This window comes from Helicoverpa zea, chromosome 18, assembly GCF_022581195.2.
Source record: "Helicoverpa zea isolate HzStark_Cry1AcR chromosome 18, ilHelZeax1.1, whole genome shotgun sequence".
NCBI classification, from domain to species: domain Eukaryota; kingdom Metazoa; phylum Arthropoda; class Insecta; order Lepidoptera; family Noctuidae; genus Helicoverpa; species Helicoverpa zea.
Window position 1 is genome coordinate 69,027 of NC_061469.1, and position 71,459 is coordinate 140,485.

Consider the following 71,459-nt stretch of genomic DNA (forward strand, 5'->3'; position numbering starts at 1 on the left):
TTGTGAAGTATGATGTGTTACTATATATTACCAATTAACAAAAAAGTCAGATAGGTTCTCAGATTGAGAATTTTTAAAAACAAAATTTAAGTAGAATTCGTAATTTAAATCATCTTCTAATTATTGAAATACTCTCGTATTTTTGTATAAAAAGGTAAAATAATTAATTTTCAATCTACTCACAGAGACATCTATCGTGAAATAGTTAGCAATATGGCATGTTTTCACGTTTCATTTATAAGATGGCGCTACTTTCTTTACGACAACGCTCAGTCAAGGAAACTGTCCCCCCCCTGGTGTCAATTGTCAGTCAAACGATCCACTCGAATCTGCCACTTCCAATCAGTCATCTGTCATACGTTGTTGCGAATGTCTATAAACTCTATAAATGACGGTGCCTTCCAAAAATGGTTCCAAATCTTTTAGTTATATTATATTCCACAACATCCATTAAGTGACGTTAGGTGGTATTTAATAATCTTAATTAGTTTTTTAAATAATAATCCATCTACAGACAAAATATGTATTGCTTGATACATGCAGATAGTGTGGTTTATTGTCGATAGATGACGCTTTTGCAAATGAATGCCCGTGGCAAAAAAGTGTTGTTTACTGCGGAACATTCAGAACAAGGTGCTGTCTGTCCTGCAAAGAAATAATTATTGATGAATGTACCTACATAATTATGTATTTAATGTTAAATAATTATTAGATATTTATTTGATGTCAAAAGACTTACTATTTATTGAAGTGCTAAGTCTAAGCATGTACTGTACCTATATAATTTTTATTTAATTAAGTAGGTACCATAACAATAAATAGTCCTAAGTTCAAGCTTTTTTTAAACTACTCAAAGTGAGCAGTCAGACTTAAAAGTTACCTGGTCTACTACTAAAGCTAACTCATTTTTTATTAATCTCCATAGCTAGGTAGGAGGTAGTTAGGCACTCCTTGACTCCTCCCCACTTACAAAGTGCTTATGGCATGGGATTATGGGAAGCGGCGATCATCTCTAGCTCTACTGTATCTTTTGCGCGGCTGCTTTGTTATGCCGAATACTCTTATCTGCCCAGTGTAGGCAAGTAGCCTATGTAAACTGCTTTTTATCAATAAATTAATTTATGTAAGAAAGCGTGGATCGTTTAAGTAATCGTTACTCTTTTCCGACAAAACCCTACACGCTTTCTTTCACCATCAAACTAAATGTCCGAATTATTTTGTAATTTTGACTACGTGACGACCCGTACACCTTGCTCGGCAGCTAGTAGCCAAGCAAGTACATACAGTCCGTGGTACAGCGCTCGTGATAAGGTAGTACAACTATTATAGTAATCTGTGGTAGTACTCTCCGTATTGAAAAGTATTGTGAGTGGTAGCATTTTGATAGGTAATCTTATATTTATGTTGGTAGGGTAAGAGAAAATTACCATTAAAGCGGTGCTTGGAGTAAATAACAAAACACATAAGTAGGTAGGTACCTATAGGTACCCTACCTACGAACCAAAATGGTTCTAATCTGTTTTAAGAGGACGAATTGGAATTTTTGGCGCCAAGGATCTCAATTTTTCTCAGTAAATACAAAACGGATCAAAATAAAACTTGGTTACCTGAAAGTTCATGATATAAACCTTATTTTGTTAGACGTCAAAACATGATTAGGTAACTTTTATAACAGAGAAAAGTATATCAAACATACCTCTTTTTAAAAAGAGATTCACATATTATGGGCAAACGGGACCGATTTAAGCCTCTTAACTTTTTTAGTAGTTGAGTATATACATACTCTTTAAAATTGTAGAAGGAATTTTTATCAAATTATCATTTCAAAATAATAAGATTACAAAACCATTTTGTCGCTTACGACTTTTAGTTATAAGCTAGCGCGCGTATTGTTATCCTCGCCCCGCTCAGACGCTCCGACCCCTTTGGCGCCTTAGATGCGCGTGCCGGTTATGGAATTATTGTTGACCAATTCGTCGCCTTAATATAGTTTTTTACTTTTTGAAAAGCTTCATTCTTCCCGAGAACAAGGCTCTATTTTATCCCGGTATGAGCAGTAGTTGCCACGCCACGGGAAGCCTCTGAAACTGCGGGGAAACGGCTAGTAGTTTATGTAGAAAAGCATTAGATCTGCTAGTCGGCAGTGACAGCTCGCGGAGCGGCGGCGGTGGCGGCGGGCGGTGCGGTGAGTGCGGGGCTGCGAGCGGGCGCGGCTCGGCGAGCGGGCGGCGCGCTGCCGGCCGCCGCGCCAGCTGCCCCGCCGGCTCAGTATCGCGCGCGAGCCCGCCGCCGCCGCCGCACCGCCCGCGCCGAGCCCGCGTCGCCATGGAGCACTTCATCGAGACGGTGCGCAAGTACCCGTGCCTGTGGAACACCACCGCCATCGAGTACCGCGACCAGGAGCTGAAGGACGCCGCCTGGGCCGAGGTCATGAAGGAGACGGACCTGTCGTCAGGTGAGGACGCTCCCCCGCCCCGCGCCGCCCGCCGCGCTGGCGTCTGTCGTGACTGCACGCAGTGGGGCACGCGACAGCGCCCGGCGCGAGCCCGCGCGCCGCACTACGCTCGCTGCCATTGCTGCTCCATACCTACTCTAAGCCTTTTATTGCGAAACATTGTCATGTTTGTTATTCCTTTTACTACGGTAGGTACGGTAGGTAGGTAGATACCTACCTAACTACAGATCTACCTACCATGCAATTGATCAACTTTCCTTGTACTTACGTATACTGTCTGTAGAGGCTTTTTGGTGGGAACATACCTAAATAGGTTAGGTAGGTCCTCATTAAATAGGTATCCGTGTATGTAATTTCATAGATTAGAAATTACTATTATCTGTAAGTAGGTACTTACTTAGGTAATAGTTAGGTCTGTTTTGTCTAGCTACATATAGCTACAATCTATAGTTTACATACCTCCAATAATGAGGAAGCATTATTTTATTTGCTCGCAATCTAAGTCCGCAGTTTTCAGTAACATTTGGTCGGAGCAAGTAGGTAGGTAGAGGTATACTGGAAGTAGTTTGTTGCGGGTGAAATCGTGGCAGACAGTCAGTATAATTTTACTAGCTCCTCGATTGCTTGCTTTTTAGAACTGTCATGTGAAAGAGTACACTTATATAATGGCTTGTGTTTAAACACCACCCAAAAAAGTACCTATTTTACTACCAAAAAAATTCTAAACGGTTACCAAAATGGATAAATGGTCACCAAATAACGTTTCCAAAAATATTATTAGGTAAAACCATTTTTTCGTATTATTGACTACTAAAAAAATATATGGACGCCTTTAAAATACACTTTAGACCAAATATTATATATTGTCACTACTTAGATGTTACCAATTATGTAACACCATGACTCCTAATTTGGTCATTTTTGTTAGACTAAAAAAGCTAACGATCGCTAGAATATTTCCCAAATACCAATTAATATACTGGGGTTCCCAAACGTACGTCGCTTATTTATTGTTATATGAATTTGTGTGTAACTCAGTAGTAAAATGTAAGCACGAAACATGCAGCAAGCATGGCTTCTGTCACGGCTCCGGCACTGCGGGGCTCCGGCGGTCCCATGCGAGCTTATCGTCGCAGATGGTTTTCACGCTCACCACCGCAGCTTCGGCTTGCTGGCCGGCTCCGCCGTCCAGCCTCAGCCGCGGGGGCGAGCCTTAAAAACTACCTGCGCCTCAGCTCGCAGGCCGCCTCGCCCCTCCGCACCTACGCGGATTTGAATTGCACTCTAGGGGTAGGGCAGACAAGACTACGTGGAGTCGGTTTTGCAGCGATTCGTTTTCGTCACTAACTTTGATTTTGGTAGTAATATTAATCTTTTAGTTGGATAGAATTTGGTGACCATTAATCCATTTTGGGAACCAAAAATAATATTTGTGCGAGATTTGCGATTTTTCTGATGTTATTTTATTTTTTTTGGATCATAATATTATATACTTTAGTGCCCTTTTAATAAAGTCAATTTATTTTTTTTGGAGTTGTTTATTTTATTTGGTGCCTCAGCTTAGAGTCTTAAAAATATTTTTGGTGATCGCCTAAATTATACCCTTATATAATATTATAAAGCTGGAGAGTTTGTTTGTTTGAATCACACACATCTCAGGTCCCTACTGGTCCGATTTGAACAAATATTTCAGTGTAAGATAGCCTATTTATCGTAGACTTTTTATCCGGGTTCGTGCAGACAATTATATCGATACCTCCCACGTAAGTTGTTGTAACCCACAATATGCATGTTTTACGTTTTTTAAACCAAACCTCCTATTTTTGCCTACTATATGCGTTAAGAGTAAAAAAAATAATAAAAAAAATTTTTTAAGTATATTTACCAGACGTATTAAGTTGTATCATGTATTACAACGGCGGCGTGTAACATTGTATCTACCTCCGCAACGGTTCACGCGGGCGAGGGCGCGGGGTGCTTTGCGCGCTCGCGCCGCGTATGTATGACATGCGACAGTTCACGCCGGACTTCATAAAGCGTGGAGGTCGCGCGCCTATGATCGTCGATTTTTACGTAATTAATAATTTATAACGATATTTTAGAATTATGTAGTTTTATAACGACAACAACCTAAACTATTTTAAAGATTACTTACAACAACTTACGTCGCTTAGAAGATACCAAATCAGCGTTGTATAATCACATACAACACTTTACGTTGTTGAATAATAACAAATTATATGTGAAGTAATACATACAACAGTTTACGTCTGAATTACATGCACAAATAATTATTGTATGTTGACATAGTATATTTTACGTTGCGAAGATATTTCTTTTTTTAATGACATACAACAATATAGGTAAAGGGCTATTGAAGGACACCGTGGATTTTAGTCAGTACAAGTCTGACAGTCCCTCCCGCTCTGCTCTGGATGCTTTTGATGATTTTACCACGCTCTAAAAAGTTTTGATTTAAAGTTCTGATGATCATGGGCCGAATTTAGTTCAGTAATCAATAGATAATTATGAAATTGATACCATTACATTTTATTACAGATTCTCCGTTGCCAGTTACTTTTAATGAATCTGAGACGTAATTCTTGAAACAGCTCATCCTTCACCTACCTGTAGCATTAATCATTTGGACTATGATTGTGACAATAACTTCTGCCCGTACTACATAGAAAAAGAAAATTCATCAGTGTTGGATATTGTACCTCAACTATCACCAACATATGCAAGTAGCTGTTCAACTCCACAAGCAAATAGTCCACTGTCCGTAATATCAAATAGTCCGTAATCTATAAACTTGATGGATCTTTGTAACAGTGGGCTTATCCCAGCTACACATCATGACTTCTTCAGGAGTCTGCCAGTTGTGGTAGCAACGCATTCCGAGTGAAATTTCTGATTCGGAGTAGTAGAGTTTCTTAAGTTTTTTATTATTTTTGTATGTCTCTACCAGAATTCGAGACTATAGAGTCCCGGATTTTTGGGAGGCGAACGTGGGGCCGAAGCCAACACGCTGAAGCCCTTTTGAGACAACTTTAATGAAATGGTGACACAAAACCGACGATTATCCCTGTATCTATATAAATGTACCCAAGGACAATCCCCGGATCTGTGCTAAACTATTGCTAACTATGGATGAAAACTACTTGGGCTATTATGATGGGATGCTAGTGGACTAGGAATGGGGAAACTACGGGAACTATGGCACCTGCCGATAACAATGTAATAAATACACGTAAAAATGGCAGGTGGAGACTCGCCACCTCACTTACTGGGCCCCCGGGAATCAGTCGCTAAATCGCAACAAGAGGGCAATAGGTATTATTATTATCTTGTATGTCTCTACTCGACCGCGGGACTACAGAGTCCCGGATTTTCGGAAGGCGAACGTGGCGCCGAAGCCAACACGCTGAAGCCCTTTTGAGACAACTTTAATGAAATGGCGACACAAAACCGACTATTATCCCTGTATACACTATAAGAACGTACCCAAAGACAATCCCCGGTTCCTTGCTAAACTATTGCTGAATATGGAATAAAACTACTAGGGCTATTGTGATGGGATGCTAATGTAATGGACTGGGAATGGGGATAACTATGGGAACTATGGCACCTGCCGTTAACAATGTTTGTATACGTAAAAATGGCAGGTGGAGACTCGCCAACTCACTTACTGGGCCCCCGGGAATCAGTCGCTAAATCGCAACAAGAGGGCAAAAGGTACATGAGCGGCTGAAGGGTGAGGATACCTCGGCGGACTTTAAACGCAGATCACGCGCTCCCTGTGGGTCCAGCTTCACCGGCCCACTCGCCACTTACCACGAGGCACTTACCCTCCGAGCAGAGCTGCTAACCCTGCTCTAGCGACTCCACTCTGACCGGAAGATGAAGGCAAGCCAAGAGGCGGGAGACCTATCCCCCGCCATGCTTCACTCCGGCAGGCCGGAGATGGGGGACAGTATACTCTCCATGGAGCATTCGGATATATAGCCCCGCGGGGTCTTTAATACTTCGTTTTCAATTTTTTTTTATTACTGTTTAAAGACTGTTGTGACAGAAGGTATCACACAGTATTTCATCGATACCTTATTTCTTTTTATGTTTAAGTAACTTTAACGTAATATAGGTATCAAAGTTTTAATAAATAAAAGACTGGAATAATTAATCTTACTAATAATATAATTAACCTAGAACCTTGATTGTTATTTGATCTCAGAAGAAAGTGTTTTTTTAGATTTTTTAATTATGTTGAATTGTTACTATTTCAGAGTTACTTTAGAGAAAAATAATTTTTATTTTAATAATAAATAACATCCTATGTAAAAATTGTTTTTTACTAAGCCCTAATTATATGGAAGTACACATACTGCCACAAAATATTAAATTTATATCAACGTACACTATAGTATTTAGCACATACAGTTAAATGCAAATATTGTTTTCCGCTGTAAATGGTTGTAAGTATCCTGTACAACATTTATGTAAGGTAACACTACAGTCTAGAATGTTGTATGAACAAAATCTCAAAAACTACAACTATTAAACAAAAAAATCGTAGGCAAACATTGAAAGCACTTTAAAATATATGTGTATGCAAAATTTGAAAAGAATATATTGAAGCAAGACTATTTGACGCGAGTGTCAATCTTTAAAACTCCGTCGTGTAAAATTACAATTTTGAAGATACAACAACTTACGTGGGAGGTATCGATATGATAAATACTGGGAGTTAGCAGGTTCGAATGTTGCCAGCTGAAGTGCGCCTGGCGCATTCCTGCCTTCGTGTTAGTGTTGTTTTGTCGGTTGACATATCTGTCGGCTCAGTAAACACTGCGACGTGCCATCCGCGGCTTACTACGACGCATCTCGATCTGTCCGATACGGTCGTCTGTTCCAATAACATAACTATTCATTTCTTAACGTTTTGCAGTGAAAGAAGTGAAGTTGAAGTGGAAAAAGCTGCGAGATAGCTACCGTGACGCGCTCAAGCGGCAGAGCGAGATGCTGGCGAAGGACCCTGCCAACCCCGCCAAGAAGAATTACCCCTGGAAGTACATGGGGCTGATGCAGTTCCTGCAGCCGTACATGAGCAACAGAAAGAAGCCGGCGGGCTCGCCCAGCTACCCCGCGCCCGCCGCGGCGCAGGAGAACGGGCACCACGAGCAGTCCAGCTCGGAGTCGGAGTCGGAGGCGGAGTCGGCCGCCAAGCGCAAGAGCTCGCAGCTGACCGTCATCGACCGCAAGCTGGACTACCTGTGCAAGGCGCACGCCGCCAAGCGCGCGTGCCCCGAGCCCGCGCCCGCCGCGCACCCCGACCCGCTCGACATCTTCTTCAACAGCATGTGTCAGTCCACCAAGCGCTTCCCCTTCCCCACGCAGATCAAGGTGAGCTCGTCCACTCCATACGTATTCTGTTACGTTACCGACTACTTTCCCATCGGCTTCACCCGCCTTCTGAGAATGATGCAACACCCAGCTGTTGGTCAACTAATTTCCTAACACATAATTTTCACAAACTAACAAAATGCCATACATTTTGCTATACATATCTAACAAAATTTATAAATAAAAAATCAGTTTTTTTTTAAAGAGTGTCCAATATTGTCCATATAGTTTCGTGCCGGTTCTTCTCCGCGCAACTGGCTTGACTTTTCATAAGATACCTTTATTGTCTTTTAAATAAAAATGTTGTTTGCCGGGTTGTTGCATTAAGCGACTAAGCGTGTAAGTGCGACACTGAGATGAGGTGTGCCGGGTGGTGTTCGCAGATAAAGAGGAGCCTGTTCAACGCCGTGATCGAGGCGGAGGAGGCGCTGCTGGCGGAGCAGGCGAGCTACGCCAGCCTGTGGGCGCAGGAGCCGGGCTCGTCCTCCAGCAGCGAGCCCAGCGACGACGAGCGCAAGCCCTCCTGAGCAGGCGCTGCCTCATCGCACACACGGACTCTCTTAAGATATCCTCTTCAGGTGCTACTTTGTAGTTAACAACTAAATTACGCCAAATACCTACCAAGTGATCCGCTAACTATCTTGACATCTGGGATGTTATTTTGAATTTAGAAAGGTATCTTTTACTCCATTGCTGAGATTTAAGTATGTATGTTAGAATTTGTGTCAAAGATGTAAAAACTTTTGTTTTTGCATTTGATGTAATATCACAAAGTACTAAATACTTAAGTATGATGTTACTACCTACGTAAATAATAAGCCGATATTAATAGGTAGGGGTAGTTTTCGTCAAACTTCTTGTCGTCATGGAAAATTGCACGAGTCGAAAAAAAAGTACTTCTGAGAAAAGTAAATGGCCCCGTGTGAAGCTGGGCGGGCAGCTCGTTGTATAGCGCTGTTAGAGCTAGCTGTTTGATTGTGGCTATGTCAACCAGTTAACATATGTATTTAATAGCATTGACTGCCTGTTATTGTGATTATCGCAATCTCCGCAACTGGTAGTAGATCTATATCTATTTTGAGGTACAGAACACCAGTCGTATGTAAACTTAGTAGGTAAAGGAGTAACTTTAATTAAGGAAACTGACTGAAATTATTATTCTTATACAGTAATTATGTAAGGATGCGTAGTTTTGTATTACATAGTTGCTAGTATGTTAAAACCTATTTTATGTGTGTAACTATGATAAGTAAAATAGAACCTAAAAGTAAGTAGGGACTAAAACAATGTTTTTTTTAAATAAACGAATGGATCCATAAAAGACAGAATATGCATTTCAGAAAGATGACGCCTTTGTTTTTTGTTGTTTGATTGTTTGTTGATAGTTATGTTAGGGGATCCCGGCAGTGCGTACCTACCCACAGTACCCACTAGCGCCCTGGTATGCGGCGCGGCTCTCAGAGTCGGCCGCGCAACACACGCTCACGCACCACAGACAAATCATTTATTTCATTCGATTTTACAAGCACTTATGAACGACAAAAATATAAAAAAGCTTGATTTTAGTTGCCTATTCCAAAAGTATAGAGAAGAATGGGCAAGAAACTCCATAGTTACTCTTTTTAAAAATAGTAGGTATTACAGTTTGTAAGTATTGATTAGGGAATGCAATCCCGACTCGAGATTGCAAATTCGGGATCCCGCGGGATTAGAAATATCAATCCCGCGGGATCCCGGAATTTTCGGGATCCCGTCTAATTAAAAAAAAAATGAATTCAGATGACTGAAAAGGCTAATAACTGCGTGTTTGTGATAGTGAGGTTAATTAAAATAACATATTACTCGAAAGAAAATAAAAACCTTTATTCTTTAATCTTACCAACTAAATAATAATCAGGTTGTAAGGAAATTAACGTAGGTAAATTAGGTAATCAAAACAATAAGCTTATTTCAAGGGAATTAGGAAAGAGTGATTTTGAGAATGACTCCTTAAAAAACAAAGGGTATTAATAGTTTCATCTGCTAAACGGCATCTAAAGTCCGTTGCAATGTACCCCGCTGCTGAGAATGCCCTCTCCGACTCAACGCTGGTTGGCAACAGCGTGGCGAAGCAATTATATGCAAACTGCAAAAATCGCCCCCTTGTGCCTCCACACTCAAGCAAATCCATTTCTTTTTTAATGGTAGATTCTAATTTGTCTAAGCTCGTGGGTGGCTCGTGTGTGTGTTGCGTCGCTGACCACTGCCGCCCAATCCCGTCAATCTCGAACGGGATCTCGTCATATGATGCGTCGGGATTGATCCCGAAAAATTACACGAGATCTCGCGAGATCGGGATCCCCCGGGATCGGGATTGCATTCCCTAGTATTGATACAACAATAGCATGCGAAGATACACCATGTAGCATTTTAATTTTGTAATTTTATTCTTATATTTTTTGTCTATGATTCTACGTGTTCTTCGCATGTTATAATCGTATGTATCAATACATACAAACTGTAATACCTTATGTTTTAAAAAGAGTAACCATGGAGAAACTCCACTTGCCGGTTCTTCTCCATAGGAAGATACTTTTGGAATCTCTTCGGAATCATCTTGGATTTATAATGACGTTTCTTAGTCATATATTGTCATCAGAACAGAACCCACGGCGTGTGCAAAATTCATCCTAATCGAAGACCGGGAAGTGGGTCAAATTAAGATTCCAATATTTTCTTACGTCTAGCTGTTGAAAGCGCGGCTGCTGAGCATGAGGTCTCGGGTTCGATTCGGTTTTAGAAAAACTTTCACAAAGCAGTCCGGAGCCTGGAAGTTGGTGATTGATACACCCGTGAATGTCGGTCCTGCACCTGGGGCCCGGTTCTCCTAATTTTACTTAAGCGACATACGATTCACGTTCGACTCGGTTCGACTGAGATCCAATCCCGACTCGATTACGATTGAAGCGTATGTGGCATTCCGCTATTTCTTCTTTGAAATAAACGTTTTTATCCTTTTCTGTCATTCAATATTGAATCATTTTGTCTGCAAATGATTTACAATTGCAAAATGATTGTACAGCAAACTACCGTATAGACCAAAATCACCGAAATAGCAGACCAATCGCAAACCAATCGATTGTCATTGGAATACGATTGGTCTTATATTATTACATAGCAGAATGCCCGATAAGGTTAAAACTGCTATTGCGATTCAATTTCTATTCGATTTTGACAATATTAACTTAGGAGAATCGAGCCCCTGATCTCTCTCCGGCCGTGTCGGTTTAGCATTCCATCGGCTATGAGAGGAAAGGAATAGTGAGTGCACCTGTGTCTGCCCAAATGTTTGTGCGCTATAATATGTCCTGCGTAGTTGGTTAGTCTCCTTACATGAGACCAGCCGCCGTAGCCAATATAATCGGCTAGGAGGACATCATCATCATCACAAAAGAAGCTAATATAAGCGTGTTAAAAATTCAATAATGTCGTCAAGTCTACTGTTATTAAAAGAGCATACCTACTCAATACAAAATCAAAGACTATATTGACAATAAGGATGTTAGTATGGCATTAAGCCTACATCGCACGAATGTGTCCCTGCGACTGACAGGCTGTCTGGGAATATATTTGCTCTTATCCTATTATTATTATTTTTTGGTTTGTTTATTTTATTAACTTCGTAAAATCAACTTATATCATCATTTTCTCGTACAGCTTCCTAGTTCAACTTCCATCATCCTCTTGCCCTTATCCCAATTTTATAATTCCCGAGGCATATCATACGCTTTCTCAAGGTCAATGAACACCATGTGCAGATTCCTGTGCACACGTCTGTACTTCTCGCACAATTGAAGTGCGAAGATGGCGTCCATTGTCCCTCGACCTGACATAAACCCAAATTGGTTTTGGGTAATTTGCACTCTCTTCTCGCACTGTTTTCTCTATCACTTTCTCCCATGCCTTAATAGAATGCGACATGAGCTTTATCCCTCTATAGTTGCCCCAATCTTGCACATCCCCTATATTTTTGAAGATGGGCACCATTCTTGCGAGGTGACTTCTTCATTTAGCAACTTATTGAAGAATAAAGTCAGCCACATACATCCGTCCCTCTTTAACACCTTCGATACTTCAGCTGGTATATCATCAAAGCCCAAGGAGCGTGTTTTATTACTTCTTAGAGCTCTTTCTACCACATCCATGCTAATTTCTCTTACCAATCCCTTATTTACCTTGTGCCTTTTGAAGTATTCCATCCCAAAAATTCTCTTCATTTTTGAAAGGCTTATTGCCTTTCAAAATAAACCTTCCATCTCTCTTTTATTTCATCATCTTTATATAAAACTTTGCCAGACCCATCTTTCATGCATTTTATGTGGGTTATTTCCCTCGATCGTCTCTCTCTCTCTTTCTTAATTCGGTAGACTTCTTTTTGACTTCTTGGACTGTCCAGGAAGTTGTACAACCTCTCCTGCGCCTTAGCTCTGGCAACTGCTACCGCCTTCTTAGCTTTTCTCTTCCATTCCAAGAAGATTCTCTTTTTTTCATCAACCTTTTGTACCTAGTTCAACTTGCTTTGTTTAACTTTCTCAGAGTCGATCCACAAAATATTGTAAACACTATTTTTTTTTAAAGGGTTTCTATGGTGTTTCTTGACGTTTCTTCAGAAGAACTTCTCCATAAAACCTACTATTTGGGACCGCGCAACTAGCTAGACGTTTCTTAAGCACCTGTAATAGGTCTATATGCAATATAAACCTTTGATTTTGATTTATTTGTGCCGTTGTACGATCAGATGGACATATAAGTACCTTTACAATCCGAGCGAAAAAAGTCGTGGGGAGATATAAACAAACATTTTTGAAGGCGAATCGGAATCAATAGAGAGCGTTGAAACTTGTTTAGTGGCGGCGGTGGCTGCGGGGCGCGGCGACGCGACGCGGCGGCCCGGCCCGCAGTACGCCGCGAGCCTCGGTCGAGCAGGCCCCCGCGACGCGCTCACACGACCTGTACACGCGTCTTTGTTTTTGTTTTTGTTGCCGCAGTATCACATTTTGTTAACGTAAGTATCTATTGTATTACTTAAGTGCTGTTTCCTAAATTAACTGTAGATACTATTGTTTACACAACAACGCGTCGACTATACAGACACCTGATGGCTGTGCTAATAATGCTACATAATCTGACGCTTCCTATCGGGCCGCGTCGAGCGTGTGGTTCCACTCGCAGTTCGCCGACACTATTCGACTAGACTACATAAGTGAAGTGGCACATCATCGTGTGTATTTCGAATTTTGGCTCTGTGTACTTCTTTATTGTGTAGGTTTCTAGGTTAGCATCAAATAGAATTCAAAATGTAAGTACACTTACTAAAGGTACTTACCTACATATTCTTGTTAATAATTTTATTTTTTGCTAATAGGAGATGATGGAAAAACCGAAAAGGCCGATGTCGGCGTATTTGCTGTGGCTAAATAGCGAGCGCGGGAAGATCAAGGCTGACCACCCCGGCCTGAAGGTGACCGAGGTGGCCAAGAAGGCTGGCGAGATCTGGCGCTCCATGGACGACAAGAGCACTTGGGAGGAGAAGGCGGCCGAGGCCAAGGAGCAGTACGCGAAGGACCTCGAGTGCTACAACGCCAACGGCGGCGCGCCCACGCCCAAGAAGGCGCAGAAGCGAGGCGGCGCCAAGGCCAAGCCGGCCAAGGCGAGCCGCACCAAGCACAAGAAGGAGCAGTCGGAGGACGAGGACGCGTCGGCCGACGAGGACGACGCGGGCGACAGCGAGTGAGCGCTCACTAGCGCCACAAACCGAACATTGTGAGTGAGTGTATAGCGATGTGTGCACCGGTACTGACGCGCAGTGCACTCGACAGCCTCCACTGTTTCTAATAACTACTTACTATACTATCTACTATGAAAGTGTACTAATATAAGCCGAAATCATTCATCAATCGGGTTTCATCATCGTATTCAATCATACATTTTTATGTTAAGTATTATTGTCGATTATGTATCGGCTTGTTGGTATTAAGTATCCCCCTGGGCGCCTACTCTTACGATCTCTGCGAATTTCGACTGAATTAGATAAAATGAACCTCCTAGATAAATGACTCATCATCCCACACAGTCAATGCGTTCATTTCATTAGATCTTCATGTGTAAATATTTTATGATTTGATGTTAGGTCGCTTCTGTAAGTCAGATTTGTCATGCATTTATTAGATATAAGATTACAAAAACTAAGCTCGTCTGAAATAAATAAAAAATCTACCCCACTGGATTGTAATTTTTCTTTCGGCTAACAGCTATAGTCGAAAGGGTTCCCAGTCCCAGGCAGGGTGCGCGAGGCGAGGGGAGCCGCGCCGCATGCTGAGGGGCGACTATTACTTATTATCAGTAGTTTCGTTCGTACCTTTCTGTGGATGTTGGGGTAGCAGATTCACCTCACATTCATAGATAGATACGTACCCTTTACTAATTCTGGATATGATAAGAAATTCGGCATCAATCAAATGACAATTGACATCGTGAATGAAACCTACGTGAATACCAGACATTAGGTTAGTTATTTTGTGAAATAGATTTTGATAGACCGATCTAAATATTCGGTCATCAAATAATTCAGTTGTTGTAGCTTATAAATGGGGTTGAAACCAATGTCCATGTTTCAGTATCACTGCACCTACCCTTAACAATAAAAATTCCAAATTGAAGTGTGCGAGCGGAACGAACGAGGTCCGAGCTACGGCCGAGGTGAATCGATAACCAACGATGTGGAATTTATAAAAATGTCCGGCGGGCGGCGGCCGCGGAGAGCGTCTGCGCTCTTGCTTTTTCACGTGTTTCTCGGTGAGCTCTGTTCTCACGCGCGGCATCGAGGCGCGTGCGAGCGAGACAGGCGCCGTGGCTTGCTTCCCGGTGCGCGCGTGTGTCTGCCGCTGTGCACGCAGACATGTTTGCTCGATGCCCTCGTTGCGGTGTGACGTCTACTCGATTGAGATATTTATAACGCCGACATTTGCAGTTTTACTACAAATTTTATGAAGTTAGTGTTTTCAAATATGTTATGGACATCGTTTGTTAGTAAAAAGGTAAATTGGAATATTTAGGTAGTAGTAGTAGAAGGGTTCGAGTTTGGTTCGTTGAAGTATTCGGTTAGCAATGTCAGCCGGCAGCGGCAAGCGGAAGAAGGCGACGTACAGCGGGGGCGAGGAGAGCGGCGCGGGCGAGGTGGGCCGGCTGGTGGACTGCAGCCAGGCCGACGACCGGCGCATGATCCGGCTGGTGCGCGAGCGGCCGCTGCTGTACGCGCGCAACAACATGCCCGTCGCCAGCTACTACGCGCACGTCAAGAAGCTGTGGCAGCAGGTCGCCGACCTCATGGGCTGGACCGGTACGAACACCTCATTCTGTTTGAGCATAACTGCGCTCTGCTCTTCATGTCATCGACTTAAACTAGCTTCACGTAACTGTAAATAGTAGTTTACTAAAAATAAACGGTGTGGACACAATGCCATCCTTATCTTGTTGACAATTCACGATAAATCGGTCGGCAAAGACGTTCTCAAATGATGTCATCCGCTTTATGTGGCAGCTGATGAAGCCAATCTACATCTACACTAGTATTATATAGAGAAAAAATTTCATTGTTTGTTTATTTGACAATTTGACATGTATACCTAGGCTCCGAAAGTACTTGAACGATTTGAACATTTCGGGTGAAGCCGCGCGAAAGCAATAAGCATCAAGTTTGACATAAAGTATGTAGCTAGGCTTTGTATATGTATGTATATTTGAATTTTGCCACAAGTGGACGCATTGACCTCATTCTTCGTCCAAATCTGTTAATTAGACACCTACCTACTTCAGTTTGTATCAGCACCATGTTCATTGTTTACGAATCATTGAAGGTACGCGCCGGTGCTGACTGGCCTTGTGTTCAGGATTCCATCAGGCAGACGGCCTGTGGCCGTTATCTCCCCGCCCATGATGGCTTATCTGTGGGTATTTTTGTAAACGGCGCTAAATCGATCCTGGACCGAATGAGAATGACACCAATTTGAGAAGATTACACTTACAAACATCATCATCAAGTATTCATCATAAGAATGATCAGATCGGTTACCTAGTAGACTAGAAATACAAACATCCGAATTGAGAACCTCCTTCTTTTTGGGAAGTCGGTAAAAAAAAAGTTTAAACAATCGCAGTTGGAATACCTACCTCTTTTTACATAATAATATATAGATAAGTATTTTATGACAAGTCCCAGGTGGGCTATTGGCAAAGGCATCGGTGTCTCAGGTACGAGTGCGCGGGCTCGTTGCGTCGAACGCTCGAATGAGAAGAGGCTTATGTGCCGATGCCCCGCAGAGAATGACGGACTGCGATTGTTCAAGTTGTTATAATATGTGAAGTGACGCCTCGGGTGGTGATGTTGCAGTGCCGGAGGTGCGGCGCAAGTGGTCGCACATCCGCAACTCGTACTCGCGCCACCTGCGCAACGAGATGTACGGCGTGCGCACCGGCCGCGGCCGCATCGTCTCCAAGTGGTACCTGGCCGACGAGCTGGACTTCCTGCGCGAGCACATGGCCACGGACACGTGAGTGCCACACACTACTCTCTCACCGCCTCACCACTTACAGATGTTCACTTTACGCTCTGATCTCATGTTGAGGCTCCACTCACACTAATACTCTTCATGATTTCATCTAATCTGAGTAGGGCTGCCATCCGTCCGGGTTTCCCCGAATTTGTCCTCGTTTTGACCCCGTCCGGGGGACGTCCGGGCGGGTTTTCAAAAAGCGTCCGGGGAAAACCCGGACACTTTTCATGTAAGAAAGCACCTAACTGTATTTCCGTATTTATCGGCATTATGATACAAAACACTAACCTCATTCGGTGTAAGAGTACCCGTCGGGGGAAAAAATGCGATTTACGTCAAATGTCCGGGTTTTTTTTAATCTTTGTCCGGGTTTGGCGAAATTCGAGATGGCAGCCCTAAATCTGAGTATAGGACAACGAAATATTTTCAATTCATGGAAAATGGGGCGAAGTAAGAGCTCTTTTAAGAACATATTGTGTGTGGTCGTGCCGGTTGCGCGACATATAGTACATGAGTGGGTGGTGTGTCGCAGGAGGCCGGCATCGCGCTACTCGTTCCCGCTGTTCGAGGCGGAGGCGGCGCCGGAGCTGCCGGCGCTGCTGTCCAGCCCGTGGCTGGCGCTGGCGGGCGCGCCGCACGCCGCGCCGCCGCCGCGCTCGGGGGAGCCGCAGCTGCGTCCGGACGACTCCTCCAGCCCGCACTCCTTCGACCCCGACGAGAACTCTGCCTACTTCCATTTCTTTCGTGGAATCCACAACGACTATCAGGAGTTGCCCGCTAAGAAGCAGAGGTTGTTCCGGCGCGAATGCCTCGCCTTCCTGCACCGGCTGCTGGACGAGGAGGAGCCTCCCGGCCAGCAGGAGTCGCCGGGCTCCGACGACGAGCGGGAGTGCAAGCCGTGCATCGTGGACCACTCGGTGCGCAGCGTGTCCGCCGAGCCGGAGCCCGACCCCGACGCTCGCTGAGCGACTGCTCCTCTCGCTAACCTAGTCTAATTGATAATCTTAATATAGAATAGTACGTCATGGTCTATAATATGTAGATTGATGTTTGTTCGCGACACGAATTAACAAAATATTGAATACATCTATGTATGAACATGCTGCTGGAAGCTTGACCATTGGTCGGTTATAGCTGGATGATATCACTTATTTTCCCTAACCCAACACATTTTTGTTTATCACACACCTATCTAATTTCAATATTTATCGTTAAATTATTCCTAAACTCAACTGGAATTCAAAATCAACCAAAATTACTTCTTTCATATTTTAATTAAATTCAGTAAGCGAGCTTCTTTCATAAAATTTCGCCTATCGCCTAGATATGCTCACATCAACGTGCTCTCTGATGCACGGGTGGAACCCGGCAATCGAACCCGAGACTTCGTGCACAGCAGTCGCTATGCGACCACTAGGCGATACCACTATCTGACACTGTCTTGTCGGCCTAGTGGTTCGATTCATATTCGACTGAGATCCAATCCCGACTCAATTACGATTGAAGCGTATGTGGCATTCCGCCATTTTTTCTTTGAAATACGTAAACGTTTTTATACTCTTCAGTCATTCAATAATGATATCATTTTGTCTTCAAATGATTTACGATTGCAATATGATTGTAGAGCAAAATCACCAAAATAGCAGACCAATCGCAAACCAATCGAATGTCGTTGGAATACGATTGGTCTTATATTAGTAGCAGAATGCCCGATATGGTTAAAACTGCTATTGCGATCATATTGCGATTCATTTTCTATTCGATTTTGACATTATTAACTTAGGAGAATCGGGCCCCTGGTCGAAATCAGCGTTCAGTAAGTACTACGACTGGCGTGTTCGACATTACAACTAGGCAGCAGCGGGATCGGAACTGACACGAGTGATTGAATGTCACGTGCAGTCAGACATCTGGGCCCCGATTCTCCTAAGTTAATAATGTCAAAATCTAATAGAAATCGAATCGCAATATGATCGTAATAGCAGTTTTAACCATATCGGGCATTTTGCTACTAATAAAAGACCTATCGTATTCGATTGACATTTGATTGGTGTGCGATTGGTCTGCTATTTTGATGATTTTGGTCTATACGGTATTTGCTGTACAATCATTTTGCAATCGTAAATCATTTGCAGACAAAATGATTCATTATTGAAAGACAGAAAAGGATAAAAACGTTTATTTCAAAGAAAACATAGCGGAATGCCACATACGCTTCAATCGTAATCGAGTCGGGATTGGATCTCTGTCGAATCGAGTCGAACGTCAATCGAAGGTCGCTTAAGTAAAATTAGGAGAATCGGGCCCCTGAAATAAACGATTATTTATTTAGTTATTTTACCTACAAATCTATATTAGTATAATAAAGAGACAATATTGTTTTTGTTTGTTTGTTTGTACCCTGTAAGCTCGGAAACTGAAGGCTACTGAACCGATATGACAAATTATTTCACTATTGGGTAGCTAGGTTATTCCCGAGTAAGATATGTATAAAGCTTAGCACGCAGGTGAAAAAGGAGGCAAAAATAGTACCTAGTATAAAATTAAACTTGGGAAATAAACACGAAAGAAAGTAAATATCTCATTTTATTGTGCCTCTAACACAAACCAGCATCGCCGTCGCATCTCTGCGTCAGCTGTGGCCGCTGTGGGTTACCGAGGTACATCGAAACGTGTGTATGTTACAGCCATAGACATTAAATAGATCATATACATAAGTACTACCTAACATAGGTACTAATTTAATTAAATCTAATTCATATTAAAGATAGAGATAGATTGTTTGCTGAACGACAACCGCGGAGAACAGTTCGTGGCTTTATCCAAACTTCCTGCAGTCTAGCTCGCGCTGAATATCTATGAAACAGACTTCTTGAGAGCATCGCAGTTAACACGCCAGTGAATAGATGTCGCTACTAGTGGCGTTTGTATCTAATAAATCAAATTATATAAATATTTAAATGGGAAAGTTTGTGAAAATGTATGGATGTAGGTATGTTTGTTATTCTTTCACGCAAAACGGCTGGACTGATTTGGTTTAAATTAGGTAGATAGGTGATACCTTGGAGGAGCTATGCCCAGTGATTTTGCATCATAAAAAACCATCCATAAAATATTTTATTTTGCTTGGTCCCGATTCGTCATCCGTACTCAAAGGCGCGGCTCCACCGCAGTGCACGCTGTGCAACGGCGTCACACATCATCATCCTCCGAGCCTTTTTCCCAATCATGTTGGGGTCGGCTTCCAGTCTAACGGGATTCAGCTGAGTACCAGTGCTTTACAAGAAGCGACTGCCTATCTGACCTCCTCAACCCAGTTACCCGGGCAACCCGATACCCCTTGGTTAGACTGGTGTCAGACTTACTGGCTTCTGACTACCCGTAACGACTGCTAAGGATGTTCAATGACAGCCGGGACCTACAGTTTAACGTGCCATCCGAAACACAGCCAATGGTGTCTAAGATATACTTAGAAAGTACATACAAACTTAGAAAGTACATACAAACTTAGAAAAGTTGCATTGGTACTTGCCTGACCTGGGATCGAAACCGCGCCCTCATACTCGAGAGGTCGGTCCTTTACCCACTAGGCCACCACACCTAGTGCAACGGCGTCACACAACGCACGACTAAAACCAAAATACCAGGATCGCATAAATCAGATGAGTAATATACCAATCAACGAGTGTCCATGGAACTGCCCACCGTGTACTAGGACCGCATAACTTACAGGAGTATTATAGCAGTCAAGAGTGTCAGGATTTTAAGTTTTATATACTAATCAATATATATAAAAATGAAAACCGCTTTCCGTTGTCACGACATAACATGAAAACGACTTGACCGATTTGGCTGAAAATTAGAGGGGAGGTAACTTAGACCCGGTTTTAGGATAGTTTTTGTCACCATCCGGCTACGGTACGCGGGTGAAACTGCGGGCGAAAGCTAGTTATAGATAAATATTCACATACATATATCAATTTATACCATGTTGATGAAGTGTACTTTATGTAGGTATATCAAGCAATTTTTTGAAAATCCCGGCACAACTTACTTTATACAGGGTGTGTCGTTCACAATTACATTAAATCCTTTAATTAAATTTTCCTGAAAATAATTGAACTGAAACGATCTGTTTATAAGAACAAGGTCCAATTAAAAAAAAAACTGCAGTACATTGCGCGTCGCTTTCGATCGCTACGACGCGACGATACGATACTAATATGAAAACTCGTCCACATAATGAACGAGCACTGAGGCACGGAGCCTGACCACTGTCATCCAAACCTAGGGCTGCCATCTCGAATTTCGCCAAACCTGGACAAACATTTAAAAAACCCGGACATTTGGCGTAAATCGCATTTTTCCCCCGAACCTAATTTGTAATCCCTTTACTATTAACATATACTTAAATTCAATGAGGTGCTTCCTTACATGAAAAGTGTCCGGGTTTTCCCCGGACACTTCTTGAAACCCCGCCCGGACGGCCCCCGGACGGCCTCCAAACGAGGACAAATCCGGGGAAACCCGGACGGATGGCAGCCCTATCCAAACCGAATGGCGGCTGAGTAGCGAGGCGAGCTGCAGCCCCAGCCCATGAATAAAAATGAATTATCAGTTGTGGAGTGGAACAGAAATGAATTATGGTGGCTATGGAGGGCGAACGCGGCCATTTCCGATGGCCGCTCAATTTCCTCCGGCACATCCATCATGGACGCTCAGCGGCCGGGAGAGGGGAGCGGGGGGGGGGGACGCGCCGATTTATCTCGATGACATACAGATTGCACATACGAATGTTCGCATCAGTGAATATTTATCAGGTGGCAGGGCTCGAGCGGTTCGAGCATACGCTAGCAGCATTTTGACTTACCTAGGTACTCGTCGTCAGTGGATCACTGATCTCGGACTAGTTAGTTTCAGCGGTTGGTTGTACATGACGATGTCATCGTCCATCATGCCTGTCACGAAATGTACAAGAAGTTACTTACATATGTATTTTGAGTGAATCATTTCATATTGATTTCTGACACTAACCATCGCGAATAATTAAAACTACCTACTTTTTCGGATTTTATCGCGGTTATATTAAAATATTATTTCTCAAGCGATCTTCATTTCTTTTTATTCTCTCTAACTTTAAAATCTAAGTCTTTGCTCCCTTCCTTAATTCGTCACTTTTTTCAGTAAATACAAGTCGACGGGTAAAAGGCAAAAGGGGTCAAGCACCACAGATCAAATTGTTCAGGAGAGTAAAAAGAAAGTTTTAAAAAATAATATCTCTTTATTGCTTTATTGAATTACATCACAATCTTCAGAAAAGTTATCTTAAATAAAATGTTCTTTAATAATTTTACATCAAAATAAGCCTGAGATCAATAGTTTCAAAGATAGATGTCGCTTGACCCCAGGTTTTTACCATGTTTATCGCATTTGCGAGGGGGTCAAGCACCAATATTGAATGTTGGATTATTTTGATTTTGGCCTAAGCTCCATGTGTATAAAGTAGTAAAGTATTTTATTTTATTTGGCACAACAGATCATACAACTAAGTCAGATTTTGGCTTAAGTTAAAATATCTTAGTTAACAGTATTATTTTATATTTGCCACAGCAGATAGGTAATAGAACTATGAATTATGTATTAATCTAAAACAATACGAGGAACAAAACTGAGATCCAAAAAACAGCAGTTAGGTACCTAACTGATAGTACATACCTACAACAGCATGTTATCACATTATTTGAGTAAATAAACCACAATAATTTGGTAAAAATCATGATTGTTTACATTTTTAATGATTTCCTAAACGCATGAACCGATTTACATGATTCAAAAACGGATAAAATGGTTTTATACCTAGACCTTTTATTTGACACCAATATCATTAAGATATCTCAATAAACACATTTTCAAGTTGCTCTCGTAATAAAATTATCCAACATGTACTACCTATTACCAGTTCTTAAAAAAATCACGTTTTTTGTATGGGAGCCCACCAAAATATTTATTTGATTCTTTTCAGTATTTGTTGTTATAGCGGCAGCAGAAATACATCATCTGCGAAAATTTCAACTCTCTAACTATCACGAAAACATTAGGGTCCCGTTTTACCCTTTGGGTACGGAAGCCTAAAAACTATCCTAAGAAACGTTAAATTTATTTTTATAAAATAAATAAAATGAGGTTGAATTTACCGATGATAGTAGGGGAATCACGTCATCTTAAATTTCTTCGACCTCTCTATTGCTATCATTATAATCAAGTAATAACCTTCTTGGTACTAGCAAGTCTTTTTCGGCATAAAAACACTTCGCAATTTCACGTTTTCAGGAGTTGCAGACATGTTTTATATAAAACTAGCTTCTGCCAGCGGTTTCACCCGCATCTCGTGGGAACTACTTAACGATAAAAAGCCTATAGCCTTCCTCGATAAATGGGCTATCTAACACTGAAAGAAATTTTCAAATCGGACCAGTAGTTCCTGAGATTAGCGCGTTCAAACAAACAAACAAACTCTTCAGCTTTATAATATTAGTATAGATTTTAATCTGTGTTAAAAACTGCGATCGCGTTTCAAACACGCGTGGACTTACACCCATTTGCAAGGGCGCTGTCGCGCGTGCTGAGTGGATCAAATGCAACGTAATGAAAATAAAATTATTTAAGAAAGGGGCCAAGCGCCAATTATGTTTAGTTGTCAATTTTTACTATTGGTGTAAGCGACGTTATAGTTATTAAACAAATAAAAGAAAAATGGATACAAACGACATATTTACTTCTAATATTGTTTTTAAAATTATACCAAATGACAAAGCGATACAAAAACGTAATACACAAAATGGTCCTTCAACCAAGCAAGGTAAAGTTGGTGTCGCTTGAGCACTTTTGGCAAGTATCGATTTGGCACTTCAGTACAAATAATTCTTTGGTGCAAGTGACTTTTTTTCATGCTAGGAAAACGATACTACGACCATTCGAAAGAGAAAAAATTGTGGAGTTGGGGTCAATAAAAAAGTTAAAATCGCAAAATGTGGCGCTTGACCCCTTTTGCCTTTTTACCGTCGAAGTGTACTATCTCCAATAACTCTATATTTTTCATATCATTTTTTAAGTATCATGTTAACTTCAGTCATCAGTTTAAATTGCCGTCCCATCGGGCTATGAGAGCGAATAAATAGTAAGTGCACCTGTGTCTGCGCGAACACTTGTGCACTAGGTATAATAAGTCCTGAGCAGTTGGCTAATCTCCTTACATGAGAACAGCCGCCGTGGCCGATAATCGGCTGGGGGTTATCATCATCATCATTCTACTAAACAATTAAATTCTAAGAACCCCAAACTCCAAGAGTCCCAAAGTGTGGTGTTCATTGAACAGGCTGAGTTCAGTTGGTGAGCGCAACACGCAGAGTGCGGCGGTGGGCGGCGAGCTGGCAGCACGACGAGCGGCGTCACGCCTGGAGCCGGCTGTGCTGACGCCAGGAAACTTTCCATCCAGACACCAGGGCAGCTGCGGTAATGAGTCGATAGAAATTCGCGCCAACATCACTATTTATTATCGTCACATTGTAGTGCTAAAGCGGCCTAGTCAGTTACTGTGTTACTTTATATCGCACTCAAATATGGCGCTAAAGTCTGCTGCTTTAAATATTACTACCTATCTGCTGTGAGAGGACACAGCCTGCACTAATTGTTGATGATGTGGATCAGCCAGTCCTGTGTGTTCCTGCATGTTGCAGTCAATCACTCGCCTGCTTGTAGGAGTTTTATTTAAAAGTTGCGACTAAATTACTGTCTCAAGTGTGGGCATTTTGTAGGTAATTTCATAATACCTAGCTGAGTTTAGAGAGGGATGGGGGATGGATGGCATGCCACTACAACATGTTTGTGCCGACCGAGTAGATATGGTGCTGCCGGCTCTGCTGGTCGGTCTCCACGGGCACGCAGAGTAGCGGCACCACGGCTGCCTCAGAATTACCTAGGTACCTACATCTCTCGAATAACCAGTGAGATCATTTCTAATTTATGAGCTAGCTATTTATATTATCATTATTGGCAACGTGACCAGAGGGGCACTGCTTAGGTAACACTGCCAGTAAAGGATGTCAACATTTAAAAAGTATACACATTATACGAAAAAAATTGTTAGTGTTAGATAGACGAGAGAAGACACGGGCGGCACGGGTGAAACCGCTGGTAGAAGCTAATTTAAAATGTGTATTAGAATATTTAGAATAGAATTCAAAGTTATAATATGTTTGTATAATATTTTCTATAGGCGTTAGATGCCTGAGACAAACAAATAAATTAATGAATAAACAATATATTACAAAATAAATTTATCTTGTATGTTTTTAATTTGTATAGTTACCGGCACGGATATTGAGCTCTCGGTGGGCCGACGGCATTACATAATGTACCTACCTACCCTCGTTTTAGAATAATATACCTAATGCTTAAACATTTTGTCAGACAGTGGCATCCTTAAATTGCTTCTTGCGTCATATGTTATTTATGTTCCGGACGCATAGAGTTGATACAAAACTGTGATGGAATGAAAAATGAGCCTTATTGTGATGGTTGTAACTGTTAGTATTGAATGTGTAGGCGCTGGCGAGCGCGGCAGACGGTCAGGCGGCACCACATCGGCCTCTAGGTGAGCTCTGCAGTTCTGTAGTTCAGAGCTCGGCAGCTGCTAGCCGCAACAGCGACTCACCACAATACTGCCTTGAATCCAACTCAGATAACTTGCATGCTTGCGCAAAAATGCTTTAGTATTGTTTATTGTCACCCCCAGTCGGTACAGGTGGTGAGACTCTGGAACAGTCTAGCACAGGAGGAAGAAAACCGAAATAACAAGGAGAACCTAGACACAAACAATCAGATATCGCGAGTGGATAGCTTGTTCCTCACGTCTCAAACGTGTTCAATCCTATTCTCCGGCTCAAGCCTACGCGGAACTCATCCCTGCCTGGTATATTCCACGCCAGCTGCGTCTCCTTGCGTTCTATGTTAATGAGAGCTCAATTCGCGCTACAGCTTCGCTTTCTAAGTATTTATTAGCTTCGTTTTAATTTTGTGGTTTCAAATGTGTATGATTGTGCCTCTGGGCTCACACCCTACTACACATTACCACGATGAGCTGAGCTGCGGGTCACAGATGTGCTTTCTGGAGGTGTCGTGCAGTAGGTAACGTCCGTCCCTGCCTAGTGATGATGATAAGTGTTCGAAAATGTTGTCCGTCACTGGTCACAAATCTCTTTGTGAATGAATCTGTCAATTTACACGCAAGCTACAATAGGATAAGTGACTTATGCTTTCTAGACCGGATTTAGTGAAACACACGACAAACGCTCTCGAACATTTGGCAGAAGCTCAGGGCACGGCAATGGCGTCTCCGGTTGGTTAGACAGTGCGAGGTTGTGGACGTACATGGGAGAGTACAGTTTGTGGCTCGCGTTATTTATAGCAGTTCAGCGAAATCTCGGCCGCTGTGACGAGCGACAGGTTCATGGGCGCACCATTCACGTCATATTGCTCAACGAATAGGTACATTTTCAATGATGTAGGTTAGGCATACATTCTATGATGATTATAATATCTACATAAGTGCGCTCTCGGATGCTTGTCAAAAATAAAAGTAAATCCAAAACATTTGAAACAATATGGGTAGGACAGTTAGGACCTGTTGTTATAGTGTCAAGTTTTGTATGTTTCGCGGTTTCCCATTCCTCTAGTGTAGAGCAATGAAGGCGTCCATTTATCTGCAAGTTAGGCAGGCAGCTTTGTTTCTAGCCGGAGAGCGCAATGTCGAGGGAGCCTGGGAGACTAAATCCGTCATCGCTCGATATAAATTAATTTTTAAACTTAATTCAAGGGAAGTCAGCGGCTGCCGGAGGGATGACTTATACTCGTGTTTTACTATTATTGAATGACATTGTATCAATCACAATGTCACTCGCAGCAGAAGATGCAAGTTTCGCTAACAACAGTTGCTAGTGTACATATGTTGTTGCTCATTGTCTTGACTGACTGGTGACGGTTCTAGTTATCTACTGGTTCGTCTGTTACCTGGGTCGGAATAAAAGACCGTGTCCCAGTAGGTGTGCATCCGCATTCGGTTAGACGACTGCTGATGCTTTGATGTCTTTCCTTGCTTCCTATTTGCTTGTCCGAATTAGCACCATTGTATGTATGACATGTGTGTATCTATGTGTATTGTACCTATGCGCGTTACATAAGTATGAGCCGATCCCTAAGCAGTGAAGCCTCCAGCCCCCTCCCCCCGCCCCCGGACGCGCCCCGCTCACCCTCGGCCGCAGCTATCGATCCGCACCGACCTTGGCACTGACGGAGGACATCTATTTATATCCTCCCCCAGTTGTACTTGTACGTAGGTACAGTTGCACCCTGCCGCTGCTATCCTCCAGGGTAGGGGCGAGCGCTGCGGGGGGGGGGGAGATAGTGATTATGAGAGCCGTAGCCTCACGAGGGGAATATGACATGAGCTTAATGCCAGATTCGTTTTTTTTAATGGTGGCCCTCAGAGAACCTAGACACAGGTACAAGAAGTATTATCAGTCAATTAAGACCACTTCATAACTATATGTATTGCATACGTTTGCGACTTATGTAGAGTTTGGGAAGTAGTCAGTGGACGGAATATCTGGCTATGAGCGACACTACCGAGATGTGTGTCTAGGGAGCAATGCGTGAGCACATCAGTGCAATCATTCAGTAAGCGAGTGAGGCTGTGCGTGTACTGCGTATACTCGCTGAATCCTCTACAGTGTGAAACCGAATACCGCCACTAGCTAGTTGTTGCCGGGCGCGGGCCGATCGATGCCACCTGCGGGGACCGGGAGGGAGGGGGGGGGGGGCTCCACCCCCCCAACCACTGCCGACAACCCTTCGCCCCTTCATTCCGAATATTTCCAAACTCCAACTGTAAATGCGACGGGGAAGACATTTATTTTTAATTTTTGCTACGCGCTATGAACATTTGATGCTTATGTAGCGAGCTTGTCATAATTGTCTCTATTTTGATATTTAGGCGTTTCTATTCATGGCGTCTACATTATCTTGTGCATATTACTATGCGCAGGTACATATTTGCAATGCTTTTAGGTAGGACGACCGAGCACAGTACTTCACAGTTTCTACAGTGTAACTGGTAAGGAACGAGATGGTATGAGAGTAGTTTTGGTCATGTAACACGGTTTTTATTGCCCACTGATAACATACTGTTAATTAACAGTAAATGAGCGGCACTTACGAGCCCAGCACACGTACAGCCAGCACCGACAGCCAGCTGAGCAGCGAGAGACTCTGCAGGCTCCTCAACAAACTGTTCGCTATATGCATCACGAGTACGATCATGCTGCCTGCAACTACACTATTGGGTAAGGAAGTTATAGAGGTACTCCTGCCGCCCGCGGCTTCGCCCGCGTAGCGTTCGGTTATATCGCGTTTCCACGAGAATTCTTCAAAAGTCCGGCATAAAAACTATGTTCTTTCTCAAGGTCACTCTATCTCTGTACCAAATTTTATTAAAATCGGATCAGTGGTTTAGATGTGAAAGCGAGAATTGAGAAAGAACATTGGATAGTAATTTTTATGACTTTTGAAAAATTCTCGTGGAAACGCGATATAACCGAACTCTACGCGGGCGACGCCGCGGGCGGAAGCTAGTTAAGTATTAAAGTAAGAGCGTAACGCAGTCCGTCATACTGTTGCAGTGGTTATCGGGTCCCTGTCCATAGCACTCAGTGAGTACTTACCCACTATTACTTCGTATCTATACTTTCTCCTTACCTTCAAACTGCCTTCCACTCGTGAGGCAACTACTACTTCCCACACCCGGCCAAATGTAGTCTGAGAGCGTTACAACCAGAGCTAAGTTCCCATGTCAAGGCAGAAGCTAGTCGATGATATTTATCTTAACAGGTGTGGAAATAGTGAATAAGCGAAGTGGGGAGCACCTGATCAGCCTGCGGGACTACGACTTCGTGGGCGAGGACGCGCGGCTGGCGCGGGCGCTGACGGCGCGGCTCGCGGTGCTGCAGGCTCCGCTGCAACCGCAGCCACCCCCGCAAGCCCCGCCGCCGCGCCGCCCGCCCGCGCCGCCACTGCGCCGCGACCTGCTGCCGCTCAGTCTGCGCGGATACCCCAGGCAACCTTCCTTCATACTTCCTCATACTATTTTCTCTTCATATTAGCAACCAAAAAAATACGGTGCAATTAGAGACTATAGATTCTTTGGAGCCATCGCTCGTTATGTTAATAAAAATAACTGCACAGGGTGAACGTGAGCCTGGACTATGGCGAGCTCCCCGCGGCCGACCTGAGCCTCGAGGCCAACTCGTTGTGGCCGGCACCCCCCGGGCTGGAGCCCCCCGGGCCGGAGTCCACCGGGCCGGCGTCCCGGGTCGGCAACCTGATCGCGAGCCGGCGGAAGCCTGGGTTCCATGACCCCTCTTACAGACAGAACAACCTGAAGATCTTGGAACTAATGAGACAAAAAATTTATACTATGCAAGAAAAACTCGTAGACCTTGAGCCCGTAATAAAGAAATACGAGGGCGACCCGCGGTTCCGCATGGCGTACATATTCCGGCAGCTGGACGACTGGCTAAAGAGCCTGCGCGGCGTGTACTTCGCCATGTCCAAGTGGAGCAACACCGCCAGCAACCGCTTCAAGCGGCGCATCTGGAGCTACGAGCACGCGCTGCGGCGCAACATCGACGTCACGTACACCGTGGACTACCTGGCGCACGTGCACGCCACCTACATCAAGCAGATGGAGGACATCATGCCCGCCGCGCAGCGCGAGGAGATGCAGAAGGAGCGCGACAGAATGTTGGAGCTGCAAGAGAAAAACAAGCAAGCAGGCTGACCACCACCATGCTGCTCATTCTAACCTTACAATGTAACTATTTTACAATATCTATTCATTGGCGTTTCCTTATTAAATATTACTAGCGGCAAAATTATGTACAATTTGATTATGATTTTGGTTTCATTAGAATGGTGCTATCAAAAATAAAAACGGGCCAAGTGCGAGTCGGACTCACGCACGAAGGGTTCCGTACAATTATTTAAGATCACGTTTGTTGTATGGGAACCCCCCAAAATAATTATTTTATTCTAGTTTTCAGTATTTGTGTTATAGCGGCAACAGAAATACATCATCTGTGAAAATTTAAACTCTCTATCACGGTTCATGAGATACAGCCTTGTGACTGACGGACGGACGGACAGAGGAGCGAAAACAATAGGATTCCGGTTTACCCTTTGGGTACTGAACCCTAAAAACGACTTCCAAAAACACAAAAAGAAGCCAGTAAGTCTGTCACTAGTGACAGGTTGAAGAGGTCAGATAGGCAGTCGCTCCTCGTAAAGAGCTGGTACTCAGCTGCATCCGGTTAGACTTAAAGACCGCAACATAGTTGGGAAAAGGTTCGGGAGATGATGACTCGGATTTAACAATAAAAAAAACTTTTTAAAGCTTTTTTGGAAAAGGCTAGTTAGGCGAATGACAACCTCCTTTGATGACTAATCAATTAATGTCTTTGTTATTCAAGCCCAGAAGTAAGAACATGAAGTGAAATAAATGTTTAAATTGCACTTAACAGTATAGACGCGCGACACATACTAAGCGACAAAAATATGCATTTTTTACTGGGTTTGTCAATTGTTTGCTGACGTACGAACCGAGCTTTGTCGCTTGGAAAACCGCGCAAAACGCGCCACCAGTGTGAAAGAGCTTTTAGCGATCTATAAAAATAAAATTCACGGTAAGGAGACCTTAACATATTTATTTACATTACATCGCATCGTACAGGCATCGCATCGACGCGAATCAATCACCGGAACAAGTCTTTCTTTATATTATAACGCGTTGACTGCCTCGTTGGTCTAGCTGTCGCAAGTGCGGCTGCTGAGCACGAGGTCTCGGGTTCGATTCCCGAGTCGGGCCGAAATCGCTTTGTGGGTTTTAGAAGACTTTCACAAAGCAGCCCGGAGCCTGGAACTTGGTGATTGATACACCCGTGCACCATCGGAGAGCACGTAAATGTCGGTCCGGCGCCTGATCTCTCTCCGGTCGTGTCGGATTTGCCGTCCCATCGGGTTATGAGAGTGAAGGAATAGGGAGTGCACCTGTGTCTGCGCAAATGTTTGTGCACTATAATATGTCCTGCGCAATTGGCTGATCTCCTTAAATGAGAACAGCCGCCGTAGCCGATAATCGTCTAGGAGGACATCAACGCGTTGACCGTGACTGCGCGAGGCAGCTCGTGCGCCGCACTCCTATACACAGGACTACATATTTACTTCGTTCAGCTATTAAGCTTTACGTTTTACAACAACCATTTTTTACCTAAAATAATTTACATAAATTCGTTCTTCCAAGTATGATCTACAGTGGCAAGTAGGTGATACCGGGACCTTCTGATGTATTGTTAGATGACACCTGTCACTAGTCCTCCCTCACTTATCACAATATTGACTTCATCAGCTTTAGCACCAATTAATCGAATGAATATTCACATTATAATACAACAAGACGAGTAAACACGTGCGGTGAGCTTGTATGTATGCCTGTGCGGTATATAGACATTGTCCAGTTGCAATTCCATCCGTTCTATAGTACACTATCTTATTATATATATTTCAATTAAATAAAAAAAAAACACTTCTGAAAAATCTAATAAAAATTTTTATACTATAAGTCTGTTTTTTAATCTCGTAGACTAAATTGATACTTGCAAAATGTCAAACTTACAAATAATGTCGCCAGCTCTTTTGTGTAGTGTTGTACCTACGATACCGATTTGTTGAATCGTAACTTTTTATCGAAATAGACGAATTTATTTTTCATTCAAAGTTATATATTTACACACACACGGCTTCACGACGTGCTACAAACTACCAGGGAAATCTGACCACGCAACGCCATGCGTAATCCAACCATGTTTCAATGCCTCTAAATAAAACAAAAAAAAATAGACACCATCAGTGTTGTTCCCGTACGCGTCAAAACGGCAATCTTAACCCTTTTCTCTTACGAAACAGCAAAACTTAAGAAATAAATATATGGAACTTGACACCATACGAACTGATGATTCTGAATATTCCTCAGACATGGAGTCATCTGAATCAGATTAACGCGAATGCCAGTAATTAAATTATGTAATTAAAAATATATGTTTTACATTATTAATTTCAGGATAACGTATTGTAAAAAACGATACTTGATTTTATCAACGGTAAGTTTCGGTTGTGCTGTGCCACATCACTATTTAAAAATTGTAATAAACTGTCAACACTCGTAATGTCAGTTTAGTCTACGAGATTAAAAAACAGACTTATAAATGCATGTACGTATATGTCACCGGAAAATAACGAGAACCTGTGGGAATCTTCCGAAAGTTTATTTTCCAAGGTTTATAAATTTGAGATTCTTGTTATTTTACGACATATACAATATATTACATACTAGCTGTTTCTCGCGGATGCACCCGCGTCCCATGACAACTTCTTCCCTTATCCGGAATAAAATACAGCCTATGTCACTCGGAAATAGTGAAGCTTTGTGCAGTGTTCACCGTCAGGAGCACCAGCCCGCTCCGGAAGACCTCAGGGTCTTCCGAACTTTACGTACATACAGATAACCCGATATCCTTATAGACGATACAAAACTATTTATTTTGTTATTTATAGCACTAAAACGATAATAACAGTGTAAAATGTGTGTCAGCAGTCAGTCGAAGTCTTTGTTGAGCTCGGCCTTGGAGTCAGCCTGGTCGGCCTCCCAGTCGGCCTCGGCGCGCAGCAGCGCGTCCAGCACGTGGCGCTTGAGCGCGGCCTGGTGCTTGCGCGGCAGCCGCTTGGCGCTCTGGCACACGCTCGCGAAGAACAGCTCCAGCGAGTCGTGCTCGGGCGCCGGCGGCTCCCACGCCTCCGCCTCGCCCTCCTGCTCCGACGCCTCCGCCTCGTCCGGCTTGACGCGGCTCTTGTCGAAGCGCGGGTTCCTGCAAGCACGCGCGCCGGTCATGCTGTGTCCGCGGGCGCAGTGCGCGTGCGGGGGGGGGGGGGCTCACCGGCGGATGGTCATGTAGGGCAGCACGAAGGCCATGCGGCTCTGGAAGCGCCACTTCTTGCAGGGCAGGCCGGACTTGGTGGTGGCGCCGGTCTTGCTGCGCTTCAGCGCCTGCCGCATGGAGTCGCGCAGGATCTTCCACTCGCGCTTCAGCACCTCACCTGCGCACAACATCACCCTTCTTATAACTAATACGTCATGGAGTCAACATTTACATTTAATATAGAGTTAATACTTACTTAATGGATTAAATTTTAGTCGTGGTGGTCTAGTGGGTCATCCATCAACCAACCTCGCAAAATGAGTGTGGGTTCGATTCCAGGTTAGGCTAGTACCAATGCAAGTTTGTGTCTTACTTTCTAACTACTTATATATTGGACAGTGAACACCAATGACCAATTGCCTACTACACATTTGAGTAGCATACACAAAAAATATATTTGATTAAAAATTACGACTTAAGTCTATGCGAATTGACTACTAACCTAGTATAGATAGTTTAGCTTCCCAACCCAACAGTGAAACATTTTTTAAAATAATTTCAGTTGTTTCGGGGTCTTCAGGTTACAAACAAACAAAAAAGAATTCCTTTTTATGAAAAGCAACTTATTTTGAAATGTTACATCAGCTTAATTTTTTTTTCTAGTTTTACTTAGAAGAGAGCACCAAAACGTGTGTTTTGTTAACAGGTTCCTTTCTATTCCTTTTTAGGGTTCCGTACCCAAAAAGAAAATATTTTGAGGGGCCCCCATACAACAAAAGTGTCTTTAGGTCAGTGTAGTGTACGGCATATGTTTATATTGCACGGAACCCTTCTTGCGCGGGTCCAATTCGCACTTGGCAGGTTTTTATTTGACATCAGTAGTTATTTTCAACAGACTTCCCAATAAGGAGGTTCTCAATTCGTCCGGATCTTTGTTTTGTTTTTATTTTTATGTAAGTATGTTCACCGATGACTCCGTGAACTAGAACGATTTGCAAAATATTGTTTTTGTTTGATAGGGTATACCTCCCAGGTGATCCCATAGTTGTGAGGTCAGGATCTTATGATGGAAACCCTGAGAAATCAAGGGCAACTCTCGGGTTTGGGTTATTATTATTCGGTATAATTTATATTGACGAGAACTTTCCACTAATGCGGGTTGACAAATACCTACTATGCTTGTCACTAAAAAGCTAAAAATATTTTTTTTTTTTACAAAAATAATAAAACCGACTTCACGTCATTATGCCGAACTGCCATTTTAAATGTTGTGACGAAAATGTATTGCTACCGCGATTTGTCTTCTCGACAATCCGAATTTTCCACTAAACATGAGACTACAAGCTGTGTACTATTGTTCAATATCTAAAGACCTCAGCTCGCCATTACGCATCAGGTCAGCAGAGTAACAGCTAGCGGCACTGAGTAGGTACACAGAGTAACGGCAGCTAGGCGCGGAGCGTGGGTACGTACTGTTGGCGCCGAGCCGCTCGGAGATCTCGAGCCAGCAGCGGTCGCGCACGTCGATGTCGCGGTGGTTCTCGTGCTGCGTGTCGTACAGCACCGGGTACTTCTTCACCTCGTCGATCAGCCGCTCCCGGTAGTTGCGCGAGTTCATGGCGACACGCGGCCTCCCCAAGCGACGCCCAAGCTATACTGCGAGAGAGAAAGCGATACGCGACGTTGCCGCTCTGCCGCGGCGCCGCATCGCTCATCGCGCTCGGTGTGCGCCGGCCGGCCCTGAGCGATGTCCCCGCGCCCCGCGCCCCGCGCACCCCGCCGCGCCACGACCAACACAGTTTTGCAATAATTATGTTTGTGAATAAATCGCCAACTGATTTTGAACTGCGATTATATTACTTACCGTGTCGTTTCTACTTTTTTAAGCCGGCTTTTGACAATGGAATATAATATAATATTTTTTACATCCTAAGATAGGTATAATACTTTATCGCTCGTCATTCTTTTCGCACTGTGCTATAATATATGTATATTACATTACATCCCAAACTATAAATTAATATTTTTACAAAATGTAGGTATGACGACTATGACGAGCGATAAAATATTATATTCAGGATGTAGGTAAGTAATATAGGTCGTTTGTTGCCCGTGGTACTACCAATAGTACTACCAGTAGTACCACGGGCAAATTTTTCTTCCCATAGTACTACCAAGCGGTCTGGTAGTACCACGGGCAAGAAAAAACTACCCGTGGTACTACTGTCAATATTTTAGTTTTTTTTTCAACCCTTTTGTTGTCACAGTTGATATTGACATCCTAGAAAGAGAATTGAAATATATATTTTTTTAATGTGGATATATTTTGGTACTGTTTCGTAAATAGGTCTGGTAGTTGTGAAATTTTTCATTGCTCAAAATCGACAAGAGTCAAAAACACTTAGTTTTTTTTTCACAAATCAGAATTAAATATCTACTTACGTTTTTTGTTTTATTTATATTAAGTAGATAAGTATTATATTAAGTAGGTAGTGTTATTAATTAAAATTATCGACCGCATTGAGTAGGTATTAATATGAACATGTAAGTTATGCTGTCCTAGTACTTTACTTTTTTGGTTCGGCCGTCTTCTGTAAATTAGATTTAAAACGTACTTTGCGTTCAGCGCAGATAGTGTAGCTTCCTAATGCTCCTGCTCCACCTGCGTTAGCGTTAACGTTAATGTCAATGGCCAACTACACGTTACTTATTGCATTAAAAATGCGTGTTGGCTACACTTAGGTTACAATGCCGCAAGAGTTAATCCCTCATGAAGTAACGCGTTAACACTCAATAAAGAGGTTAAACTTAGGCACACAAAATAATTCTAAAAACTAAAGCTTTCTCATTTGACCATTCCATTATCGTGCTCGTAAAATGCAGTTACCGCTTAAACAAAGTATCTACACTCGTCCTTGCATGCGTGCAATGAGATGGCATTAATGTAGCCAACATCACTTAGCGCTCTAAGCTACGCACTAAAACCCTTTGATGCGTCCAAAAAACCGACACCCGAGTTATCGCTTAGCGTTTAATGCTATTAATAATGCCATTTGTATAAAATGTCATTAAAACGTTGGCCCCATCTGCGTAACGCCAAAATTTTACGCGTTAAGACGCAGGTGGAGCAGGAGCATAACAGTGAAAGAATCATAGGGTTTGACGCATTAGGTGCACTTCTCAAATTATATATCTTGCTCAAATGGTGCACTTCGCAACTGGTGCTCTTCTCAAATAAAGGACAATGGGCAGATTGGTATACCCCACCAATAGCAATGTCATATATATCATTGGATAGGCCTTTTTATGTAGAACAATATTTACTATGACAGCTTTGCTGAAATGTTTGTCCGTTCTGAGATATAGATCAAAAACTGTGCAAAAGTTAGAACTAAGTAATCTATTGATAACTCAAGTTTTTAAAGGAAAATCTAAGAACTACTAAGTGTAAGTCTTGTATGAAAGAAAATCAGATTACAGTATTGATTAGCATCAGTTTTAAGATTGTTTGTTATCTATATCTCAGAACGGACAAACAATAGAACAAAGCTGTCATAGTAAATGTTGTTCCAGTTAAAAAGACCTATCCAATGATATGTATGACTTTCCTATTGGTGCGGTTTCTCACTACGCCCAACATCCAGTTGGTACAATAAAAGGTTGAAATGCTACATAATAGTAACAATTATGGATCCTAACGGGCACAGTAGTACTTACAAGACTTAAAGTTATTAGTACTTAGATTTTCCTTTAAAAACTTGAGGTATCAATAGATTACTTAGTTCTAACTTTAGCACAGTTTTTGATCTATATCTCAGAACGGACAAACATTTCAGCAAAGCTGTCATAGTAAATCTTGTCCTACATAAAAAGGCCTATCCAATGATATATATGACATTCCTATTGGTGGGGTATACCAGGTCCCATATATTTGTGCCCATTGTCCTTTCTTTGTTATAATAAATAAATAAATAAATAAATGGATTACAAATTAGGTATTATTTTGTTAAAAAAAATCGTACTCGTTCGGGGAAAAATGCGATTTACGCCAAATGTCCGGGTTTTTTAAATGTTTGTCCGGGTTTGACGAAATTCGAGATGACAGCCCTACCTATATAACTTAATCCCATAGTCAAAAGCCGGCTTTAGAACAAAAATGAAAATACGGCACCCTCAGATCAAAGAAATGTCGGCAACACCAAGTCATCAACATAAAATGTAATTTGAACGTTACATACTTATTTAGCACGTCCTTCTGACTTTAGATGAATGCAATTATCGTTAGCACGTAAGAAGATCGTTTCGGGTCCTATTTACAAAAGTCACTGATTCTCGTGTGTTCCTCAGCAATCACAAGTGTCATGCATAACACGGTGACGTCTATTGTCAAGTGAGTCAGGCATGCAGGCGCTCCACCGAGCTCCGACGTCGATTGCACAGAAGCAATCACAAGTGTCATGCATAACACGGTGACGCCTATTGTCAAGTGAGTCAGGCATGCAGGTGCTCCACCGAGCTCCGACGTCGATTGCACAGAAGCAATCACAAGTGTCATGCATAACACGGTGACGTCTATTGTCAAGTGAGTCAGGCATGCAGGCGCTCCACCGAGCTCCGACGTCGATTGCACAGAAGCAATCACAAGTCTCAATGCATAACACGGTGACGTCTATTGTCAAGTGAGTCAGGCATGCAGGCGCTCCACCGAGCTCCGACGTCGATTGCACAGAAGCAATCACAAGTGTCATGCATAACACGGTGACGTCTATTGTCAAGTGAGTCAGGCATGCAGGCGCTCCACCGAGCTCCGACGTCGATTGCACAGAAGCATGTATGTATAAATGTAGGCACATGTATGCAGATGCACCACATGTGGAAATGCATAAAAACAAATACCTAATATACAAGATGAAAGAATTCGTTGGCTTTCATAACATCATATAGGTAATGTGCACTGCTTGTATGTGTGTGAACAGAAACTGAAACTGTTGGTCGTGTGAGTGCGATAGCGGCAAGGTCAAGGTCACGCTGATAACGTGCCCGGGGCTCGCTGAGCAGTGCTCCGACCTCCGAACAGATCAGCCGCTGCAGCTCGCCACTGTCAAGTTCCTTGCTAGTTCACTCAGATATTCTAGCCAGTTAGCATATCGATACAAATACGGTTCTGTGACAAATATCACGCTAAAGTGGACCCAACTTGGTTTGAGTACTTACTTACCTAGTCACACTACTTTGCCTACCCGCGCACGAATTTCAATTCCTGCTGGGAGGTACTTAGATGACACTCAGTCATGTTGGGGGTCTCCTTGGTAAGTCAGAAGGGCTAGCGTGAGTTAAGGCCTGGGGCCTGCTCAGATGTAAGCCTGCGGTACCTATGGTATTCGGTGCCGCCGAGGGTCGGGCTACATGCTGCATGCATGACCTAAGCCGAATCGCTGTTGTTTTGGTATTGTGGTGTTTTACGAGTATGCTTATCTGCTACCACAGAAAACCACCCCGGTTAAAGTAATGATTAAGTAATAGGTAGGTACCGCTCGTTTTCCTCCACCGTCACGACCGCTGCAGCTGAACAGAGAAGAGATGAAGAGGCTAGGGATTGACTCAAGGAATTTCATTCATTGCTTCTGGTAGGTAATTCATAACACGAAGTACATGTCAACTGTGTTGAGTGTGTTTGTGATCATGTCATCATTGTTCGGCGCACACGCAGGAATGTGTGCGAGCTATCAGTTCAGATCGCTTCGATAGTTTGCCAAACACACGCTATTCGTAAATCGCAGGCAGCGACCATGGTAATTTAATGACGTTAAGTATGTTGTTTCTAACTAGTAAGCATACATGAAGTGCAATAATAACATGAAGTGTGCTGACTACTGTTCCTGTGCTCAAACCGACCGATGACCGGACCATGGCAAACCTTCAGGTAGCTGATACCTTCTTTTGATATCAAAACAATGACAATTAGACATTTTCAAAAATATTATTCACCTGCCTAGGCTAGAAGACATTATGCTTTCGTTTTTATGTTGTCGTAATATAACTATGTAACACAGTTTAGGTTTTTTTTTTACTTTTTACACGTAAAACATAATTAGTAACTTAGTAAGTACCTATTATAGGTATAGGAGCACTTCCACAGTGAGGAGTCAGCCGACGCGGGCGCGATGACGTCACCGGCGCCGCGCTGTCTAGCGGCGCCGCGACAGAGACGGCGCTAGCGCGGGGCATACACACGGCAACTCGCTAGAGCGAGACGGAGACGGTGATGGCGTGTCCTTGGGAAGTGTTGCAGCGACTACAGCGATGTAGTTGTTTATTAAATAAACTCTATTCCTCCTCACCAAGTTAGGTATATTTATTTATTGCGGTTCCAAATTAACTTAAAACTAGATACTTAAGTGGGTAATTACGATTGTATTAGGTACTTACCTAATATATTTCGTAGTCCTTCACGGTGGTAAGAATGTTCAAAATCCTCAAACGACCATTCAGTTCCTAGATACTTACCTGACAATGAAGTAAGTATTAGGTATATTTTTTTGTTGTTACAGTAACTACATTGCAGAGGAAGTGGAAGAGTCTTCGTCAAGAACGTTGCGACTGGTTCGGCAGCAACAAGCAGTAAACAGTACATTTATTTCAATCATCTATCTTTCTTGAATTCCTTAAAGGAAGTGAGACCGCCTACCGATGTTACTTCCGAGTGTGCGAGTGAGACTAATGATGCGGAAACACCTCTCCCGAAAATAGACGGAAACATTAGGTAATATAATATAAAAAATGCCGAAAAAGCAGAAAACCGTCTTCCGCCCCTTCTTCGTCTGCGGAGCGTCACCGGCAGAGGATCGTTCTCCCTCGTGCGCTCCGCCCGCCGCTTCCTTCTGTGACATGACGTCCTCATAGAAGGAGGATACATTACAGACCTAAGTAGATAGGTATCTGCCTAGGATTATTTTGTCAACAAATCACCTTAAAAAGTCGAATTATTAACAACTAGCGACCCGCTCCGGCTTCGCACGGGATACCAGTATTTCCCCACTATTTAATGGACGTTATTATACATATAAACCTTCCTCTTTATTTAATCACTCTATCTATTAAAAAAACCGCATGGAAATCGGTTGCGTAGTTTGAAGATTTAAGCGTACAAAGGGACTTAGGGACAGAAAAGGCGATTTTGTTTTATACTATGTAGTGAGTGAATGAAGATTTCAAGCCCAATTGAAACACAAGCGTGTTACATGATGTTACATTTCAAAGAATGGGTCTTTTGGAAGAGCCTACAAAAAAATCTACGGACTCTCTTTTCAGTTAAGTTTTTGTTTTGAACCTTCTCAGACCCAGTGGTAGTAGTGACAGTTCAGAGGAGGTTCTCATTCGTCTCATGTGACCATGAAGAAAACCGTCCATATTGAATGCTCAATTATATTGAACAGTCTCTGTCAGACTTGTCTGAAGAGCTGCTGTGCTGGTCATGCATGAGCATGTTTCTGAGGGCTGTGCTTCCTGAGCAAATCAGGCTTTATGTCAGCATCGGCAGTGGCCAACAGTATGTGGAGAGCATGGTGATGACGTCACACCTCCCGCCGGACACAGTGTAGCCAGAGCACGCACACATGCGCACTTCTGTGTACACTCCATAAATGCTGTGTACCTATACAAAAAATGAAGCGCAAGTCAGTAGCTAAATCATATAGGGCTACCTCTCTAGGTACATTCTTGTTTTATGTAAAACACCGCGCTACACTTATTATTTTGTTTCTTAATGACGTAAGGTTAGTTTAGGTACATCCGAAGGATACAAAGCCCGTAGATTTAGCGCACACCCGGCCTTCCTTAAAAAACTGAACTACAAATCGAAAAACCCATGATGAAGAGAGATGCTGTTTGTGTGATATGAAGGGTCTGAGCGGTCGGCGTCTCGTGTGAGCTCACGAGGGGACAGTTAGTATCAGTAGTGAAGATACCGCGGCGCCTGATGATGAGTGATACCGGTGAAACCGGCAAGATTTGATGATACTATCAACCGTTTCATTAAATCTGCTCATCATACACCTACTTCGCTCACAATATATATGTTATGGACCAAGTGATAAATTGGGCAGTATACATAATGCCCGGTCATTATGAAAAATGCCCATTATGAGAGTGCCATTTGATAATAATTATTCAAATAATCAAATTGACCGGGCACTATACATATTGCCCGTGACCTTTTGGGCAAAGTAATACAAACATATTTAATTTTAATACAAACATTTTTATTGTTATTGCCATTTAATTTAAAATAAACTAAGTATCAAACGCTATGCTAGGACAAGTAGTCCAATTATTACTATAGTTCGGCCATTCAGAGAATGCGTTCCTGACACGTCGCGATTGAACTGACGACGTAACTTTGCAATGGCGTTGCAGTTACGATAAAAATATTTTTGCTGGTTGTTTACCGTTTTAACAATTGAGGAGCATTAAAACAACATTATTATATCAATAATCAATGAATGTAGTTACGTCGTCAGTTCAATCGCGACGTGTCAGGAACGCATTCTCTGAATGGCCGAACTATAGGGTGTGTTACCAGTGATGACTTACGGCACCGAAACGTGGTCTCTCACTATCGGCCTCATCTCAAAGCTCAAAGTCGCTCAACGAGCTAGGGAGAGGGCTATGCTCGGTGTTTCTCTATGTGATCGAATCCGAAATGAGGAGATCAGAAGACGAACTAAAGTTACCGATATAGCCCACCGGATTAAAGTAAGTTGAAGTGGCAATGGGCAGGCCATATTGCTCGCAGAGCAGATGGCCGATGGGGTCGTAAAGTGCTGGATTTGAGACCACAGACTAACAAGCTAGACTAACGCAGCGTAGGACGTCTACCTACAAGGTGGACAGACGACCTGATAAAGGTCGTCGGAAGACGCTGGATGCAGGTCGCCTCCAACAGGTATCTGTGGAGATCTAAGGGGGAGGCCTATGTTCAGCAGTGGACGTCTATGGCTGAGATGATGAAAATATCAAACCACTTAAATAATCAGCCTCATGATTTGGATTAATTATGGAGGACTTCTGCGTTAAAAATTTACTAGTTTTGCATTTAAAAGTTAAGGAAAGTCATATTTAAATGTAACATAAAGTGTAATTGAAAAACAAAAATTTTACAACATATATTTGTTTTATAGAAATTATTTATTATTACAAAACAAAATAAACTAAAGTTTAAGCAATTAGACTTATTATTTGGCATAATTAACATCTTCTCCAAGTCAAATGAAAATATCACCGCGTAAAATATAGCTTTTTTATCAAATTGCCCAACTGTCATGTAGCAATATAATAATGCCCGTGCAATGTGATAAATAATGAAGTTAAGATAGTTATTAATCACTTGGCCCGATAAAACTAGACATTATTCATAATGCTCGGGCATTATAAATAATGCCCGAATTAATCACATGGTCCATAACATATATTTTGTATGTCAACATAATACAAGACAGATTACCCAAAAATAAGACTATTTTCATTATTTTTTTCAAGAGTGGGATGCCCGTGAAAACCCCCAAGAAGATACTAAATGCATTTATTGTATTTATTGATACATTTGTTTAATAGATGACCCTGAAGGCGAGGCAAGCCTCCAGACACGACCGGTATATCGAGTTCCGCGGCGCACAGTGAACATCGTATGTCCTCGCCCTGACCACTGCAAAGTGAACCTTAACGCCTCGCTCACAGGTACGCGTTTCATACGACACATTTCACCGTCCATCTTTTGTACGTGAAAATTGACGATGTATTTTTTTCTCTGTCTAGCACACTTACATTGTATATAGTTTGCCTTCACAATTGAAACTTGAAAAGTTGTTATTACATAGTATATACGCACCAATGTATACCTACTGCCATAATATAGATTTCCTTTGAATAGTTCTTTCTTTTTGTTACGGTTCTATAAATAAATCTAAAGTCACTCATAGTTTTTTTTATTATTCTTTATTCCTGAGGCACGTTCTAAATGGTCAGTTCAGTATTAGTGAATAAATACTTGTATGTAAGTATTACTGACACGCTTCATTGTCTGTCTTGCTATAAAGTTTGCCATTGTTTTGATGTCATTACTACTGCTAATAAGTTATCTATCTTCTTCGTTGAGACTATAGCTATACTCTATAGATAGAGGATATAGCTTCTTGAGACTCCTCCTTTTATGTTTTTTTTTATTCCATTACTATTACTACTCGACTAATTAGTAATTATTACTTTAATTACGTTTGGAATATAAATGTTTATGTGAGTAATAAAAACTTGTGGTAGTTTGTGTGCAAGTACGAGTGCCACATCTCATGCAGCATCAGAGCGGACAGCTGTAGGTCTGAGACTGAATGTGCTCAACATTGGGTGAGTGCATTCAGGCGTTGCTAGGACACAACCAAAACACATTATTATCCCTCCAGCTTTAGTAAAGAGTCAAACATTTTGTATCATTATATTTCTTTGATCTGAGCATTATTATATTTCAGTACGAAAGTATCTGGTGAGTGCAGCGGAGGCGCATTCGGTGGCCGGGCGACTCGCCTCAAGCGGCTATAACCATAAAGAGACACACACATCCGATGCTCGTTCGATGTTAATTTATTACTCAGCTGTGCAAGTCGCCGGGAATGGCCAGTGGAACGGGCGAGTTACTCGCGCAAGTTACTCATCCGTTTTACGACGTTACAGTGCCTGTTTGATGGATTAGCACAGCGGTTCCCGAATTCTTTTGGTTTCGGAACCCTTTTCGTTTCACCATTTTTCGGCGGAACCTTAGCTTAAGCAAGAAGTAAACTAAAGACGTAAATACACTTAGGTACGGCTCGTGACGTGTGGTAGCGCACCAAATGGTTATATAGTTAGAGACATATTATTCGGTATACTCAGGCGTAGCATGGCTATCTGCCACACGGGTTTGAAAACAATTTAGCCGTCCTTGACTTTGTGTATTATGTGAATAGTTTTCTGTTTGAAAACTGACAAAGTAAACGCAAAAAGAAATAGATTGGGTTTGTACAGGTGCGAGGCAAGCGAGCGCGATTTTTTTAACTAAAAGAAGAAGTTCCAAGCACTCGCTAGCATTGAAAGATATACAGTGGTAGCCGGTATCGCGAGCGAAGCGAGCGCGAATTTTTTTTAGTTTAAGTACCTACACAAAATAAACAAAACCACTGTAAATAAATAAGGTCTCAAAAAGTACAATATCCACACAAAAAAGCAAATGCAAATGAATAAGCAGCTAGCGAAGAAAGCGCTATTGCTTTTTCTGAACCAGAGGAATAAAAAATAAACATCAAAGAGAACCTCGACGGAAGAGCGCGAAATTTTTTCGGTGTTGGATACTTGAGCAATTAAACTAACATAAAAGCATCACACGTAACATGGAGTCGCGAGCGAAGCGATCGCGAAATTTTCGGATTCGCGGAGGTGCAAAAATTAAATGCAAAAATACCATATTATTCTATACTATATTATTATTTCCATAAAGTCACACTTTGATTCATGGTAAAAATAGCCACTAGAAATACTTGCATGCCGTGTTATTTCACGTCCTGTCAAATGTATGAAAACGTATAGTCCTGGCGATGAAATAAGTCCAAAAAATGCGGTGATTTTTGGCCGACTCGCTACCTACTTTTACTGATTGCCGAAGACCTGGAGGTATTAAGTTTATTTACAATTTGTAAAAAACGGAATTAAATTATCTGCTGCCGTGGCCTTCCCCCGCCACTTGTCGCGAAAGTACGAGACTTAGGGTCAATTCCCACTGAAAGAGCAGCGGCCGGCAGCGGCCGTAAGAGCACGGAAAATGTAAGAGCGCGGCGCGGTGCGGCGCCGCGCGGCCCGCCGCGCTCGCGCTCAATCCCTTGCAATTACGGCCGCTGCCGGCCGCTGCCGGCCGCTGCTCTTTCAGTGGGAATTGACCCTTACTCTCTCGAGTGGTACCCACTTACATGTCATTATGTCATATGCAATATTTAAAACAATTAAATTGAAAATGAATAATAATTTAATATTTTCAAAAGTGAAACGATTTACCATATGGAAATCTTGAATTTTCCACGGAACCCCTGAGGGCCTGTCACGGAACCTCAGGGTTCCGCGGAACCCCATTTGGGAACCGCTGGATTAGCGCGTGTAAAGGAAATGCGCTGTTTCACGGGAGTTCACGTTTAACACTCATGCTCTCGTTATTTTGTGATTGTAAGCTACTTTTGCAGCAACAAATTCAGTGTTATATATTTTATGACCGGATATCCAGTAAGCTTTGAAAGCTGAAAACTGAGTTATGTATTTTCTAAGAAAGTGTCTGTGATTTGAGTCATTTTTTTGTATTGCCGTCTAAGAGTCATATACTCGTAGAGACGAAATGCGTTGATGTTGACATTGGTTGCTGTCAACATTTTATACAAAATTAATACTTGTTATTTTATGAAAGCTACACCAACTCATCGTCTGCCGAGCCTTTTCCCAACTTAGTGGGGGTCGACTTCCAGGCTTACCAGATGCAGCTGAGTACCTACCAGTGTTTTATTTGATCTTCTTATCCAATTACTCGGACAACTCGGTTAGACGGGACTTTATACTCGCTTCAGACTACCCGTAACGACTGCCAAGGATGTTCGGTGACACCCGGGACCTACAGTTTAACGTCATAACGTGCCATCCGAAACACAGTCATTGGTGTCCAAGATATACATACTTAATTAAAAAGTACATGCAAACATAGAAAAGTTGCGTTGGTATATTGAAAGGTTGGTTCTTTACCCACAATACCTGAAAGTGTGAAGTGTCATCGCGCTAGTAGCGTGCTGGTTAGTAACGTGCACAAACGAGGCATAAGCTTTGGGCCGCGTCACGCGTGTACCTGTTCACGGGGATGCGTGGGCGTACCTGTTTAATGGCCTTCTATTTAACCCTCCGGTTTTTTAGTCTAGCAACACCATTCGGGATCACGTATGCATTATTTATGTTTCTGTGTAATTTATGCCAGTATGTAATTACGTACAGTTCAGGTTTCTAGTTTACCTAATAAAAATAAATTAGATGCGCTCCGTGATTTGCTGTCAGATTATGACATAATGGTTTATTTGTTCCTATTCATTTCACATACAGATTCATAACGTAGGTAATAGTAAACCCTTGTTAGTTTCATAAAATGTACATAGATAAATTATTTGTCAATCTTCACACAATGCAATGTACTTAGTAGATTGCTATGCACCGGTGAATTATTTTTGAAGTGCAAGCGAGAGATGAGAGGGCCGCGGCGTGTGGGCCACAGCTGATGCGCCGCAATAATATAAATAAAGATAGTGCACGCACCATTTCCAACTCTAAAACCCTAAAACCCATTATAACTGAAATATTTAGTTACATAGCCCCTCGGGAACTCACATATGAACATTTACAGCAGTCGTTACGGGTAGCCAGTAACCAGACTGACAAACAGTCATACCAAGAAAGAGGTATCAGGTAGCTCGGGTAGTTGCCAAGTCGACCAGAACTCAGTTGGGATGAGGAGGTCAAATAGGCACTGCACTCATGCAAGTATGTTGGGATTGCTGCAGTGACTCGAGCAGCATACTTAGGAAAAGGATAGGCAGTTGAATGTATCTACTTTTTAGTTCGTACAAGTAACAAGTTCTTCTTTAGTGTAAGCTAAAAAAAACCCACATTTGGTCCTTTTTATAGAGTGATGAACATAGCTGGTCACATAAAATAAAAGATTTGTTACGCCACTTCTTCTTCCCAGTAGTAAATAGTAACAACTAGGAAGTGTCGTAGGGTGGGCACTGTTGGAGACTGTCCCATGTACATCTGAGGGCACGACAGTGCCCCAGCCAAGACTCGAGCAAAGCGGGCACGGCCGTTCCATCTTTTCTCGAAGCGTTTCGCGGCTATTTCACCCCCCTGTATCTTCCATGTGGACAAAGCTAGGAGTTTAGGTTTTCGATGACCAAGAGTAAGTATTAGAACAAGCTTAGTCTCAAAATTTCAAGACATAGTACTGACGTTAGAAAAGTGGTGATTTTCAGCTACTTTGAATAATAGTTATTTGTTATACAAGAGTGCAAAGTTGCTTTTTAACCGCGGGCTCAATTTTGATGACCGAGCAAGCGAAGGATTCTAAAATTGAAACACGAGCGCAGCGAGTGTTTCAATAATTAGGATCCTGAGCGACAGCGAGGGAATAAAAAGAGCACAAGGTGAAAAATCTTTGCACTCGAGTGCAACACGTAACTTTTCATCCCACCTCATCGAGAAAATTTCTAAACTCAAAAAAAAAAACAAAATGGCGCGCACATACGAGCATCAAATTAAAAAGAAGTACCTATTAAAGTATGTACATTTATTTGAAAACTCAGTTTAAAAATGAAACGAGGTTAAAAATCTATGTAAAAACAATAATAAAAATTACTTAATTATTTTAAGCGGTATTTTATTTGTTTAATATGTATTTGTTTGAAAAGTCTTATCAAGATTGTCACAAATGGAGTATTGCACACGATGTTCTAAACTGAAATCACTTTGCCGCTCTAGAGGATAAAAACGGCTTTTGCGCTCAGATATCAAAGGGTAAAACTACTTTTTCCTAGATAGTGGGATGAAAACGCTTTTTGATTTTGATTTTTGAATACGCAGATATTCGATTTGTAGATATATCGAAGTCAGTACTGATAGAACAGGTTTGTATCGCGCTATAGTAATAACTGTTGCTAGGAGTATGAAGTGTGCGTTTTTTTTGATGGTGACGTGAGCACTCGGTGCTAATGGCAGCCATTATTTGGACATTACTGAACGACGCGCTATTCTTAGCGACGCATCTTGATTAGGGCATGCAATACCGGTTAACCGGTTTCGTTTTTACCGGTAAATCGCCCATTTTTGCGAGTTTTAAATTACCGGTAAAAATAATATGAAACCGGTAATTTACCGGTTTTTACGTTTTTCTGATAAAATATAGCAATTGTTCATTTAACGTCAAATCTTTGTTATGTAGCCCGAATATAATGTAATGTTGCATACATTACGTATTGTAAGAGTGCTAAAGTTGCTGTTTTTTAGAAAAGTAAACTTGTGTGTCCTTAACTATCTCTAGGTAAGATACAAATCTTTTTTCTCATCTTAATTTATAAAATCTAAACAAATTGTATTCATTCGGTTATTCTGTTTTTCCTCATAGCTGTCAGCTCATACTAGGTACAAATGTAGCTAATGCTTATTTTACCTACTCTATGACCTTACTGAGCAAGGGCTTTTACTTCACCACCATGCGGACAGCTCTGAGGACACGGTGGAGCACACAGTCCAGGTGCGCACTGCCTGGGAAGGGTACCGCCGTGTTGTCGTCGAGGCAATAGGCAGTGGCGACCTTTCGCGTCCTTCCCTGGTTCAAGCCATGGTCCGGAGCTAGAGGGAATGGGAAGCCGTCGCCCCTTCTGCGAAGCAGTCATGCTCGAGAAGGAGACGGCGGAGCGACTGCGAGTAGCACCTCTCATCCCAGCCGCTGTAGTGGACCAGGAAGACACCACGGGCGCCAAGGGTCGAGAGACGACTCCCGGCCACCGTAGGCGTCGGTCTGTGGGCGGTGAGTTCGGGTGGCTCATCGTTCCACCGTCTGCATAGACAACAGACCCGTGTCAGCGGCGCACGTTGTTCCACGGGCTTCTCAGGGAGATGTCAGCAAACCCAGTGGGGCCCAGCAGGGCCAAGGCCTGCCGGGGCCGCGGGATTGTTCGAAAGAGTTGCCGCTACCCTGGTCCATAAAACGCCTACTAAAAAACATGGGTTTTAGATAGAAAGAGTCTGTCATTTGATGATTTACCATAAAAAAGGGCTTTCCCTTCAATGAAAAATATATATTTTACGGTAATTCTTAGCGTTTATCCCGTCTTGTGACGGGGTCGGCTTTCCGTATCTTCCTTCTTCCACTTCGGTCTATCCTCCTGAATAGACATCTTCCTCTTCGAGTTCGCAGATTTTCATGTTACGACACTCAACCACCACGGTTTCGGCCTGCCTTTGCCCCTTTGACCGGGTATATTGAGATTGAGTATCACATTCACACTGCCGATGTCCTCAGGTGTCACTCCTTTTTACATGTCCGTACCATCGCAGCCGTTTCTCTTGATGGATGGTACTGACATGTTTTTTGTTACGGCCCACGACACAAAAAACGTTTACCACCTTATACTTTGCATATTTATTTAGTTTTTGCTTTAAGACTACCCAATCTTATTGTTAAAATATCACATTTAAAAAAAAATACAAAAATTACCGTTTTACCGGTTTACCGGTAAAAATATTTTTATTACCGAATTTTTACCGGTAATTTTTGTTTTACCGAAATTGCATGCCCTAATCTTGATGCCGCACAAATTGTTTCCTGAAAATTCGAAAGCAATTTATTACAGCTTTGAATCATGTTTAATTTTTGTCCGCGCGACGCCATATGTGGCTTTTAATGTGCTGCGTTTCAGTGGCATGGTTGTATGCTTTCTCAGAATCACTATATTCTTTGTTACGGGCAATAGGTATTGATGTTTTTGCTTGTATTGTAAGCAAGGCCCACGTGTTCTGTTTCAGCATTGTTGCTTGGATAAAGTGGAGGTGTGAAGAGTCTCGTGTGCTAGAGTCATCTGCCGACAATACACGTGGCTCCTAAATGTAGTTACACTTTAGTTATTATGGTTGTTAGTTCATAGATCATAAAGCACTGGTACTCAGCTACATCCGGTTAGACTGGAAGCCGACTCCAACATGGTTGTGAAAAAGGCTCGGAGCACGATGAGTTCATAGATCCTTTGGTGCCTGCAGTTCCTGCATACAACAGCATCTAGTCTAGATGTTTTGTGAGTTGGTTATAGCGTTACCTTTCTCTTGAGATTACGGACACCCTGGATATAAAATATACGCTTCGCTACGCTTAAACTGAGTCACTTTGTATTTGACATCGACTTCATAAATGATTCGAATCAATCAAAATGACTTATCAATGTAATTAGTTAGTGTAATATTGTAATCGCCACATATTAGCGTGTGACACTATTGGCAAGCAGAGCACGGGGGCGGCGCAGTGTCGCCACGCGGAGACTGCGTGGCGCGCCGGCCGGTGCGCGCGCGCAACCATAGTAAACACGCTCCTACACAGATGCTATACACAATGTATAGAGAAGATACATATGAGGCACCATGTGACGAGACACTGATCATACAAGGCTACGCTGTAACAATCTATAGTTCGAATAGCCAAGCAATCTCCATTGCCGAGTCCGCTATTTTACGAAACTAAGTAAATCTATGGCTACTGATGGAGGAACACCACCATTTCAGCTTTATTGCAGGCTTATGTACAAATTATATCATCAAGTGAAAAAAAAATTGTGCGTGTAGACTTGGTGACGCCTTCGTGCGATAGTTGAGCAAACATCGTGATGGTGATAGATAACTGGTGATAGAGAGCGTATCACTCGCTGGGCTGGTGATACGCGATGACGTCACCACTTATCGCGACTCATGATCTATCTCCGATGCGCCTGCGACTATGTTACCAGATAAAAGTAATTAAGCGTGACAGCAATGTTACTCGCCAATGGCATCAACTGAATTGTCTACTTTGTACGACTTCTTCATTGGATGGATGCTGTATATCAGAAGCATACATAGACGATGTAAGTGACATGTCTGACTGGCTGCAGACCGAAACCATAAAGAGATTATAATGTCACCATGTAAGTGTTTAGGTACCAATATCTACATAGTGGTATATAAAACTCGTGTAACAGTCTATGATGATGAAGGATAACATGTCGAATGGCTCAAAGCAAGTCTGCGTGTTGCGTGGCGTGGTCGCGGCGGTATGCGGTAGAGCGACACGGCACGGCGGCGACACGGCACGGTGGCCGCACGGCACGGCACAGCGGCGGCGGCAACACAACAAACTGAACGTTTTCAATTTTCCACGCGGAGGATCTGCAGATCGGAAATCTGTATTCCGCTACAAAATTGAGGTTCGCGATTCCATTAAAATCAGGGGGAAAAGAGAATATTCTTATTTTTTGACACCGACTTTTTTAAATTGCATTGCCGAACGCGCGGGGGTGGAGGGGCGGTCTCTGAAGGCATTTGCATTTTTATACTGTAATTAAGCCCAACGGGGGGAGGCTTTTCACCCCCGGGGCTCTACGATACACGAAATGTGGATTAATTTTATATTTTTTTGCGCTATTAATTTGGTGAGGTCGTTAATTGCGGTATATTCTTATTTAAACCGACCTTAATTAATGATAATGGCGCACAATTATGGCTCGTTAGACACATTTTCATGAACATTTAGGAGGAATTTTGTAAAATGATAATTTTGTCATTATTTAGATCGTTTGAAGTATCGTTTAGCCCGACCAGACAGTGGATGTGATGTTTATTTATGTATTCAATTAGTTCTTAGTGAAACAAACTTTACAAAGCACAGCCACACTTGGTAAGGGTGTTTGTGTGTTCATGTTTAGACGGAATTGTTTTGATACACGGAGAGTTATTTCACCAGGTTTACTGTCCTGTCAGTCTAATTGTTAACACGTTGCGATAATAAATGATGTGTAACATTCTCTTCCTGGGACAGTCAGGCTCAGTGGTGGCTGCTGCAGAGATCCCGCAGCGCCGCCGCCTGCCCGCGCCGGCAACAGATGTCACGTCATTATGCAGTTTACGATGCACGCCGTAAACCGACCAGCTTCACAATCGAGGATTTTATTAAACAGCTGTAAAATATATGTAATCATACACGGTTTTATGGATCAAAAAGGTTTTTTGGTAATACATAAATGTCTTCTCAGTTATTACATTTGCTGAACGAGTAAGAACTTTAAACCGCAGAACATAAGGTTGGAGATGGGTGGAGGTCGTTACACTTTCAGAAATTGTCACCTTTGCTTTGTGAAGTCGGTTTATAGCGTTTTTTGTGTTAAGTACGGTCGGCGTTTTATATTATTAGTGCATTGTTAGTTTTACGATTCATATTGCTGTAGTTATTACTCGTATCATGTAATTTTGCAATAAAACATAGTTGTAGCCTGAGAGAGTCTCACGATGCGATCTCATCGACTTTGGTTTGGTATTTATATCGACTTTGGTTAATACCTACCTAGTAATCGCATAAAACCTAAAGTAACTTGCCATTTGATGCGCATCTGCATATGCCCTGTACACTGCACGTACAAATTACGTTTTAGCATCGTAAGGCCTGTAGAAATGTGTGCGGGGTAGGTATATAATATGTCAGGAAAGGAATATCACTAAGTATAAACAAGAAACGGTGGTCGGCGCTATCACAGGTTACTCATATTCACAGAAGTATGATGAACTCAACATGAGAGAGAATTTTCCTCTTCCTTGTCGCATTTGACAACTTTTAGGAAAAAAACTTGTTACAGTTCTGTACTTATCTGCCGTTTCTCAGTAAAATGTCATGCTTGTGTCAACTGTGCTGCGTCTAAGTACTGTAAGCTTCCAAGAATAAACTAAATTCTCGATAGGTATTATGAATATATAGGTAACTCACGATAATACAAGCTGTTGATTTGCATCCGTGCCATATTCAAGGAGGTAATTATGCTAATGATTCTCGACCCAAATCAATAAAAAAATTGGTACGTAATTTTTTTTCTATTCTTATTCTTTATTGCACACTTAACAATACATAATAAAAATAATAAAGACAGTTTATGTACAATGGCGAGCTTAACCCAGAATTGGGTTCTCTTACAGCCAACCTTAAAGCCATGGAGAGATTTGATAGTGGTAGGGTAGATTAAAAAGTGCACAACAAACATTGAAAACTAAGCAAAAATATCAAATAACAATATACTAAACATATATATGTAGTAAAACTACACAATACATAAACATAATACATATAAAATATATATATATATATACATACAAATATAAATGTCATTCATGTCGATAAATAGTATTCCTTTACTCGTCTCTTGAATGCACCCAACGATGGGCTTTCGCGTATCGAATGTGGAAGGGAATTCCACAGTCTCACAGCACGAACAGTGAACGATCCATCATAGCGGCTCGTAGTGTGGGAAGGGACACGAAGAAGGAGAGATGAGGAAGTGCGACAAGGTTTGCCTCTCGGAACAAGAAACTCAAAACGTTCCCGAAGATATCTTGGTGAGCGAGGATTGTAGAGAAGAGAGAAGAGAAAAGAAAGAATGTGAGCATCTCGACGCCGCCGAATAGGCAACCACTTCAACCGACTTCGAAATTCCGACACGTGGTCGTACTTCCTGAGCCCGAAAATGAAGCGGATGCACAGATTCTGCAGACGTTCGAGCTTATCTAGAAGTTCCTCAGTCGCATCAAGGAAACAGACATCAGCATAATCTAAAAGTGGGAGAAGAAGCGACTGAGCGAGAGTAATTTTTGTTGAAAAAGGCAGGAACTTTTGGAGCCGTTTGAGAGACTGAAACGTGCAAAATACTCTCCTGCTTACTTCCGCAATGTGTTTACCCCAAGACAAGTGACTGTCCATTAGCACACCCAGGTTTTTGACGTGCGAAGAGTAAGTTATAGTAACATTATCGTACAAGAGCGGCGGAGGAGATTGCAACCTATTTAGAAAATATCTGCCACCAATAATGATAGCTTGAGATTTAGAAGGGTTGACTAAAAGTCCAAAGCTCTTAGCCCACTGACTTATGTTGTCAAGATCATTATTGATGGCATCAATTGTCCTAGGAAGCTCCTCAAGATTACAATGTTGATAAAGCTGCAAATCGTCTGCATAGAGATGGTAATGTGAAGTTAGTGACTTTGTGATGGCGTTAATAAAAACGGAGAAAAGTAGAGGAGAGAGAACGCCGCCTTGAGGAACACCCGCAGCAAGATCACACCACTCAGAGGAACCCTCGTCAGAGCGAACCGACTGCGAGCGACCTCGAAGATAGGAACTAAACCACGCAATTACAGACGGAGATATATTAAGAGAGGAGAGGATACCTAGGAGGATGTCAAAATCAACTGAGTTAAAAGCACTACTGAAATCCAGTAATACCAACACAGTTAAGCGCCGGTGCTCCATTGCCAGTCTGATGTCATCCGTAATTTTCACCAGAGCGGAGACTGTGCTATGGCCGGGACGAAAACCAGATTGGTATGGACTCAGCAGGCTGTTAGAGGAAAGAAAGTGAGACAGTTGATTATTGACAACACTCTCAAGGACTTTGGAGAGGATTGGAAGTATGGATATTGGACGAAACTGGGAAACGGAGAAGGGATTGGGTACCTTGGGTAAAGGCAATACATGGGCTTTTTTCCATGCTGAAGGAAAGGAACTGGTAAATAGGGAGAAGTTGACAAGATGCAAAATCACAGGAATAAGTATATCAAGAATGGGAAGAAGCATTCGAAGATGAAGCCCATCATCTCCTACTGCTTTTGAGGTAATGGATAAAATTGAACGCTTAATATCCCCGTCAGTAGCTGGATGGAAGGAAAATGAAGTACAATTTGGCAAAGAAGCATTTGACAGATAATTGAGAGTGCACGATTTAACGTTGTCATCCAGCGTGACTGGCGACTTCGAAAAATGTGCGTTGATCGTATCAAGATCTATATCGGAAGCGCTATCATTAGCAGCCTTGCCGATTCCAAAAGACTTGAGGAATTGCCATACTTGTGCCGTGTCAAAGTTTTTAATGGAGTTATGAATATGGCGTCTCTTTGCATCTCTGCACAGACGATTGCAGCGATTCCGCAGCCTCTTGTACGAAGTCCAGTTCTCCTCACTGGGATCACTTCTATAACGTCGTTTTGCCCTGTCCCTTTTCGCCATCATCTGTTTAATATTTTCCGACAACCACGGGGCCGGAAGATGTCTCACTCTAACCTTTTTGAGAGGAGCATGTTTGTCGAAGAGATCCAACACCAACTTATTAAATTCAGAGACCATTGTGTCTACATCATTGCAGTCGTAAACAGGAGACCAGTCAATATTGCCCGCATCTTCCCTCAAACGATCCATATCAATGTTCTTGAAACTGCGAAGGAAGAGAAATTTGGCTTTACGTTTAGGTGGACGAATCTTATAAGATAAAAATAGAAGATCATGGTAAGAGAAAGAGGCAGGCAGTTGCCCATGGGTGGCTACTTTGCTGTTGTCGGATACTAGAATGAGATCTAGAAGAGAAGGATTACAGTGAGGGGCATGATGAGTAGCGTTAAGCTGAAGGATATGCATATCGACAGAGGAGACAAGAGAACGGAGTTTGCGGCTGCGCACATCATCTTTAATCAAGCAAGTGTTGAAGTCTCCGAGGATAATAGTGTGTTCATATAAGGGTGTGAGATGCTCGAGCTTTGCCTCAAAAGATGAAAAATAATCGATTGTGCATAATGGATTGTAGAAAACCCCCAATAATAATTTGTTGTAATTAAAGGTGACTTCTATGAACAAATGCTCAGCAGATTTGGAATAATCACTCGGAGACTTGTCAACGATTTTATATGGCATGTCACCACGAAGATAAATGGCTACCCCTCCGCCGCCCTTGCCAGTTCTGTCGTTACGCACAAGCTTGTAGCCGGGCAAGGAGTATTGAGTGGAAGGGAGTGCTGGTTCTTTATTTTTTTTTCGGAATTCCGTAAATGTCATCTAGCCTTATTTAAACTTGGTGCGTATGTTACTGGCGTTAAAACCGTGCTGCACCCTCACACAAACGCAAACACAAAGCATGCGCAACGATCACTCATAAATTTCATTCATAAAATTGGATTACTTCGGAAATACCACGACATTACAATGACAAAAAAAGCAGTGCATATTAGTTATTTCCCATCTACTGTAATTCCAATGGATTATTTACGTATTGTATGTCCTCCTCCTAAGCTATGGCACAAATGCAAATCAACACCTTGTATAGTAGGTCTAATTATGAACAAATGACATGCTTGCTGATGGCACCGGTACAACAGATCTAGACACACGGCAGTGTGTCCGCCAAGTTCGAGCAAAAAAGGCGACACACCGGCCGTGGGTTATATTACACGAACCATTTCGGGCCAAATTCGACCCCCCTGTAACTCAAAATCTATTTTATTTACGCATATCAAATTTCTAGTATCTGTTGAGACCCCCTCACTTATCTAAAATACAAAATTTCATTAATATACCTATTGTAGGTCTTGAGATATTGACGTCAGAAAATCGCTATTTTTACTATACACTCACTGACTGACTCACTCATCAACCTTTATCATCAAGTTTTAATAGAAAATTAAATACTTGATTCATTGCGTTTAGTAGGTTTATAACAAGGTGTATGAAAACTTGCCAAGTAACATCATAAAAAGTAACTATTTTTAACTGAGGTATGTGTATGGAACTTGGTACTTATTCAGATCTCACTTCTTTTATAGGCAAAGCATTCCCATATTATCGAACTTGGCAGTCTTTCACATTTTTGTTTTGGGTGGGATAGACATTACACGCTGAGACTGATCGCTATGGTGATCGATCATGCATTACATTTCATTAATAATACTGTGTGACATCATTCATTTGATGATAGAATAAATAGCAAGTTAAACTTCAGCTTCAGTTTACAGAAGCTTTGAACTTTTAAAAATATATTACCAGTAGAATAAACATAACCCAGTAGTCGGGTGAAAGATGCGTGACCTCACACTGAAATTGGAAACTTAGGCATAAAAGAGTCGAATTTGTTTAGGAATTTAAAAAAATGGATTTTCATAGTATCTAGTATCTCTTTTTATCAAAGATATAGACACAATATTGAGACTTCCGAATATCTCAATATTGATGATTGGCAGGCTGTCGTTAATTAAGCAATTACCCCGTGTTGCTCTCCTTTGATCCCCGGCTCGACATGCGACAGACAAGTTCGCAGAAGCTTCGGATACTTTTTATTAAATACAACTTCAATTTATTTATTTATAGGTATTATGGAAAAGTTAGGCCATTGTGTTCAAATTCAAATTCAAATCATTTATTTGTGATCATTACTATAGTGTTTTTTTTTAATCTCGTAGACTAAATTAATACATGCAAAATGTCAAATTCACAAATTATGTTGCCAGCTCTTTGTGCAGTGTTGCACAAAGAGCTGGCAACATGATTTGTGAATTTACACATTTACGTAGTTGAATTAACACATACGATACCGGTTCGTTGAATCGTAATTTGTCTATAAAGACGAATTTTATTTTCATTCAAAGTTTTATATTTAAAATTCACGTACGTACACACAGCTACACGACGTGCTACAAACTGCCAGGGAAATCTGAGCACGCGACGCCATGCGTAGTCATCAAGGATAAGCACAATATTTCAGGATAACTTATTTTAAAAAAACGATACTTGATTCTAGTGTAGTAATGTCAGTTTAGTCTACGAGATTAAAAAAACCGTTTAAAAACAAACTAATAAGTCCAGGCAATTTTTTGAAGTGTGGATTAGTACTATTCAATGAGCTGGAGATTTCATGCAGGCAATGGTATGGGTTAGCTCGCTTCCAAATAAATAAATAGTTTCTAACAATACACGCGAGTGTTGTGTGAGACTAGTGCGGGTCCGCTGCGCAGTGGCACATGTTGTTGTTACTTCGACAGCTCCGTAATGACGTCATTTCAGCAACTCCTTCATTATATCAGTTATTTTCGTTGGAAAGCCTTCTCCTAATGAGACGAATTTTCAACAATTTTGGTATTTGTTAAGTTTCGCAACAAAATTGTTCATTGATGGTTTAATATAAATTGGAACTCGACATGAAGTTCATTTGGGAAGTTCTCGTTAATTATTATCGTTCAGTTGAAGGCTTTCGGAACCTTTTGTAATGTCAATGTTTTACGATGAAAGTTTTGTTAAAGAACAACCTGCCAAGAATAACATGTTTAATTATATAATTTAGAACATGCACGATGGCGAAGTGGTGCAATTAACAAACGTTTGAAGTTCTGATCCGTAGAATTAAACTGGTAAAGCCTACGTAGCTTAACATCAAGAGTTTGTGAGACCGCGTATGTAGTGTGCGGTCGTAAATAATGTGCGGCCAAGCTTACCCGTGAGCCCCTCACAGGCTTGTAATCCTCGGAGATAAGTAGTGCCGTGATTGCTTGTGCTCCATGACATCCGATGACGGAGGCGGGTGCGGCGTCACAACTGATTCTAATGGCTTGCAAACCCACAGGCTCTCGACTTGTTAGTGTGTTACACTTAACACTGTGCAGATTGAAGGAGCTTTTCATGATAACGTGAATAAGATCATTATTTGGAAGATGGCGTCCTCCTCCGTTCTAAAATTGGATGGGGAAATCCTTTGTCTTGTGCAACCTGCGAATTTTCAAACCTATAGCTGATATTTGTGCAGTAGCTTTGATTCGACTAATTTCCTGTAACGTTTAAACCGGACTAACAAGTACCTAAATAGGTTTATTAAAAGTATCTCGTACATAACATACACAATGCAATATAATTTGCACAAACAGTCTGCTGATGAAGTAATTACACTATGCTCTGTTGTCTAATATAATCTGTTGACAGTCAGCATCGCGCGGCAACACAGATCGTTACAGACACAGTTCATTAACTGTTATTGAGTAACTCCGCTCATGTCACATAATATACTCCATAATGTACTGAACCCGTTCTTTTATTCTTTATTCTATCACAAACCAATATAATCCCAGCCTTCTACAAATGACCGTAAGGTTCAAAATAAAATGGCATCCCATCGAAACAGATCTAATTTCATTTTAATTAATGCTCTGCACTTTGATAGAGCCCATCCACTTGTCTATTCGATCTAAAAATAGATCGAAGTGTTGAGCAATACTGGGCCTTGTTCCTAGCACGCAGGGTCGGTATTCGTTTGTGTGCTAAGCTGAAGCAGTTGTTAAGGGAGGTCTGCAGTTGCACACACGCGGTGTGGCACGGTATCTCGCGGTTACATCTCGTCACTTACACACTACACTCCGTGGTATTGATAAGCTTTACTTGTCGTTGTCTCCTCACAGCTATTTAGAATTATCTAAATTAGACGCTTATAATTAAGCTCCGATATTTTCAGACTTCTTCATCATCTCCGTGAAAAGCGGAAATCAAGTGTATTTTCCAGGGATACCGTAGCAGGTGTCAGGAGCGTGTAAGCAGTATATTCTATTGCATAACTCGCGCGAGGGGCTGTAGTCTTCATAAATTATGTATTCTATAACTACCGCGTTATGCCATCAAATATGAAGGAAGCCACACCCTGCAGACTTTCTCTGAAGTAAAATGAAGAAGCAACTTTTTAATCAGAAGTTCTCATAGCGCTAATATAATAAAGCACCTGATGCCGTCACTTTAAGAGGAAACTAACAAAAACACATTAAACGAGGCCGAGTTTGAGAAGTCTTTATGAAATGTTGCAACCCTTCCTGATTACCGTCTGCACGAGGTAGCTAATGCGTCGCTGGCTGACGGGAGACTACTGTCAGCTACAGGTCGCCAGGGCGCCGGATGTCCAGGGCGCCAGCGACGGCACAACTTGGTCCCAGTTGTCAGAGGCCTGCACCAGTATGGAGTGTTGTCACCCTAGCTGCGGCCCGAACCGACAATTAATGAAGTGTAAAAAATTAACTTGTGTAATGATGATCAATTGCGACTGTTTGTGTCGGAGCTAGCACCTATTCGCGTTGGACTTGTCACTTTAATTAAGCTCAAAGGATAATGATAGTTTTGTGATAACTGGCGAGCAAGAAGAAGGCAAGAAATAGTAGTGTGTCTATTTATTTGCGTGAGTATTTTGAGATTTTATATTGTTTACATATTCTCAACTGTTTGTAGTGAGAGTGTACTATTAGAAGTTGGAATAATGACACTATTTAAGAACTTGAGTGATATTGTAAGAGCGAACGTGTTGATATGCGGCGTGTCGCCGAGTCACTGACCATCGACACAACAACACACCACACGCATAAAAATATCACGCTTCATGCAAATTATATTATTTTTGGCTAATTTTATTGAATTTTGCCTCCATTAATTCAACTTTAATGTTGATAATTGCAATGAACCGGTTTTCCAAGTAAGTGCTCGAATCAATAGAAATGGAACTTTGCCGCAATGTAAACAGATTCCACTTCAGCTCGGTAACAGTTGCAGACAACGCTCATGGATCAACTTGTTGTGAAGATAAAATTGTAATTGATTATGATCCACGTGGTTGTTGGGACACGTTACAATTCAAAACAGAAGTTTCACTGCTCAACCTGCTTAATTTTTTTACATTTGGCATAAGTAAATACGTTCAGTAATTCAGGCAATGTTCTTTCAGGCGACCACACCGGGGTCAGTAACTACTCCATTTGAACAGCGAAAACATCAACGAATAGTTTGTCAGTACACGATGGACCTGGCCACCGTCTGGCGCCTTGCTGTTACATATGGGGGAGAATTACATTGGTGTGATCATCAAATTAGCTTGTTTGGAGATATCTATTATATCCGTTACATTACATACTTGAAGTTAATTTCAGTAAGTATTGCTCGTGAACTCTACTAAGAAGTTTTAATGTTGATTAGTTTACAGTTAACACGATACTTAAGATTGGAGCCCAATTAGCAGCATATAATGTAATCAATCAGTTGGCATCAATCACAGGTAGCGCAGTATGAGCTGTGTCCCGACGTGTGGCGTGAGGTGTGGCGTGAGGTGCGGCGCCTCGCTCGCAGATGTAACGTCTGAATGCGCGTCTTCAAAGCTCTCCACTTCAAACATTGAGTTAAAACCGACGCCAGTTCTTGCGCGAAATTGCTATCCGCGCTGAGTGGGCACAACCAGCGCCGCCGGAGCCGCGCCGCCCTGGCCAGCCCGCGCGCCGCCGGGTCAGGCAGTCCTGGGCGAGCGCTCAACTTTGAGTATGATTGATGATAGGTGCGACTCGCAGTAACTGCTTCAGACTGAAACATTTAGTAATTTGATAGGCTCCAGGCGCTCGGGGAATTCTTCTTGAAAATTGAGTAAGTATGTATTCTCATTCCGCTTTATGACAGACTTTATTAACTCACTGATGGAGTCATATTTTTGAGGCTGTTTTACGATGAAGAATATTTCTTATTAATGATTAAAGTTCATTGGTATTAAGTAGGATCTTATAAGTTTCTGTTGGTTCTAAAGTCGGTTACTTCTGTAGATGTGATGTTGTAGAAAAAATAATAGTTTAAAATAACGAAAAAACACGCTTTTTATAGAAATTTCATTTCATTTAATTATTAATTTATATTCATTGAAATTTTTAACACTATTTTCTTAATTTAAATTCATTAAAATTTATTTTCTACTTTTTAGTTTGTTTTAAAACTATTATTTGTTTGGTAGAACTGTCATTGAACATCCTTGGCAGTCGTTACGGGTAGTCAGAAGCCAGTAAGTCTGACACCAGTCTAACCAAGGGGTATCGGGTTGCCCGGGTAACTGGGTTGAGGAGGTCAGATAGGCAGTCACTTCTTGTAAAGCACTGGTACTCAGCTGAATCCGGTTAGACTGGAAGCCGACCCCAACATGATTGGGAAAAAGGCTCGGAGGATGATGATTTGTTTGGTAGAATTAAAATTCTCTTTAGTATACAAAAATTTGTCAATATTAGAGAAAACGGCTAAAGATAATTATTGGAAATAAAAATTAACATCGAGTCCTGCCTTATCGACTGTAGAGAAAAATTCTAGAAAATTTTAATTTATTTTCTTACCTTATCGACTATAGATGAAAATTATATAAATTAACAAAAATCATATTTTGCAAATTGAAAAGCCTAGAAGTCGGTGTCTAATGGATGTTACTAAGGTTATTTTGCCACCGACTTCTAGGACGATACACCTAAAATTAGTTTTTTTTTGCTTTTTAGTGTTTTGGGAAGCCGGTTTAATTTTTTTTGTAAAAAAGTTTTTTATTTAAAGCTTTTCAGTGATACGAATAGTTGTCACTATCCATACAAGTGGGAAGTTCTCATCAATACAAAGAATATAAGTCCAAACGAGGTATTTTACATATTCAGTTGTCGACTTCCCTCGACTTTCTCTGGTCTCCATCATCAGGTCAGCTCCAAACCTTCACTGTTGCAAAGGTCTTGTCAATACAAATAATTTAAGCCCAAACACGAGGTAGTTTTCATATTCAGTTGTCGAGTTCCCTCGACCCTCTCTGGTCTCCATCATCAGGTCAGCTCCAAATCTTCACTGTTGAATAGTGCTTTTAGGCGTACACCTGAGTGTCAAGTTTTTACCCTATGTATGCCTACAACTTTCGAAGGTTGCCCTCGATTTCTCAGGGTTTCCATCATCGAATCCTGACCTGATAACTATGGGACCAACTGGCAGCTATTCCGAGTCGAACTAAAAAAGAATCACGTAAATCGGTCTATAAACCTCGGAGTAATCGATGTGTATGTGTAACCTCCTCCTTTTTGGGAAGTTGGTTAAAAATTGAATAATTTTATCAAATTAGTGTATTGTCATCGGTCCTCAATAAATCTACAAAGTTTGAACGAAATCTGGCCGTTTAAAGTGGGCAAAATCGCGCCAAAGAAGTCGGTTACAAACAAACCTACAGGTGAAGCTAATAAAAAGCGTGTAAAAAGAAAAAACTCCCTAATTATTTTGAGAAGAATGTCTTCATACAGTGGATAATCTTCGTCTTACACAAACGTAAGAATATCTGCAGGAATGTGTAAGGTGTTTCAATACGATAATAATTCAACTGCACACAAAATAATAAATGGCAGACAGTAACACTATGTATAAACCTATGGATCATCATCAATTCTGCCTTACACCTACACTTCTAAAGCCGATACCTGACGATTGCGATGATGTGTGCAATTTGCATAATAATAGCACTTAATAACTAAACACATTAGGCAAAAAGCAGCTAATTGTCTGAAGGTGGGTATTGTGGAAGTGCTAACAAAGCGAGCCGGGCGTGGTGACGAGCTGTGAGCTCAAATCATTGCGCTCACTGTATCTAATGAGTTTTTTACGACACCAGGACAATTAGCTGATTGCGAGGGGCGCGGGGAAGGGTGTGGCTCGGAGGGGGGGGGGACTTGCTTGAAGGTACGATACACGGAGTTCATCGACTCCGTGATAAAGAACGATCGAAAAGATCTCCATGGAAAATTGGCTGTTGACAAAGCCGAAGGGTGGCGAACGACGCTGACGAACTTATAAAGATGATGATGATAACATTGAGGATTCGCGACAATGATGCCGGGAATCCTGAAATGCTGAGAAATAATTCAGATTAAATAATATTGCACACATGCTATTACTGCTCATTATGTTTGAGAGGTAAAAATTCCCATTCCCACATTTGAATATAGCTAGGTAAGGGCCACTCCACTGTTTATTTGAATACTTAATTCAAAGTGCAGCGGGATGCAGTGGGGTGCAGTGGGATGCAGGGGTGCATTGTCCAGCTCTGGCTGAGGACCGTTTGACAATAACTTGCTATACAACACTACTATAAAACGTGCTTTAATTGTGCATTCTGTAGCTCGGGTTACAAATGTACGCGTTTTATGTTAACGTTTAAAAGCTACCTTAAAGAATACGTTTGTTAAGGCAATTAAGTACAATGTAATACATACAATACTAAAATATTGTGATATATTATGTACGTAAAACTGTATTTACTGATTTTCTTCAGGAATGTTTAATTTATTGAAACCCACCTACACTTTAATTTATTGAATCTAGTTTCATGCCTGACGAAGTAAAAAATAAATAAATTGACAAAAACAATATATGGAACCGGTTGTTAGAACAAGGTCACCCTGAGTACCCACCCAGCCGTGGACTCGACAACTATTGGATAAGAACCGACCATAAATAATTGTTATTTTTTCCAAAGATCCCAGCTGATTTTGAGATTTTGCAGATGTGTAAAACTTATTATATTTGACGTAGGTATTTTAGTCGGCTTAAAGTAGGTGTGTTTATTTAGTTACCAATCATTTAATTTTTTTACATTAGATAGGGCTTCAAGGTAACGGAAATGATTAAATGCGTCAGGATATGTTGTCGCTACTGCAGTGCGCGGTGGAAAATTTGCAGCATTTCGTAAACACAAATCAAAATTATCTGGTCGCGTCACGCCTTATCGCACCTATCTTCAGATTTACACCTATCTCACCAAAACCTGCACCACTGTCATTATCGAGTGTTTGTCAATAAACTAGTCAATGTCGCGATTTATACCTAAGTGTTGTTTAATCTGAGTTAAATAATTGATTACCTTTTTGTTATCACTAAACAAATTCATAATATTTTTTGTGGCTTGTATACCTACTTTCGAATTATCAAAAATTGACATTTATAAAGAAACATTATTTTTGTAGCTACTATCCAGCAGTGTCGGAGCCTGGGCAACAACAAGATGGCTACTCGCAGTGGCCCCATTCAGAGCATGCGTTACGATATATTCACGCACTAAACATACACTATTTACAACGATGTGTTTTGCCTTCCATAGACATAGTGCGTGTACTGTGTCCGTGACGTCAAGCTGCTTGCCTGCGGCTTACTCGCTGAAAATATTTTTTCATCCCACCATCTCGGAAAGAGTACTTTTACCCTTTGATATCTGAGCGCAAAAGCCGTTTTTATCCTCTAGAGCGGCAAAGTGATTTGAATTTAGAACATCGTGTGCAATACTCCATTTGTGACAATCTTGATAAGACTTTTCAAACAATTACATATTAAACAAATAAAATACTGCTTAAAATAGTTATTCAATTAACTAAGTAATTTTTTTTTTATTGTTTTTACATACATTTTTAACCTCGTTTCATTTTTAAACTGAGTTTTCAAATAATTGAACTTTAATTGGTAGGTACTTATTTTTATTTTGATACTCATATGTGCGCGCCATTTTGTTTTTTTGCATTTAGTAATTTCCTCGATGAAGTGGGATGAAATTATTATTTTTTATTGTTTTGAGGTCGATTTTAAACCTCATTACATTTTTAAACTGAGTTTTTGCATAAATAAATTTTTCATCCCACCATCTCGGAAAGAGTAGTTTTACCCTCTGATATCTGAGCGCAAAAGCCGTTTTTATCCTCTAGAGCGGCAAAGTGATTTGAATTTAGAACATCTTGTGCAATACTCCATTTGTGACAATCTTGATAAGACTTTTCAAACAAATACATATTAAACAAATAAAATACTGCTTAAAATAATTATTCAATTAATTAAGTAATTTTTATTATTGTTTTTACATAGATTTTTGACCTCGTTTCATTTTTAAACTGAGTTTTCAAATAAGGGAACTTTAATAGGTACTTCTTTTTAATTTGATACTCATATGTGCGCGCCATTTTGTTTTTAAATTTCCTCGATGAGGTGGGATGAAAAGTTACGTGTTGCACTCGAGTGCAAAGATTTTTCACCTTGTGCTCTTTTGATTCCCTCGCTATCGCTCAGGATTCTAATTATTGAAACACTCGCTACGCTCGTGTTTCAATTTTAGAATCCTTCGCTTGCTCGGTCATCAAAATTGAGCCCGCGGTTAAAAAGCAACTTTGCACTCTTGTATAACAAATAACTATTAATAGGTACATCTTTTTAATTTGCCATGTGTGACGTGCGTGCCATTTTCTTTTTTTGAGTTTAGAAATTTCCTCGATGAGGTGGGATGAAAAGTTACGTGTTGCACTCGAGTGCAAAGATTTTTCACCTTGTGCTCTTTTGCTTCCCTCGCTATCACTCAGGATTCTAATGATTGAAACACTCGCTACGCTCGTGTCTCAATTTTAGAATCCTTCGCTTGCTCGGTCATCAAAATTGAGGCCGCGGTTAAAAAGCAACTTTGCACTCTTGTATAACAAATAACTATTTCAGGGAAACAAGGCACCTTATGAAGTGCCTTGTTGTAGGCGCCAAGCAGTATTCTTTTGAGTCGTATACAGACATACTTATATGACATTTACACAAAAATAAAAGTAGTTCTCTTAATTAGTTACATAATCGTAGCGTGGGTTATTTCTTGAATACAAAACAAAGGGAATCTAAAAGTGTGCCAATCAATATAAAGTCATAACACAACCCTTATTGGGTTTCATCCATATTTCGATATCCGCAAATCGGTGTAAATAACCGAATAAAAAACTAACCGTAAGGTATTGCCGATCCGCGGCCGTTTCGTCCCAAACGTAACCCGAGCCTAACTACCCACTGACAAAAGGATCCATGCTTTTAATTTTTTATTCTCTTTCCTTCGCTGCATACGGGTTCTTTCAAAAATTTCGAGCCATAAGGGTCTTTATGACCCCTTGCGGTGTGAATTTCGATTGTCCACGGTTGTCAGCTAAAGGGTTATGGAACGAAATCTATTGAATGTTGGTATGATGGTATCTCGGCAGTTATTGTGAGCCAGGTTTAATGTGTCAAACCACTTCCAAAGCGTTGCAGTAGGCGCGTTGTGCTCTTCCAAGTATATTTGTTTGATTATTTTGTGATTATAGAGTTTCAAATAGTAGAAGCTGGCGTAAGTTAGGATTCAGACCAATTTAAGGTATGAATTTCAGGTCGTTTGTTTACAACTCGTTTATGTACAAATATGTGACGAGATGATTTATTAACAAAGATCCTTCAATAATTCTTTCCACAAACCGATGTGATCGACCAACACTACGACGAAACTTTATGATGTGTTCAAAAAAAATTGCTTGGAGAATATTCGGCAGCAGTCAGGCGGAGTGATCATCATTGGAGCAGCAATCCATGCTTTATGTATCCGGCGGAGTCCGGTGTTCAGGACCGGCGCGGCTCGGATCCGGCGCTCCGGCGGAACCTTATCATGGAAACATGGATCATTAGGCAGTTTGCGCCCTCCACGCCACCAAATATGTTTTTACTAAAACAATCTTTTCTCGTTGTTGAAATTCATATTGTATTTTGTAACTTTCTTATGCATCTTGTGTTTGCAGAATCTCTTACTTACACTACGTATATGGGGGACTCACATGCTAGGGCACCATGTAAGTTGACTACAAGATGATTTCAAATAAAATATCTATCTTCAACGAAGTTGATTGTTCTGTGTGGCTCTTGATGGGTCTCCGCTGTGCATGGTCGATGGTGGAACCGTGACGTCACGCATGCATGATGTGTATCGTTTGAGGAGTGTTTCCCATGGGTGGCCGGACATGGTTCCTGCAAGTGTATCAGCTACGCAAGGGATGCATCAGTCTTGCTTCACTGGCGATGGGGAACCATGCTATTTATATTTCCGTTTCGACTGTTGTTCGCAATTACTTCGTTTCCAGTTACATTGGTTGGTGTCGTTTATTGTCGTAATTTTGAGTCTTGTTCTGTCAGTAACGAGATGATAATTCTTTAGTTTCAATGTTAATTATGGATAAATATATTGTATTCGTAAAAACATCAAGTATCAGTAGAGGTATGTTCGCCTCAAACAGCTCCTGAAACTATACGAAGGGAAACACACGCGCGGCTGACGGCAGCTGTACGCAGCTCTGTCAAGTTAATAACATACAATATTCGTGTACATTTCAGGAGGGAGCTGCCAATCCTGTGACCGAGTAACTTCGCCACAAGATAAACATCGTACAGGATATATTGTAAAATAGCTGGGAGTCCATAAGGCCCGACAAATTCACTGACATCAACAAAATATTCTGGTGTCTTGGCTGACTTCATGAATTTCATCAAGCTGCGCCGTCTCCCTCTAGCGTGTGTCGGCGTCTCGCTTACACTCAATCTCCATTATAACGATAAAGCGACATTGAGCGTGAGATTGCCTCTGCAAGGATCTCTTCATATTTTCACCAGCCAGAAATGTTACGCCAGGCGACTTTGACTCTTATTGTCTGAGACATATGAAAAAATTGAGGGGTTGTAATTGGCAGGGTGAAGTTGGTGGTTGAATAATGAAGTGTTTTGCTGTGAGAGTAAGTCGGTATCTGCAGGCTGTCAGGCAGGCATCACATCGTGTGCACAGAGCAGGGCGCAGACGCGGCGCGCGGCGGCGCGTGTTTACTGCCTACACCGCGGGGAGGGTGCCACACAATCACGGCGTAATTGCGAGTATGTTTTAAAATATTGCTACAGATAAGGTTTATGTATAACGCATGTTTTTTGACGACAGGGGAGAGCATACTGTTTAAACAGACAACTTCTTTTATAGAGTAACCTAACTCATGAACTTACTAAACTATCTTTCTAAACTTCCCTCAAGTTATTTCCATCATGTAATTAGCCGTATGTTCTTTAACAACTTTAGGTTGAATAAACAAGCATTACCCATAACGATAAGGCAAAAGTTGAGTAAAGCTTAACTTATAGTCAGTGAGGGCCCTAAAGCTGCATATTTACAGCACGTATTAGCATAATCGCCATAATGCCGAGTTATCAGCGAGATGACGTACAAATCAATTGTCCCCCCCTCCCCGCAACCCCGCGCGGCTCCCCGCGAGCACGCATCTGCATGCGATGGCTCGAGCACTCTTACCGCGCTATTGATTATGTTCGGCACACGCTGACGCCTCTGTGCTGAGACATTTCAGTCAGTCACGGGATTAGTAAAACATCTTGAATGTCTATCGATGATGGTGCGATCCTAGCTAACAAGTGATCCCTATTCAACTTCAATTAATCCTTTATTAAATGAGAACTGTTCCTAGAACTGTGAAAATAGGTAACAGCACTCTTGAAGAGGCTGCTAAGTTATGAAATAACTTCGGCATCAAGGCGACCTCTCTTTTTGCTTCCTGCAACTTTTTGCTCGATTCCGGGTTATATTCGCGAAACTTCGCCAGAAGGGCGTTGAGGTTCCTTGCATACCTAATCCTCGATTTCTTTGGGCTTTTTATATGTGTGCAGGTAGGTGTGTAATATACTTGTATATGAGTGACCGAAATGCTCGTATTCACTAAGATTTGTAAAGGTTTGTGGGCTATGGAGCTGAACGTCACGTGAAGGAATGTCATAATGCGTGCGCGAGCGTGTGGGGGTGGCTTTTGTTCAATATTGTTACCGAATGCGTATTGTGCTGAAGGTGAAACTATTATTAAATAATTCACCTTCGTCTGACTCAGGAGTAGTTGCCATGTTGTAGTTCTTTTATGGGAACTTATAACAACCAGGGCAAATAATGATCTCTTCGGGTTGCCTGACGATCAAAGCTCATGCACTATTAAGTGGCGCTTAATTTTCTTACAATACCGTATACTCGCCTACTTTTCGTAGATATCAGTAGGTAGCTAAATCTAAAAGAGATGAATGATTCAGTCAAGATTCGATAAAGGAAACACATTCGAATAAGTGAGCGAGGCTTTTCCTTTTTATGAAGCCCACAGGAAATACCCAAAAAACATCAACAAAAATCGTCCAATCATCAATCTTCTCAACCCGATTTTCCCTAAAAACTAAACTGTAACCATTTCAGATAGTGGGCGAGCGTGGCCGAGCGCGGCCGAGCGCGGCCGAGCGTTTCGACTGCTCGCCATTATAAACTAGGCCCTTAATATTGATGTGTTTACGCGCACATATTCAACCCCCCGAGGGATTCCGAGCCACTCCAAATGTCAATTAATGTCACGAGGTACCCGTGTCCCACTAAATATTACACATAAAATCGAGGGTCTCATATACACAGATTTAGAAGGTATAATAGCCTATTTATAAAACGTCAAACCTATTTTTGGCTTAAACAAAGGCAGTTAATATAAGCTCCGGTAATTTGTGGTTTTAACGAAGTTCTAAAGGGTTGCGCTGTAATGAGTGCACGATACAAACGTCTTCTATAATGTAACCCTCTCTTGATTCTGTGTTGTGTTCTGTTCGCATAGGTACTTGTGAATCTTTTGTATACCTAATACATTATGTATTATCGAGTAGTGCATAGTACATACATGTCCCTACTGGCCCATATTATAGGAAAACAAAAACTATAGCCTCGTGGAGAGTAACGAATGGCCGATGATCGGCTCCCAGCTGCGCGGCGGGTGACGATATTACACAGCGGCTGACTTATGGACGCGATTAGCGCACCGCCGGGAACCGAACCCGGGACAGAGGTCACCTGATGGAACACACACTTCACTACCATCGACGTATATTTTGTTCGAGATTTTCCTGTTCCAGCATGGTACATGCACAAGACATAATCCGTCTTACCACAAAAACTTTTTAACGTCAGTTTAAGACTTGTCTAAAAAAATGTCAAATTATGACGTTGACATAAGGTTCATTTTGGAGCCACATTTTTTTTAGACAAGTGTAAAACAGTGGTTAAAGTTTTTGTAGTAAGACCGAATATGTCTGTTCTAATTATCTGTATGTTTCACCCGCGACTTAGCTAACAAACTCCGAATGAAATAATTAATCTTGACATGTCTAGAGTGTACTTCTCTCACTACACGTACATAATGTATTCGCCTAATTAAACACACAACATTGTCTACAAGTAACATCATAAAAACAGAGAAAATAAATAATGTATTACGAACATGATGTTACTTTAAACAAAGACACACTTAGTTAATTTGTTTCGGGTTCAATCAGCAAGTTATGAGGAACCCGCGCGTTCCGTTCCACGGAGTGCGCACCGCTCCGCTCGTAGACAAAATTATTAATTCAAATGATTGTTACAACGAAACCGAACTTACTAAAAGGTATTCGAATTTGGGCCATTAAATTATTGAGCTATTCAGAAGTTGTGTCTGCCGCGAGCCGCGCGCATCTTCACCAAAAGTTCGTTGTAAGAACATCAGAATCTGAGCGATGCAGTCAGCTGACTTCCTGCCACCCTAACATTACACACCTAAATAGAAAATACCACTTTATTCCTTCGGTATAAAGTATGTTTCTCTTTGGACGCGGTACTGGAGGGTGTAGTGAAACAAAAGAGGAATCAGCTGTTCGCTACGCAGTTTTGGAAGCGTGGGGTGAGAGTGGATTTTTTAATAATTAATTACGTACGTAATTTGTTTCAACGACAAAAGGAATTCGGCGATAACATTTCAATTTACACTAATAGGTAGGTACGTTATTGTTTAATTGTAAGAACGAAAAGAAACATAAGTGTTGTGGAACACCACGATGTCAGTAAGTATGAACATAGTGAAGTTATGCAGGACGGTTTAAGTTTCGATAATCGTTGTATGAATACTCATATCGACTTGGTAAGTCAAATGCGAACGTAAATCTCTCCAAATCGCATCCATACCCGAATAAAAATATTATGATATTGCGGAAAATTCGAATAATCCCGTATAATATTTATATAAAAGGGTTAAATTACGCATTCTCGCAGGAATACGCCGAGGCTGGTCGGGCGAAGCGCTGCCGGCACCGCTCCGGCATCCCAAATGTATGCTGATAAAACAATAAAGAGAGCGACCATAAAAACGAAGCCTTTTTACGTCGAAGCGTTAACATACAAACACTAGCGACTACATACCTACGTATCGTATGTTTTATGACACTAACACAGTCTTAATATCGAGGACGATAAAGCGAGGTTCGCCCTTCGTTATTTCGTCCCCCTAAGCCCCCCCCCCCTCTGAACCCCGCCCCCCGCAGCCCGCAGAAGGTCGTAAACGTTCGTACAATTTTTATGTAGCGCGCATAAAGTTGCCAGTTAAAGTGCGGGCTTAAAAAATTGCAGCTGTCAACCGTCGGCGCAGAAGTGCGACTGCCAAATGTTATTTATCGGCGCTTCAGTTCCGGGGAGCGATGGAATGTGTCGCAGATACTATCTCACAATACACGGGATTCAATCTCACATGTTTACTACTTTTGCGAAATCTCACGTCGCTGGGGAGGTGATACATAGCCATTTTGTTATTTCAAGACTTTCA

General features: G+C 41.7%; 5 protein-coding genes and 1 long non-coding RNA gene across 11 annotated transcripts; 5 read left to right on the plus strand and 1 right to left on the minus strand.

The window, feature by feature from the left end:
* Positions 1–2,224: 2,224 nt before the first annotated feature.
* On the plus strand, positions 2,225–9,198 carry LOC124639073. Of its 2 annotated transcripts, XR_006985441.1 has the most exons (4): positions 2,225–2,455; positions 7,401–7,855; positions 8,239–8,553; positions 8,591–9,198. XR_006985441.1 is itself a non-coding variant. In XM_047176297.1 (3 exons), exons 1-3 carry the CDS (start codon positions 2,326–2,328, stop codon positions 8,380–8,382), a joined length of 729 nt encoding a protein of 242 aa, XP_047032253.1. In that variant the 5' UTR covers positions 2,225–2,325; the 3' UTR covers positions 8,383–9,198. The 2 variants fall into 2 exon arrangements, 1 of the variants encoding a protein (XP_047032253.1); XM_047176297.1 differs by having other exon boundaries at positions 8,239–9,198.
* A 3,540-nt stretch (positions 9,199–12,738) lies between these two features.
* On the plus strand, positions 12,739–14,115 carry LOC124638899 (high mobility group protein D-like). Of its 4 annotated transcripts, none has more exons than XM_047176040.1 (2): positions 12,739–12,899; positions 13,260–14,115. In XM_047176040.1, exon 2 carries the CDS (start codon positions 13,263–13,265, stop codon positions 13,626–13,628), a length of 366 nt encoding a protein of 121 aa, XP_047031996.1. In that variant the 5' UTR covers positions 12,739–12,899; positions 13,260–13,262; the 3' UTR covers positions 13,629–14,115. The 4 variants fall into 4 exon arrangements, with proteins under 4 accessions (XP_047031996.1, XP_047031999.1, XP_047032000.1 ...); XM_047176043.1 differs by lacking the exon at positions 12,739–12,899 and adding an exon at positions 12,952–13,193; XM_047176044.1 differs by lacking the exon at positions 12,739–12,899 and adding an exon at positions 12,952–13,168.
* Positions 14,116–14,265: 150 nt separating this feature from the next.
* LOC124638898 lies at positions 14,266–17,607 on the plus strand. Of its 2 annotated transcripts, XM_047176039.1 has the most exons (4): positions 14,266–14,931; positions 15,000–15,233; positions 16,284–16,443; positions 16,979–17,607. In XM_047176039.1, exons 2-4 carry the CDS (start codon positions 15,002–15,004, stop codon positions 17,409–17,411), a joined length of 825 nt encoding a protein of 274 aa, XP_047031995.1. In that variant the 5' UTR covers positions 14,266–14,931; positions 15,000–15,001; the 3' UTR covers positions 17,412–17,607. The 2 variants fall into 2 exon arrangements, with proteins under 2 accessions (XP_047031995.1, XP_047031994.1); XM_047176038.1 differs by having other exon boundaries at positions 14,266–15,233.
* An 11,181-nt stretch (positions 17,608–28,788) lies between these two features.
* Positions 28,789–29,432, plus strand: LOC124639001. The gene has a single exon (XM_047176210.1). It carries the CDS (start codon positions 28,955–28,957, stop codon positions 29,336–29,338), a length of 384 nt encoding a protein of 127 aa, XP_047032166.1. The 5' UTR covers positions 28,789–28,954; the 3' UTR covers positions 29,339–29,432.
* A 2,692-nt stretch (positions 29,433–32,124) lies between these two features.
* LOC124639083 (transcription factor Adf-1-like) lies at positions 32,125–34,270 on the minus strand. Its single transcript, XM_047176309.1, has 3 exons — positions 34,002–34,270; positions 32,547–32,706; positions 32,125–32,477 (listed from the first exon to the last, which is right to left on the minus strand). Exons 1-3 carry the CDS (start codon positions 34,144–34,146, stop codon positions 32,207–32,209), a joined length of 576 nt encoding a protein of 191 aa, XP_047032265.1. The 5' UTR covers positions 34,147–34,270; the 3' UTR covers positions 32,125–32,206.
* Positions 34,271–37,853: 3,583 nt separating this feature from the next.
* LOC124638959 lies at positions 37,854–38,868 on the plus strand. The gene is made up of 2 exons (XR_006985423.1): positions 37,854–38,451; positions 38,668–38,868. It is a non-coding gene; the product is annotated as an uncharacterized LOC124638959 (long non-coding RNA).
* Positions 38,869–71,459: the final 32,591 nt, after the last annotated feature.

What these genes read in the sequence shown, in the direction of transcription:
- LOC124639001 (XM_047176210.1), top strand. Translation starts at nt 28,955, where the DNA reads ATGAGACAAAAAATTTATACTATGCAAGAAAAACTCGTAGACCTTGAG.
- LOC124638899 (XM_047176040.1), top strand. Translation starts at nt 13,263, where the DNA reads ATGATGGAAAAACCGAAAAGGCCGATGTCGGCGTATTTGCTGTGGCTA.
- LOC124638898 (XM_047176038.1), top strand. Translation starts at nt 15,002, where the DNA reads ATGTCAGCCGGCAGCGGCAAGCGGAAGAAGGCGACGTACAGCGGGGGC. An exon ending in CGACCTCATGGGCTGGACCG is followed by an intron (nt 15,234 to 16,283) that starts GTACGAACACCT and finishes GTGATGTTGCAG; the next exon opens with TGCCGGAGGTGCGGCGCAAG. An exon ending in GAGCACATGGCCACGGACAC is followed by an intron (nt 16,444 to 16,978) that starts GTGAGTGCCACA and finishes GGTGTGTCGCAG; the next exon opens with GAGGCCGGCATCGCGCTACT.
- LOC124639083 (XM_047176309.1), bottom strand. Translation starts at nt 34,146, where the DNA reads ATGAACTCGCGCAACTACCGGGAGCGGCTGATCGACGAGGTGAAGAAG. An exon ending in CGAGCGGCTCGGCGCCAACA is followed by an intron (nt 32,707 to 34,001) that starts GTACGTACCCAC and finishes TGTTGTGCGCAG; the next exon opens with GTGAGGTGCTGAAGCGCGAG. An exon ending in CCCTACATGACCATCCGCCG is followed by an intron (nt 32,478 to 32,546) that starts GTGAGCCCCCCC and finishes GCGTGCTTGCAG; the next exon opens with GAACCCGCGCTTCGACAAGA.
- LOC124639073 (XM_047176297.1), top strand. Translation starts at nt 2,326, where the DNA reads ATGGAGCACTTCATCGAGACGGTGCGCAAGTACCCGTGCCTGTGGAAC. An exon ending in GGAGACGGACCTGTCGTCAG is followed by an intron (nt 2,456 to 7,400) that starts GTGAGGACGCTC and finishes AACGTTTTGCAG; the next exon opens with TGAAAGAAGTGAAGTTGAAG. An exon ending in CCTTCCCCACGCAGATCAAG is followed by an intron (nt 7,856 to 8,238) that starts GTGAGCTCGTCC and finishes TGGTGTTCGCAG; the next exon opens with ATAAAGAGGAGCCTGTTCAA.